At 44.0% G+C, this 72,089-nt stretch overlaps 1 protein-coding gene across 1 annotated transcript; it reads left to right on the top strand.

Moving 5' to 3' along the window:
* The first annotated feature begins 44,284 nt into the window (after positions 1 to 44,284).
* IBSP (integrin binding sialoprotein) lies at positions 44,285 to 67,001 on the top strand. The gene is made up of 6 exons (XM_088464480.1): positions 44,285 to 44,338; positions 47,869 to 47,919; positions 52,058 to 52,138; positions 53,728 to 53,769; positions 60,106 to 60,252; positions 66,444 to 67,001. Exons 1-6 carry the CDS (start codon positions 44,285 to 44,287, stop codon positions 66,843 to 66,845), a joined length of 777 nt encoding a protein of 258 aa, XP_088320606.1. The 3' UTR covers positions 66,846 to 67,001.
* Positions 67,002 to 72,089: the final 5,088 nt, after the last annotated feature.

Genomic DNA, 72,089 nt, shown 5'->3' with positions numbered 1-72,089 from the left:
CCACAGTAGTGCCCCTTATTCACAATATACCACAGTAGTGCCCACTGTATGCCACAGTAGTGCCCCTTATTCACAATTAATGACTAGACTTCTTCACACTAATAAATAAATAGCCATGCACCCTCCACAGTTAAGAGGCTTCCTCTCTCCCTTCCCTTTGCACTTACCGTGCCAGCATTATAGATGTCAGCAGGGATGGGTGCCTGTTTCTGGTCCTCCTGGTCATCATAGACATGTAATGGGGGCAAAGTCTGGGTGCTTGTGTGAGCCAGGGAGCAGGAACAGTGACCAGCATCCTATGAAATGCAAGCTCAGGCCAGGGCAGCTGGAAGTTTATCACTTCAGAAGCTGTGCAGGCGCCGGCGGCATTTTTAAGCTCCTCATCCGCACTAGGACTAGCAGCCACATTGACCGCACATATGCAACCAGTGGCCGCATGAAAACTGCCCCTCCCGCAGGCACACAGTGACCAGGCACAGGGGAGGAGGTAACTGCATGGACTTAATGGAGAGGAGTAGAAGAAGACGGCACAGGGAGGAGGAGGCACTGTTGGTAGAGACGTCATGATGCCTCTCCCCACACACAGGGCAGGAGCTGGGAGGCAGAGCTCCATAGTGAAGAAGAAGCTGCCTAACATATATCACGGCAGGCACCTGGCAAATACAGATTGTGGTGGCAGCCGGTTTAGCCCCAGGGCATCCTGCGCTCTATGCGACAGCACCGATCACACCACTCTAGATACCACCCTGGTTATGTCTACTCAGGATTACATTTATGTTGATATGATGAAAAATGACCATGTCCATGCCAATTAACATGTGCCAGGGTTGGAGAATGAACAAGAGGGTAAAATTGTGTCTACTGTGATTCCTGAATGTGACACAGTTATCAGGGCCAAATCACTTCCATTAGCCTCTGAAAGAATGTGCAGGGATTGTCCGGGACAGGAGACAGTAACTTAGCAAAAGCCCTCACAGCAGCATCAGCCCTCCACCCTCCAGACTTTGCACAAACACAGACACATCCACTGGCACACTCCCAGCCAACCCAACATCTCTTCCCCTCACACAGAACAAATGAGAAGTAAGGCTTTCCAACTGAAGCAGCGAACTGAACCATCCTTAGATGAAATGAGGATGCAGGCTAGTCAGCTGCCCCAAGAAGGGGACCCTGATAAAAAAATGTATTGGGAAAATGAAAATCTATACTAGGATAAACCTGTCTTAGAAGTACCCCAGATAGGTGTGGCTAGGAGACATCTTATAGTGCCACAGATTTACCAAGAGGGATTATTGAAAGTGACACATTAGGCCCCCTTAGCAGGACACTTGTGTATTGCAAATAACCAGACAAAGTTAAAAGAAACAGGGGTTGATGTGTGCAAAGCATATAACAATGTGTCGGATGTGATTCCTGTCCTAGCCATGACTACCAGGCAGAAAGCAGCACAGAGGAGCTGTACCTTAGCCCCTGAAGAAATGTGCAGTAGTTTGTTATCAGTTAAAAAGGACCAAACACAGAATTTCCAACTTCCCTCCTGACCCCCTTCCTACACTAACACATAGACACTCATCCCTGCAGATTTCTTGCTGATCTCCGTCTTCCCTCTCACTGGGCTGCTTAAAGACCTGAATGAAATGCTAGATGGCAATGCATTAGGTCAGGGGTCGGGGAACTTTTTAACCTTTTACCCCAAAATATATTGCCCCTGTAGCAGTGCACCCATATAATGCCCCTGTAGCAGTGCCCCATATAATGCCCATGTAGAAGTGCCCATGTAGTAGTTCCCCAATATAGTGCTGCTTGCCGCACCCGGCGCCAGTGACCTCCATTCCTAGGGGTAATGGACGGTCAGCCAGGCATGCAATGATTAATATGCATGCCCGGCTGTCTGTCCATTACCCCTAGGAATTTAATTTTACCCCATTTGGGGTAATTTACCCCTGTTCCCTGACCAGTGCATTAGGTGATACTGAGGTTTATGTATCAAGCAGTGAAATGCATGGTCAAGTGGACCAGTGGAGAAGTTGCCCATAACAACCAATCAGCTTTGAAGTAGCATTCATCAAGTACAGTCTGTATAATAATAGGTAGGAGCTGATTGGTTGCTAGGGACAAATTCTCCACTGGTCCACTTCTCCACTGTTTGATACATAAACCCCACTGTGAGGAAAGAGTGTGTGTCAGAGTCTCAGCTGGCACTGCGGGAAACCCCATCCCCTGAGCTAGAAACCCAGACCAATGACCAATTTATAAAAAAATATACCTAATGACTGGTATTCAGTTTTTAAAAGATCCCCCTCTCACAAGTGTTGTAGGTCCCAGGGAACTAGAGGTTCACAATGTTTACTCCCAGGTACTATGTAGGGAGATGGAGCCAGGGCAGAGTAAAGGCAGAGTAAAGATAGGAGGTACTCCTTACCTGAACCAACAGTGATTCAGGCAATGTCAGATGAACCAGAGGCTCAGAACTGCCAACTTAGCATGAGTGAGGTGCAGTATTCAAAGTACAGAATAGGGAAAGCTACCCTTTGTCCCCAGAGCTAGCAAAGGTGAAAGCATATGTGGCCTACCCCTAAGATGAAAAAACAGGTCATATCTTTTTTGGGGACAGCAGGATATTACAGGAAGTTTGTACCCCATACAGAACCATAGCCATATCCCTCATGGATTTAACCAAAAATAAATTGGCATAGGTGGTTAAGTGGTCCAAGAGCTGCGGCCACGCCATCAGCACTTTGAAACTGGCCTCACCTTTATTTAAGGTTTATTGTATAGACAGATGCCTCCAACTATGGGTTAGGAGCTGTGCTCACTTAGGTGATGGAGCAACGTGAGGAGCACCCTGATATTTTCCTCAGCCAGCAATTGAGTACCTGTATGGTGGCGTAAGGTACTTGAGAGAATTACTTTACACCAGCATAGAGATAGAATGTCTTGCAATTGTGTGGACCTTACAGAAGTTACAATTGTAACTGTATGGGCAACATTTTACTGTGATTACCAACCATAATCCTCTGAGCTGATTGAATATGATGTCTGGGGACATTGGTAAGCTGCAAAGGTAGAGCTTCGCCCTCCAGAAATATGATTTCACTATCCAGCATCACAAGGGTGCAGATCACAGAAATGCAGATGGTCTCTCCCAGCAAGGTGAGGAGGTAATAAGAGGGGTGCAACTAGTGAGTCACTGACCTACATGCCCAATTATCAGGGGGAGGTATAGTGATTAGGCCTAGAAGAAATCACCAGAAATTATATTTTATGAACATTGTATGTATAAAGTAGGGGTGTGCACCGGCCACTTTTCGTGTTTTGTGTTTTGGTTTTGGATCTGGATCTTTCTTCGTGTTTTGGATCTGGATTGGTTTTGCCAAAACCACCCTTCCGTGTTTTGGGTTCTGGGTTTTGTGTTTTGGATCTGTATTTTTTTTTAAAAAGCATAAAAACAGCTAAAATCACAGAATTTGTAGGTTTTTCTGCTCCTATGCTATTATTAACCTCAATAACCTTAATTTCCACTCATTTCCAGTCTATTCTGAATACCTCACACCTCACAATAGTGTTTTTATGTCCAAAAGGTTGCACCGAGGTAGCTGGATGACTATGCTAAGCGACACGAGTGGGCGGCACAAACACGTGACCCATCTAGGCATGAAACTGCAGTGGCAGACAGGATGGCATTGAAAAACTAGGCCCCAAACTGTACATAATGCAAAGAAAAAAAAGAGGTGCAAGATGGAATTGTCCTTGGGCCCTCCCACCCACCCTTATGTTGTATAAACAGGACATGCACACTTTAACAAACCAATCATTTCAGCGCCAGGGTCTGCCACACAACTGTGGCTGAAATGATTGGTTCGTTTGGGCCCCCACAAAACAAGCTGGCAATTTATCTGTCCCTGCACAAACTGGCTCTACGGAGGCAAGATGTCATCCTCATCCTCCACATCCACCGATTCCTCACCCTCTTCAGTGTGTACATCCTCATCCTCACAGAGTATTAATTCGTCCCTGCAGGAACCACAGGTCCCTCTGTACGTTCTGGAGGCTGGTCTCCCTGGAAGAGTTGATAATTAATTTTATGAACATCATCTTCTCCACATTTTGTGGAAGCAACCTCCTACGCCTTTCGCTGACAAGGTTCCCGGCTGCACTAAACACTCTTTCGGAGTACACACTGGAGGGGGGGCAACTCAGGTAAAATAGAGCCAGTTTGTACAGGGACCTCCAAATTGCTTCTTTTTCCTGCCAGTACAGGTACGGACTGTCTGACATGCCTACTTGGATTCTGTCACTGATGTAATCCTTTAACAGACAGACGCACGCTTGTCGCTGCTGCTTTGAGGATTCAAGTGCGGCTACAGCCCACACAATTCACAAAGACAGAAAAAAAAAAAGAATATTTTTATTGTTTGTGGAGCACACTTTGAGGGTTACACCACCCTTTAACAGTCAGACGTACGCTTGTCGCTGCTGCTTTGAGGATGCAAGTGCGGCTACAGCCCACACAATTCACAAAGACAGAAAAAAGAAGAAGAATATTTTAATTGTTTGTGTAGCACACTTTGAGGGTGTCACCACCCTTTAACAGACAGACGCACGCTTGTCGCTGCTGCTTTAAGGATGCAGGTGCGGCTACAGCCCACACAATTCACAAAGACAGAAAAAAGAAGAATATTTTTATTGTTTGTGTAGCACACTTTGAGGGTGTCACCACCCTTTAACAGACAGACGCACGCTTGTCGCTGCTGCTTTGAGGATGCAAGTGCGGCTACATCGCACACAAGTCACAAACACATTAAAAAAATAGTTTTTTATTTTTTGGAGCACTTTGAGAGTTACACCACCCTTTAACAGACAGACGCACGCTTGTCGCTGCTGCTTTAAGGATGCAGGTGCGGCTACAGCCCACACATTTCACAAAGACCAAAAAAAAAAGAACAATATTTTAATTGTTTCTGTAGAACACTTTGAGGTGTCACCACCCTTTAACAGACAGACGCACGCTTGTCGCTGCTGCTTTAAGGATGCAGGTGCGGCTACAGCCCACACAATTCACAAAGACAGAAAAAAGAAGAATATTTTTATTGTTTGTGTAGCACACTTTGAGGGTGTCACCACCCTTTAACAGACAGACGCACGCTTGTCGCTGCTGCTTTGAGGATGCAAGTGCGGCTACATCGCACACAAGTCACAAACACATTAAAAAAATAGTTTTTTATTTTTTGGAGCACTTTGAGAGTTACACCACCCTTTAACAGACAGACGCACGCTTGTCGCTGCTGCTTTAAGGATGCAGGTGCGGCTACAGCCCACACATTTCACAAAGACCGAAAAAAAAGAACAATATTTTAATTGTTTCTGTAGAACACTTTGAGGTGTCACCACCCTTTAACAGACAGACGCACGCTTGTCGCTGCTGCTTTAAGGATGCAGGTGCGGCTACAGCCCACACAATTCACATAGACAGAAAAAAAAGAAGAATATTTTTATTGTTTGTGTAGCACACTGTGAGGGTGTCACCACCCTTTAACAGACAGATGCACGCTTGTCGCTGCTGCTTTAAGGATGCAGGTGCGGCTACAGCCCACACAATTCACAAAGACAGAAAAAAAAAAGAACAATATTTTAATTGTTTGTGTAGCACACTTTGAGGGTTCACCACCCTTTAACAGACAGACGCACGCTTGTCGCTGCTGCTTTAAGGATGCAGGTGCGGCTACAGCCCACACAATTCACAAAGACAGAAAAAAGAAGAAGAATATTTTTATTGTTTGTGTAGCACACTTCGAGGGTGTTACCACCCTTTAACAGACAGACGCACGCTTGTCGCTGCTGCTTTAAAGATGCAAGTGCGGCTACATCGCACACAAGTCACAAACACATTAAAAAAATAGTTTTTTATTTTTTGGAGCACTTTGAGAGTTACACCACCCTTTAACAGACAGACGCACGCTTGTCGCTGCTGCTTTAAGGATGCAGGTGCGGCTACAGCCCACACAATTCACAAAGACAGAAAAAAAAAGAACAATATTTTAATTGTTTGTGTAGCACACTTTGAGGGTGTCACCACCCTTTAACAGACAGACGCACGCTTGTCGCTGCTGCTTTGAGGATGCAGGTGAAATCTAGACGGGATTTGGAACCGAGGACACACTACCTCCATCAATTGTCTAAATCCCACTGCACTAATGTCGGATACCGGACGCACGTCTAACACCAACATAGCAGTCAAGGCCTCAGTTATACGTTTTGCTTCAGGATGACTGCTGTCGTACTTCATCCTCATCGCTAGGGACTGTTGGAGGGTCAATTGTTTAGTAAAAGTAGTGATGTTCCTACTTCCTCTCTGGGATGATGAACAACTCCCAGCAGCAGCAACAGCACTAGGAGGAAGTGGTTCTTGATCTTTCCCTATTTTATTTTTATCGGAGAAAGTTTGGTCCTCCATTTATGTTATATTGATATATATACGTGCGGCTAAAGCGCACACAAACACAGAAAATATTTTTTTATTTTTGCTGGAGAGTAGTGCACTTTGTGGGTTACACCACCCTTTAAGAAATGAGCCAGCCGGCTCTTTACTTATGGGACACAGGCGCACGCTTGGCGCTGCTCCTTTGTTGATGCACGTGCAGCCACAGTGCACACAAGTCACAAACACAGAAAATATATATTTTTTTGGTTTGGAGTGTACTTTGGGGGTTACAGAACCCTTTAACGGTCAAGCCAGCCGGCCCTTTACTTATGACACAGGCGCACGCTTGGCACTACTTTGTTGATGCACGTGCGGCTACTGCGCACACAATTCACAAACACAGAAAATAATTTTTTTTTTGGTTTGGACTGGAGTGTACTTTCGGGGGATACAGCACCCTTTATTGGTCTAGCCAGCCGGCCCTTTACTTATGACACAGGCGCACGCTTGGCACTACTTTGTTGATGCACGTGCGGCTACTGCGCACACAATTCACAAACACAGAAAATAATTTTTTTTTTGGTTTGGACTGGAGTGTACTTTCGGGGGTTACAGCACCCTTAACGGTCAAGCCAGCCGGCCCTTTACTTATGACACAGGCGCACGCTTGGCACTACTTTGTTGATGCACGTGCGGCTACTGCGCACACAATTCACAAACACAGAAAATAATTTTTTTTTTGGTTTGGACTGGAGTGTACTTTCGGGGGATACAGCACCCTTTAACGGGCTAGCCAGCCGGCCCTTTACTTATGACACAGGCGCACGCTTGGCACTACTTTGTTGATGCACGTGCGGCTACTGCGCACACAATTCACAAACACAGAAAATAATTTTTTTTTTGGTTTGGACTGGAGTGTACTTTCGGGGGTTACAGCACCCTTAACGGTCAAGCCAGCCGGCCCTTTACTTATGACACAGGCGCACGCTTGGCACTACTTTGTTGATGCACGTGCGGCTACTGCGCACACAATTCACAAACACAGAAAATAATTTTTTTTTTGGTTTGGACTGGAGTGTACTTTCGGGGGTTACAGCACCCTTAACGGTCAAGCCAGCCAGCCCTTTACTTATGACACAGGCGCACGCTTGGCACTACTTTGTTGATGCACATGCGGCTACTGCGCACACAATTCACAAACACAGAAAATAATTTTTTTTTTGGTTTGGACTGGAGTGTACTTTCGGGGGTTACAGCACCCTTAACGGTCAAGCCAGCCGGCCCTTTACTTATGACACAGGCGCACGCTTGGCACTACTTTGTTGATGAACGTGCGGCTACTGCGCACACAATTCACAAACACAGAAAATAATTTTTTTTTTGGTTTGGACTGGAGTGTACTTTGGGGGTTACAGCACCCTTTAATGGTCAAGCCAGCCGGCCCTTTACTTATGACACAGGCGCACGCTTGGCACTACTTTGTTGATGCATATGCGGCTACTGCGCACACAATTCACAAACACAGAAAATATTTTTTTTTTTGGTTTGGACTGGAGTGTACTTTCGGGGGTTACAGCACCCTTAACGGTCAAGCCAGCCGGCCCTTTACTTATGACACAGGCGCACGCTTGGCACTACTTTGTTGATGCACAGGCGGCTACTGCGCACACAATTCACAAACACAGAAAATAATTTTTTTTTTGGTTTGGACTGGAGTGTACTTTCAGGGGTTACAGCACCCTTAACGGTCAAGCCAGCCGGCCCTTTACTTATGACACAGGCGCACGCTTGGCACTACTTTGTTGATGCACGTGCGGCTACTGCGCACACAATTCACAAACACAGAAAATAATTTTTTTTTTGGTTTGGACTGGAGTGTACTTTCGGGGGTTACAGCACCCTTAACGGTCAAGCCAGCCGGCCCTTTACTTATGACACAGGCGCACGCTTGGCACTACTTTGTTGATGCACGTGCGGCTACTGCGCACACAATTCACAAACACAGAAAATATATTATTTTTTTAGCACTTGGGGGGAGCACCCCTGATGGACAGAGCACCCCCTGGACAACACTTCAGCACCCCTTTAGGACTGGGACACTGCACAGGACTTTGGAGTGGACACAGCCCCTATGGAGAACTGACTGCACAACACAGTCCAGCCAGCCCCTATGGACTTTGAAGTAGTGGACACAGCCCCTATTAACAACAGCAGCACAGCACAACACAGCCAGCCCCTATGGACTTTGAAGTAGTGGACAACAGCAGCACTACACTACACTACACTACACAGCCCTAACTCCCACCCTCCCTCTTCACTGTCCACAGCCGAGTGAGAAAATGGCGCCGACGTGTGTACCTTATATAGGATCCAAAACCCGCGAGACTCGGAAGGCGGGAAGATGACGTTTTGCCTCGATTTCAGATCCGAGTCAGGCGGGAAAAGTCGAGCCTGACTCGGATCGGACTCGGATCGGGGGGGCTCGGGGGGGTTCGGATTTCAGAAATCCGAACCCGCTCACCCCTAGTATAAAGTAACTGTATTTTATTAACCTATGTATGTTCAGTGTGTAAAATGGTCCTGTGCAATGTATCAAAATGGATGCCAGGTACTATGCCCTATAAATTACCTAAATTGATGCTGCAGATGGGCTGGTGGGGAGAATGAGGTTTATGACCACTGAGTCCTTTGAAGCCATCCCAGACTAGGAAAGGGGCATATAACCATCTATGTACTGAGTGACAGAGGTTGTGTTCTTTCTACAGCTCCTCCCAAAAGAGTGAGTGTTGTGCAGGGGATCAGGAGAGATATAATATTTTTTATGATAGTTATGCCTAAGAATGTGTAAATCCAGAGCATGACAGGATATTCACAAATATTTGTAGTATGTTGATGAATCTGCATCCCATCCACTGGGTAGCAGCTATAGGACACCTCAAATAGACCCTCTACTAATATGTGATATCTGGCCTGTGTAATTTTGACAGAAGAAGGGGTGTGAGTCACAAAATTCATTAACATATGGCACTAAGAGACACAGCATAAAGTTGAATCTCTGCCAGCACTTCAATCTTTGGAGAAGTCTGTGCAGACTAGATTGATCCATTCCTCCTAAGTGGTCTCCACACTGCAGTGCTTTCATATTTCTTATAAGTGAGTTGTTCTGCTTTTATTCCTTTTCATTTCTTGAAATTATTTTGCATATTAATACTGTATGTGTGTACTTTATGTAATAATTTTTGTACATTTGATGCATTAGAGTAATGTTGTACTCAGTTTAAAACCCTTAATCTTAGCTTGCTTTCTGAATTTCTTTCTAGGTACCTATACACCTATAGGATTGCTAAGGTCTATGCTACATACGTATGTGTGACATTATTGATTGAAAATTAATAATTGTGTGAAGGTAGAATCTAAGGGCTACCTCCAGTTAACCCTTGATGGTGGCAGTTGAATCATGTTATTCACCATAAGTGCAGATGTAACAATCAATAACTGATCGTGACACCTTTTTATATTCATATCTGCGTATGTGTCCATGTCAAGTTTTATTTACTTGAAAACACCCTTAGGTTCCTTGGCATACACTCTCCCTCCTGTTTCAACTCTCCAGGCGCAGGCAGATGCATGGCAGTGAAACACTAAAGTCTACATATGGATATATGAGCCTTACAGTTTTCACATTGCGGCCTCTATGTGTAATGTTTATAAATGTATTTACTCTGGTGCAAAATGTAATTTGAAACTATATCAAAATACTGGCAAATGTAATAATTTTTATCTATAGCTTTGCCTAATCTCTGACATGATTTTTTATATAATTGTACCATAATGTAATGTTTCAATAATAATAATAATAATAATAAAAAAATACTGGCATATATAAACTTTCTATTTTCTATGCTATAGGGTTAGCAGAATATGAATGCACAATATAAAATTGGTGTCTACAAGACATGACTGAAACAAATGCTGGAAATTGTAATAATCATTATTAATAATTGTTTTTACAGATTCCTGTATGAAAAATGAGAAAAAGTTTTTTTTATGGATATGTGTTAGGTTTAACTTTTGCCTCCCCAGTAAGTATTAAAATGTAATTTAATTGTAAGGTAAATAATTTAATATTTTGGGATTATTTGTTTTTATTAGATTAGTTACATAACCTGTCAGCTGGCAGCATATAGTTTCAGAGAACAGCCAGGGCCAGCACTAACACTAGGCCAGATTAAGTGGTTGGCCAGGGCGTCTATATGCCAGTCTAAAACACTTAATGAGTGGAAGTATGTCACTCATTCAGTATTTTTATTTTCAGCATGGCACCCTCACACTGACAAGGATAATCTGTAGCCATGTTAATTAAATTGTTTGATATACATCTAGTTAAGGCCCAAAGTGTTGCTTAATCACACAGTCTTATCTAGCGAAATTGATGCTATATTTAAAAAAGTGTTGGATCACTCTGCGTGAACATCGGTGATCTGAGTAAGCTTCAGGTCACTCAGTATGACTGGTGTTTTCAGGCAACTGGTACAAGGACACAGCCACTGGCTTCAGCACACTCAGAAAACAGGACAAACATGTCCACGTTTTCTGGGATGCTGCCTGAAGCCTCCCCAAACAGCCACAGCCTGTCAGTCAGGCTGTGGCATTTGGGCACATGTGCAGTACAGATCCTCTGCATGCGCAGATCTTCAAACTTCTGAGTTATATGCAAACCATTGGGTTTGCGTGCAACTCTGAATCAGCCCTATTATAAGGCTGCCAGTACATATTATGGCACCCAGTATACCCAATTCACATTATGATATACACTGTCCCCAGTTCATATTTTGCCACATTACAGTGCTCCCTGTTCATATAATACCACACTATTGTGCAAATATCAGGGGAATTTTGAGAAACTTCAAAATATGACTAACAAAAAAATTATGTACATTTTGCATTATTTTTAAGGTCACAAGGACCCAAGATTGTGATGAAGACCTGAAAAGCATCAGCATGACTAACAAAAATGTGGATCATCAAGGAGAAACTGCACACAAACAAATCCAGCAACATAATGTAGAAATGCTAAAAATAGATTAAAGAAGACAACCATCCCTAAACTGCAATGTTATTGGTATGCAAGCTAAAGGAACAGAACAAGAACTAACAAACAAGAAGTAGGCATTGCACTAAATAGGAAACCCGATACAAAGGATCAGTCCAACCTTGCCACAGTCTGCTAAACATAAAAAAATTAGAACCAGTAAAAAGAAACATAAAACAGGCAAACTCTTTCAAAGTCAAAATGTCTATAACACATCCAGAAAAAAAATTGTCAGTGAAACCCTCAAAGAGACGCCAAAAAAAGAAAGTGTTTCAAAACAATTAAAGAAAAGAAATGTTGACTATGAAGACACTTTAGATAACCTATACATTTCCTATGATTGGGGTACTAAGGGGGACTTCAATGAGAAGCAAAATTTACATGTATTTAATAATTCAATCAGCTTATCCAAACAGACAGATCTAGACTCAAATATAATAAGTCAAAATAGTGACCCTATGGATTTCATTGAATCAAGTCACACTGGTTCAAATGAATCAAGCCATCCTAGAGATTCCTCAGAATCTAGTTACTCTATGGACTCAAATGAATCTAAGGACTATAATAATTCCAGTGAGTCTAACTTCAACAGTGTGTCACATGAATCCAGCCATGCTGACTTAGATGAGTTGGCCAAGCCTTCTTTTTCAAACAACGTAATCGACCCTTTGGATTCCTATGAAAAGGATGTAGAAAATATTTTTGGTACTGCTGCCGTAGTCTCATGGAGGACCAATGAGTTTAGTGATTCTAAATGGATTGCTGATTCTGAACCTCCAAGTGGGTCACAGATGCTTGATAACTCAAGTGAATCCAGTGATCAAAATTATTCCAGTGAATCAAGCAATTTAAGTGATTCCAATAGCACTAGTGATTCCATAGAGTCCAACAGTAATGCAGATAATATGACAGAAATCATTATGGGGAAAATACTATCAGCAGGATGTTTACACATAACATGGATGAAGATGTTACACATAGATGACTTGTCTGTCTGTTTTTCGTTGCTTGTGTACAACTGCACTGTGTTATATAAGGTAGGCTTAGGATAATACCCCTAATAATTACAGTTTTATATTCTATTCATGAAGCTGCCACTTTCTCCACCATTTTGTCAGTGGATTGTGCTTTAATGTGTAAAGGTGCATACACGCGGGGCGATGTGCTGTATGAATGATATTGGTGAAAGATTTCCCTTGAACTTTATGTAGTGCAGGACAAACGATATTGGGTGTACACACTGAAATATATCTTTAAAGATATCTTTCAGTGAAGTCATCCTGCCACATCTCCGAACAGTATATATAGAACAAATACAATGATTGCACTACCAAAGTGACGCAGCCTCAGGAAAACACAAAGGATTGAATCCAGTACACCACACAATATATTCTCTCAATGGCACAAACACTTATATCAACATCTAAAAAGTCCTTACATAATATGTTTAGCCTTCGTGAGGGGTGAATTCCCATAGATCCTGGACTTAATTCCTCCTTTATTGGTATGGTCAATTTTCAAATGTTCACTGACTCCACCGTATCTTCCCTAAAATACTGCTTAGTATCTCAAAGTAAAAGAAAAATGGGGCATAGTGTAATATTATCACATGTAAAATAGCAGGTTTATTTTAAAGTTACACTTACATTTAAAATATATTAAAAGGCACATAGCAACATAATTGCATCGGGGTTAAAAATCACCCTGGTTCCTTTCAGTTACCCTCCCAGATGGATAGTGGGTTGGAGATCCAGAGGTCCGGAATTCTCTAAAATCTCCTGGGTAATCAAGTCACGGCAGCAATATCCCCATGTAATAACGATCACCAGCTTAAAGCTTTTCGGATAACAGTCCTTCATCAGAAGCATGATGATCAAATGAACAATCCCAGATACTTATACCCACACTAATTAGCTAATCACTCCCTGATGTCCCGCTCAATTCCCGCCAACTCCGGCTGAACATCTTAACCGGAAGTGATGTAATCGCGGAGTCAGTGAACGTTTGAAAGGAGGAATTAAGTCCAGAAAAAAAGAACTATAGGAATTCACCCTCATGAAGGCTAAACATATTATGTAAGGACTTTTTAGATGTTGATATAAGTGTTGACACCATTGGGAGAAAATATTGTATGGTGTACACATCTCTGAACAGGCAGTTCTTGACGATATCGTCAGATTGGCCTGCATGTACGGACTACAAAAGATATCGTTATTGCTCAGCGGGAGCGTGCATCATTGTCATTCACTGCATACACACTGAACAAATATATCATTGAACGATATCGTTATTGTCCATATCATTCATAGAAATCGTCCCATGTGTATGCACCTTAAGATTATATATCTTAAATTACATGAATTAAAGTTATCATTCTGTAACAGTTTTCTGATATTGTGTATTCATAAAATGTTAAATCCTATTAAATAAAGGCATTTTAAAAACAATCCAGTTTTCTCCAGCTCAGATTACGGCTATTATGATCTTTGTAGGGGATTTCTGAATAAGTTGGGAACTCTCCCTTCTGTTTTCTCCATGCATCAAACTGTACATTCATAAATTTAAAGATACAGTACTTAGTAACAGATTAGAACTAGGGGTGTGCACCGGCCACTTTTCGTGTTTTGTGTTTTGGTTTTGGATCTGGATCTTTCTTCGTGTTTTGGATCTGGATTGGTTTTGCCAAAACCACCCTTCCGTGTTTTGGGTTCTGGGTTTTGTGTTTTGGATCTGTATTTTTTTTTAAAAAAGCATAAAAACAGCAAAAATCACATAATTTGTGGGGTTTTCTGCTCCTATGCTATTATTAACCTCAATAAACCTTAATTTCCACTCATTTCCAGTCTATTCTGAACACCTCACACCTCACAATAGTGTTTTTATGTCCAAAAGGTTGCACCAAGGTAGCTGGATGACTATGCTAAGCGACACGAGTGGGCGGCACAAACACGTGGCCCATCTAGGAGTGACACTGCAGTGGCAGACAGGATGGCAGTTTGAAAAACTAAGCCCCAAACAGTACATAATGCAAAGAAAAAAAAGAGGTGGAAGATGGAACTGTCCTTGGGCCCTCCCAGCCACCCTTATGTTGTATAAACAGGACATGCACACTTTATCAAACCAATCATTTCAGCGCCAGGGTCTGCCACACGACTGTGGCTGAAATGATTGGTTCGTTTGGGCCCCCACAAAACAAGCTGGCAATTAATCTGTCCCTGCACAAACTGGCTCTACGGAGGCAAGATGTCGTCCTCATGCTCCTCATCCACCGATTCCTCACCCTCTTCAGTGTTGTGTACATCCTCATCCTCACAGAGTATTAATTCGTCCCCACTGAAATCCACCACAACAGGTCCCTCTGTACGTTCTGGAGGCTGGTCTCCCTGGAAGAGTTGATAATTAATTTTTATGAACATCATCCTCCCACGCCTTTCGCTAACAAGGTTCCCGGCTCCGCTAAACACTCTTTCGGAGTACTCACTGGAGGGGAGGCAACTCAGGTAAAATAGAGCCAGTTTATACAAGGGCCTCCAAATTGCTTCTTTTTCTTGCCAGTACAGGTACGGACTGTCTGACATGCCTACTTGGATGTTGTCACCGATGTAATCCTCCACCATTCTGTCAATGGTGACAGTATCATATGCAGTGACAGAAGACATGTCAGAAATTGTTGCCAGGTCCTTCAGTCCGGACCAGATGTCCAAACTTGGTCCTGCCTGCCCTGCATCACCGCCAGCGGGTTGCTTAGGATACCTAAGGTTTTTCCTGGCAGCCCCAGTTGCGGGAGAAAATGAAGAAGGAGCTGTTGACGTGTCACGTTCCGCTTCAGCTGACAGTGTTTCACCAGCAGGTCTTTGCACCTCTGCAGGCTTGTGTCAGCCGGAAAGAGAGACACCACATAGGCTTTAAACCTAAGATCGAGCATGGTGGCCAAAATGTAGTGGTCTGATTTCAACAGATTGACCACCCTGGAATCCTGGCAAAGCGAATGAAGGGTTTCATCCACAAGTCCCACATGCCGAGCGGAATCGCTCCGTCTTAGCTCCTCCTTCACTTTCTCCAGCTGCTTCTGCAAAAGCCTGATCAGGGGAATGACCTGACTCAAGCTGGCAGTGTCTGAACTGACTTCATGTGTGGCAAGTTCGAAGGGCTGGAGAACCTTGCACAACACGAAAATCATTCTCCACTGCGCTTGAGTCAGGTGCATACCCCCTCCTTTGCCTATGTCATAGGTGGATGTATAGGCTTGAATGGCCTTTTGCTGTTCCTCCATCCTCTGAAACATATAGAGGGTTGAGTTCCACCGCGTCACAACCTCTTGCTTCAGGTGATGGCGGGGCAGGTTCAAGAGTTTTGCTGGTGCTCCCGTCTTCAGCACGCAGTCGCTGAATGGCAAAAGTGGCCAGAAATTTTTTGGGCCACCCAAAGCATCTCTCTTAGTGGGGTAAGCCACTGGGCGATGATTTCCCTCAGATTCACTAAGAGGTTGTCAGCGGTGTGCCTCTTACTGAAACCGGTGATACACAGCGTAGCCTGCCTTGGAACGAGCTGGCGTTTCTGAGATGCTGCTACTGGTGACGCTGCTGTTGTTGCTGCATAAGGTGATACATCTACCCAGTGGGCTGTCACAGTCATATAGTCCTTAGTCTGCCCTGTTCCACTTGTCCACATGTCCGTGGTTAAGTGGACATTGGGTACAACCACATTTTTCAGGACACTGAGGACACTTTTTCTGACATTTCTTTACAGTCTCGGTATCGCCTGCCTAGTGAAGTGGATTCTAGACGGGATTTGGAACTGGGAACACACTACCTCCATCAATTGTCTAAATCCCACTGCACTAATGGCGGATACCGGATGCACGTCTAACACCAACATAGCAGTCAAGGCCTCAGTTATATGTTTTGCTTCAGGATGACTGCTGTCGTACTTCATTCTCCTCACTAAGGACTGTTGGAGGGTCAATTGTTTAGTAAAAGTAGTGGTGTTCCTACTTCCTCTCTGGGATGATGAACGACTCCCAGCAGCAACAGCAGCAGCGGCAGCAGTAGGCGTAGCAATGCAGGATCCTCCGGAGGAATCCTGGATAGGAGAGTCAGTCATGTCAGTGACATGGCCTGCAGGACTACTTCCGATCCTGACTAAGGAGGAAATTGATGAGGAGGGAGTTGACGGTGTGGTTTGCAGGCACTTGGATACCAGAGGACAAAGGGAATTAGGTGTCCCTGGACTGCTTACGGTCTTAGCCAAAGTTTCTGAACTTGACAGTAACTTTTTATGAACGAGCTGCAGGTGACATATAAGGGAGGATGTTCCTAGGTGGTTAACGTCCCTACCCCTACTTATTTCACCTTTACATATGGTACATATGGCAAGTCAGTTGTTGTCCGGATTTGGATAGAAATATTGCCAGACCAAAGAGGTGGATGTTTGGTCTTCTGCCCAGGCATGACCGTGATGGGCTTTTTCATCCCACCGACAACAACTGTCTCCCCCAGAGCCTGATTTAAACAAACCACATCACCATCAGAATCCTCCTCGCCAACTTCCTTCTCAGCGCCAGCTACACCAGTATCCTCATCCTGTTGTACTTCAACAGTGACATCTTCAATTTGCATATCAGCAAGTGGACTGTGGGTGCTCCTTTCAGCACTTGCAGAGGGCGTGCAAATGGTGGAAAGAGCCACCTCTTCCCGTCTAGTGCTGGGATGGTCAGGCATCGCAACCGCCACCACACTTGGACTCTCCTTGGGGATTTGTGATATCTTCTTAGAATGCACAGTTCTTCGCTGTGATTTTGCCAGCTTAACTCATTTGATTTTTTTAGCGGGACGAGGGCTTCCATCGTCATGTGAAGCTGAACCACTAGTCATGAATATAGGGATAGACCTTAGCCGTTCCTTGCCACTCCGTGTCGTAAATGGCATATTGGTAAATTTACGTTTCTCCTCAGATGATTTAAATGTTTTTTTTAAGGTCATTTTCCTGAACTTTGTCATTTGGGATTGTATATGCACTCTACTATGACATTGGGCATCGGCCTTGGCAGACGACGTTGATGGCATGTTATTGTCTATGTCATGACTAGTGGCAGCAGCTTCAGCACTAGGAGGAAGTGGTTCTTGATCTTTCCCTATTTAATTTTTTCGGAGAAAGTTTGGTCCTCCATTTATGTTATATTGATATATACGTGCGGCTAAGGCGCACACAAACACAGAAAATTATTTTTTATTATTGTTGGAGTGTAGTGCACTTTGTGGGTTACACCACCCTTTAAGAAATGAGCCAGCCGGCTCTTTACTTATGGGCCACTGGCGCATGCTTGGCGCTGCTCCTTTGTTGATGCATGTGCAGCTACAGTGCACACAATTCACAAAGACAGAAAAAAAAGAAGAATTTTTTATTTTTTGTGGAGCGCATTTTGAGGGTTACACCACCCTTTAACAGACAGACGCACGCTTGGCGCTGCTGCTTTGAGGATGCACGTACAGTGCAGACAATTCACAAACACAGAAGAAAATATTTTATTTTTGTTGGAGTGTACTTTGGGGGTTACACCACCCTTTAACAGACAGATGCACGCTTGGCGCTACTTTGTTGATAACCTTGCGGCCACAGTGCACACAATTCACAAACACAGAAAATATTTTTTTATTTTGTTTGGAGTGCACTTTGGGGGTTACAGCACCCTTTAACGGTCAAGCCCGCCGGCCCTTTACTTATGACACAGGCGCACGCTTGGCGCTACTTTGTTGATGCACGTGCGGCTACTGCGCACACAATTCACAAACACAAAAAAATATATTTTTTTATTTTTTTTGGAGTGCACTTTGGGGGTTACAGCACCCTTTAACGGTCAAGCCAGCCGTCCCTTTAAGTATGACACAGGCGCACGCTTGGTGCTACTTTGTTGATGCATGTGCGGCTTCTGCGCACACAATTCACAAACACAGAAAAAAAAATTTTTTGCACTTGGGGGGAGCACCCCTGATTGACAGAACACCCCCTGGACAACACTAAAGCACCCCTTTAGGACTGGGACACTGCACAGGACTTTGGAGTGGACACAGCCCCTATGGACAACTGACTGCACAACACTGTCCAGTCAGCCCTCTATGGACTTTGGAGGAGAGGACACATCCCCTATGGACAACAGCAGCACAGCGCAGCACAGCACAACACTACACTGCACTACACTACACTACACAGCCCAGCCAGCCCTAACTCCCACCCTCCCTCTTCACTGTCTACAGCCGAGTGAGAAAATGGCGCTGACGCGGGTACCTAATATAGAATCCAAAACCTGCGAGACCCGAAAGGCGGGATGATGACGTTTTGTCTCGATTTCAGATCCGAGTCAGGTGGGAAAAGTCAAGCCTGACTCGGATCGGCCTCGGATCGGGGGGGGCTCGGGGGGGTTTGGATTTCAGAAATCACTGCACTCTCTTGCTTTTCAAACTGTAATCTGTAATTCTTTTGACTACAGGGAATGTTTATTCCAAAATATTGCAATAATTTGTCAAGCTGAACAACCACTTCACTTTCTTCCCATCTGGTCAGTCCCTACACTGACTCCTGAAACATGAATATGGGTCCTGGACCACACCAAGGGATATCAGTAAATGAGTACCTGGGGATAAACTGACAAAGTCTGTCTTACATTTGAAAAGCAGGGTGCCCTAGCATGCGTGACCACAAAATTAAAATAAATGACAGGCTTAATCCACGGCACTCAACCATCCTGGGGTGCCCTTGGTATGTGACCACACCATCTATTATTCTTCTCTCAACCTTTAAAGGTGGCCAGGTCTTCCACTTCTAGATATGGCTGTGGTATATCTTGTCGACATTCACAATGTCAATATCTAATACTATATTAGAGAATGTCAACTCGATTGTAATCAATGTTTGACATGTCAACATGTTCATGGGGTTGACATGGAGCGTATCTTTATTCAACACTTTCGATACTGTGTTTTGTCTATATCTATCTCTATCTCTAGCGCTAATCCTAACACTACCTTAATGCTAATCCTATTATGACAAAGTCGACGTTTCCAATGTCATCAATGTGGACATTTTGCAGTTATCTAAAATTTAACAACGTTAACAACATCAAAGTTGACTTGCTATTGTCGACATTGTGAATGTGGACATTCTGATTGTAGACATACTAGCATACCTTAGATATAAGTTCTACATACTTATTATTATTATTATTTTATTTTTTTTTTAAATCTGTTAAATTAAGCTTTCAAAATAATACAAAAATCATACAAAAACAAAACAAAAAAACAACCAGCAATGCAAAGCTGTACATGACATGAGGAACAGGGATTGGTAGAGAAGATACAAGGTAACAGTTAAAATAATGAGATTGGGCGGTCCTAAATTAAGGAAAAAGTACTGTACCTTAAATTAGAGATGAGCAGATCAGATTTGACTTGGTTAGATTGGATCTGAAAACAAAGCAAAACTTCATCTATGCACCATGGGAGATCCCAGGTGTCCATGAAAGATGACTGTGACAGAGTGGGTCTCTCCCACATTCTGAGGAAAGGGTTAACCTCCATGCAGCTGGGGAGGAACCACACCCTTACCTCAATTAAGACCAGCTAAGGTATAAAAACATGGTAAGTTTAGTTAGTCAGTGGAAATGTGAGGGAGAGGTTGCACCTTAAGCAGCTCTCCCTATGCTGGACAATCTGAACCATGACTGTGCTGGGATTACTCTGCTTGTTTGAACTGCTGTCTCACGTAAGCTGTATTATTGTTCCTGAACTGTTTTTGCCTTATGTAAGAAGTCATTACACCGGCACTGCCTTTCCAAGCCTGGAATAAAAAGCTTACCTGTTTGCATCATCTCAGTCTCCCATTGGTCGTCTGAACTTACCCACTACAATGATGATATGCCTCACTTTCAGATCCGAACAGTGGCATCTCTTACCTTTCTTCAGGAGGGTGGCTGCCCGCCATGCTGCTTTCCGGTCTCAGACTGCACTCTGGACAGAGAGCAGTGGTCATGTCTCTGCGCCTTGCAGATGCAGGGAACGGTGCACAAACACCAGCAAACCGGCACACAAGCCCAGCTTCTAGGAACTGCATCAGCTGCAGCCCCTAGGTGCTGGGTAAGGCTGATGGGAATGCAGGAGAGTGAATTCCCCCTGGAAACACACTCTCTGTCAATCACAGCCTAGACTAGCAGTCCCAGAGGGAGAAAACTATTCCCCATGGGACTGCCTGTTCTCTGTGTGATTGGCTGGTAGCGCTTCCAATGGGATGTCATTGCCAGTAAAGCCAGGCTGCAACTGGTTTACTGGAGGTGACGGGCTGGGGGTAAAACCCGCCACTGGATCTGAACTTGCGATAAGTTGGCAGAAAAAACAGAGTCAGAACCTTAAATAACCTGGAGAAGCCCTAGGAGCTATCAGACAAGAGCTTGGTCACCAGATTAACAATCATAAAAAATTGACACATAAATGAGAAGTAATTCACCTGTTGCAAAAAGCAACTAAGGAAGAGGGGAGATTTGATGTCTTGTGTTGATGGAATTGTTACATATACTGTATATATCAGATTTATTCACATACTTTCAGAACGTGTTTTGAGTCTGTATATCTAGTGTAAAAATAAATGATCCCTTTTATTTTGGGACTGGCTGAAGTACTCAGCATTGCCCAGGTTTAAATCTCCAAGTTATTAAGAACAGACTCCCTGGGTCAAAGTGCTTCCCAGCGTACACCAACGGGAGGTCCAAATGGGACTTCAACCCCCCTAGTATGTCTTCTGGGATCCAGTGTTACCACTCTGTGAAGTTTTCGTCCAAATCCATTCAGTGGAAAGCTCAGAACAGACTCGTTGGGTCAAAGTTCTGCCCAGTGTACATTAACTGAAGCTCCAAAAGGGACCCTGTACCCCCTAAAACCTGGCCAGGATCCAACTGGGCCACCCCATGTTGGTTTCATCCCAAACAGTGCAGGGGTGTCGGAATGCATAACCAGACAGACAGACAAACAAAACAGACTAATTAATTTTATATATAAGATTTTTCGCTTAGTCGCATTTAGAGATGAGCGGTTCGGATTCTGTGGAATCCGAACCGCTCCGAACATTGGGGATCCGAGTCCACCCGAACCCTGTTCGGGTGTTCACCGCCTGACTCGGATCCCCGTTCGGGGCCGAACGGCGGCCGCCTGATGTCGGATTCTCACTAGAGAATCCGACATCAGGTCTCCTCGCGTGTAGGGCAGAGCGCAGTGATAGCGCTCTGCCCTACACAGACACAGACACACAGCCGCCAGCGGCAGCTGTGTGTTTGTTACAGCAGCCAATGAGAGTCACACAGACTCTCATTGGCTGCTGCACGGAGGGAGCCGGCTGGAGCTCACACATGAGCTCCGTCTTCCGGCTCCCTCCTCAGCGTGTGACAGAGCGGACGGCGCGGGAGCGGGGATACAGGTAAGTTTTATTTTTTTTATTTTTTTACTTGTCAAAGGTCCGGGGGCGCTACTGGGGGGGGGGGTCTGCACTACTGGGGGGGTCTGCTACTGGGGGGGGCTATACTACTGGGGGGGCCATACTACAGAGGGGCCTGCTACTGGGGGGGCTATACTACTGGGGGGGGGTCTGCACTACTGGGGGGGGGTCTGCTACTGGGGGAGGCAATACTACTGGGGGGGCCATACTACAGAGGGGCCTGCTACTGGGGGGGGCTATACTACTGGGGGGGGGTCTGCTACTGGGGGGGCCATACTACTGGGGGGGATCTGCACTATTGGGGGGCCATACTACAGAGGGGCCTGCTACTGGGGGGGGCTATACTACTGGGGGGGTCTGCACTACTGGGGGGGGTCTGCTACTGGGCAGGGCTATACTACTGGGGGGGCCATACTACAGAGGGGCCTGCTACTGGGGGGGGCTATACTACTGGGGGGGTCTGCTACTGGGGGGGCCATACTACTGAGGGGCCTGCTACTGGGGGGGCCATACTACTGGGGGGGCCTACTACAGGGGGGGCCATACTACAGGGGGGGCCCATACTACAGGGGGGGCTACTACTGGAGCAGCCTACTACTGGGGGGGCCTGCTACTGGGGCAGCCTACTACTGGGGGAGCCATACTACTGGGGGGGCATACTACTGGGTGGCATGCTAATGGGGGGCATACTACTGGGGGGGCCTGCTAATGGGGGACATACTACTGGGGGGGCCTGCTAATGGGGGGCATACTACTGGGGAGCATTCAACTGGGGGCACTGCATAGTGGACCGTACTACTAAGGGGACTGCATAGGGGGCACCACTGCTGGGGGACATTGTGTAAGGGACACCGCTACTGTGGGCATTGTGTAAAAGGGTCACTACTGTGGGCATTGTGTAAAAGGGGCACTACTGTGTGTCGTAACATAAATAAGAGACACTACTTTATGGTGTAATGTGAATCAGGCCCTATGTGCGGTGTAATGCTAATAAGATTGTGCACTGTGACTCCTAGGGCCGTAGCCCACTTTGTAAACAAGTACTGTGACTCTGCTGGCCGTACCCCACTGGGTGGGTGCACTACTTTTCATTTCTGCCACTGCTGTGTGGCAATGTGTCATAGATGTGCTTTATACTGTGGTGTCTGTGTCGTTGTGCCGCTGCTTTGTCGCTTAGTAACCAGTCAGCTCACTGCAACCTTTGGCCAATAATGTTGAAAACAATATTATAAGCTGTGATATGGTCTAAATTGACTGGAAATTAATGTTATTGAGGTTAATAATACTCTAGGAAGAAAAAAAAGACCAATTTATGTGATTTTAGCTTTTTTTGTCAATTTTTGTAAAAAAATCCAAATCCAAATCCAAATCCAAAGCCAGTCACCGCAGTTTGGCAAATCCAAATCCAAATCCAAAGCCGGACGACGAATTAGAACCAAATCCAAATCCAAATCCGGCAAAAATGGTCCGGCGCACATCCCTAGTCGCATTGCTGCGTTGTCGCTATGTAGTCTAATAGCTTACTTTTCCGATGCTAAATAACTATGTAGGATTTGGCAGCTTTACCTTGAGAGCTGTGGAAGATATTCACCAACAAACAAACAAACTTAATTTATATATATTTTATATACATGACTTCTTCAATATCAGGCAGATTTGATCTGAGGACAAAATGCAAGATTTGTTACAGTTCAGCCTTGACCTAATTTAGGAATGGAGGAGAGGCTGGGGCCCTTTTCTTTAAAATTGGCTTTTTGTCTAAAGTCAAGATAGGAGTGGGACACCTTATTTAGCCCCAGATCATAGGATATATTAAAGGAAGACAAAGTTATGTTCCAAAATGTATAATTTCCTGCAGTCACAGAAATTATGCTGGGAAGAGGCATTTTCACTACGACATTTTGAGCATTATCTAGAGGGAAAGTGAAAGTGCGTCTAAGAAATGCAAACCCTTCATATGCACTTCATGGAGCCACTGCAAAGAACTGAGAGAATTTGGGTAATATTATATTTATTTTTAAAGATCAAACTGCAACATCTTTTGTGCCATAAATGTGGTATCTCCATAACATCTGCATTTTCCCATATGCTATAAATAAGAATTTGAATACCTGGAAAAAAAACATTATTATTAATAATTTCCAATAGAAAACAAAACATAACTGTCCTAGTAAACTTGGAAAACGTGAGCTTTGTGAGGCATGTAAAAAAATAAAAGAAGTTGGTACACAGTGATGGTGCTAAATCTAAGGGGTTTGTAAAGGGAAAGATATATAAAATAAAACTTTCCTTAATTATTGCTGTGGCATGGTGTCTTCATAGCGTGCTCATCAACATGACATGACATCAAGGACAAAAAATCATAGTGCAACAATGTATAAAACCAATGAAATAAGCAAACTGGAAAGTGTATGTATTGAACTGTACCTAAAACATGTACATTAAATGCATCAATTAATCATAGTGCAAATATTCAGCAGCTATTTCATATATCTGAAGCAATTAAAACAAAAAGTAATGAGCATATAAAAATTATATAGGTGAATACAATTGTGAGAGCATAGATCACAATGCAATAAGTCACGAGGAGTGCATCTGCAGGGTCACATATCAATAGCTAAAAGTTAGAGATGAGCGGTTCGGATTTTAGAGAATCCAAACCTGCCCGAAATTAGGGGATCGGAGTGGTTCCGAGTCCTGGCTCGGATCTTCGTGCCGGTCTCCAATCCGAAAATGAGCCAAAACACAGAGATCCAGGCATGGGCATTGGTTTGGAAAGCTAACTGCTCGGATTCAATCAGCGGCTGCTACCAGCCAACCAGTGGCCTGTTAGCATGGTAGCACAGGCTGCATGAAAGGGACATCAGTACACTGGGCTGCATTCTTCCGGGTGCCCACTATGATGTATATTACTAATATACGGTACATCTCAGCGGTGGGCGTCCAGTTCCTGTGCAGTCAGCTCTGCCTCCACTGGCTCCCGCAATGGTGTAACATATAAGGGGTACTACTGTGTGGTGTACTGTGAATTACGGAAACTACTGTGTGCGTGGTGTAATGTGACTAATGGATGTTGCAGGAGTAGTAATTGGCAGGGATTCTGGACTCTTTACGTGCAGGGGCACTATATCCAACATCAGTGAGGAGAGATAGGAATCAAGTTCCCCAGGTGTACCGCAAAAGCTGAGTCCGCCTTAAAGCGTTTACACTGGATATACCAACTTCATCAGAAGGAAGCACAAGGAATTGGCTTGGCGTGGATGAGTCCTATAATCTATTTATAGAAAGCAGTAGCCATATTTGAAACCTAATAGCCAATAATGACAATAGAGATCTTTGAAATCTAGTGCACAATTACAATAAGGAACAGAGCAGAAGTAAGGACAATTCACCTGTTCCCAGAGCAGGGGGACAGGTACTGGAAAGAACCTAGGTTTACTGACATGTGGATGGAAAACACTGTGGTGCACAGTAGGGGGGTATAGGAAGGTGGAGGAGAGGAGCAGGAAAGAGAGGGACAGGTCTGCCCAGGGCTGATGTGCACACAACCTGTAATAAAAGAGCTGGTCCCTGGGGAGAGAACCAGGACTAATCGGGTTCGCTCATGATCTATTGTTGGCCAGATCTGATATGCAATTTAAAAAATATTTACAGAATTAAAGGATATTTTTGTTTTCTTTTACTCGTCTTAGTGGCCCTGTATTCAGCTGGCCGGCCGGTGAGGTTCATGGACAATGAGTCTGTGTGTCAGTCTAAAAAAAAAAAAAAAAAGCAGCTTTCTTAAAAGGAATTACACATGAAGTAATTACAGTATGCGATAAACAAGTTTGGTCTTCAGGTGTAGCCACCTGCAGAGGCTCAGTGTAGGTACAAACTTTAACTTTTGTTATAGGTATCAGATTGGCGTCCATAGCTATGATATGCTGTGCTGTAATAAAATGAAGGAGTGCACAAACAGATGTGTAGGTTCCTTTCTTAGATCTGGCTTATTCTAACAATTCTGCACACAATACCAATATTCTTTTTGTTTAAACATACCAGCTTAACACAACTAGGGTAGTGCGACCAGTGCCATGGCACAGGGCACCGCAGGGCAGGGGGCGCTGTTTGGGCTGTCAATTTTCTGTTTATTATCATTCTCACTTGTAGCTTCCTCTTCTTTTATTCCCAGCATCTCCTGGCCTCTCCTATCTCTTCCCTGGCCCTTCCCCATGAGGCCATGGCCCTTTTTCAGGTGCACTATCTTATGTCCTACTTAAAAAATGGTGTGGGGAGGGCGCCAATGCTCTCTCTGGTACAGGGCACCAAAAAGTCTAGTTACGGCTCAGGCAACAATACTGTACCAGCTATACGAGTATTGTACATTGATGCGATCACTTTACTTATCACATCGCAGAGATGGTCTTCTATCAGAGATTTTTAATACATCCGGGCAGTACACAATTTCTTATTGCTGTGAATAGCGCCCCTAAAGAAATTCTAATAATCATGGTGAATAAATTTGAAAGTTTAGGAAAAGTGTCTGTGGGGGCAAATGGCAGGCACAGGAGGGATAAATATAACAAGGCGAAAAAGGTAGGTAGACAGGCACACAAATGGGGAGTAAGAAAGGACATAGACTCCCAAAGAAGAGACAGAGAAATACTCTTACACACACAATAATAAAAATTATAAAATAAAAGAGAGCTTGCACACGTTTACCATCAAATGAAGTGAAATACTTTACGAGACCTAAGTTATTTGCCCAATGTATTCATTTTCATTACAGCACTTGTGGCTTTAAAAAGTATATTTTATACTTGTCATTTACAAATGAATTTGCTCAATCATTGAGATATGGGGGAATCTGCACATTGAGGAGATAGAGTCACGTTCACTCACACACAGAAACAGGGAACTGGAGATGCAAACAGCAAAGAAAACAGAAGCAGTAGGAGAATGAGATGGCACCAATTACTTAGACAAGGATCAGGCATCAGCAGTGCAGAGGTCAAGGGGAGGAGCAGAGGTATATATGCGCAAGAAGAGGTCTGCGTCCCCTAACTAAACAGAGTGCTGCACTGTACTACCACTATGTAATAATAGGCAGCCGAAGCGTGAGTTTGCTGTAGGTAATTGTATAGAGCGTGCAGCAGTGGTTCCCATACAGTGCACACAGGATGCAGATGTGTCATTTCTGTGCAGGAAAAACCATAGCCCAGCAATCTATAACATCAATGGATGCACACCCTGCCAATTACTGACTTACTGGGGCCCCCCTGCCATAATGTTAACCAGCTTACTTACATACTGGGGCCCCTTGCCGTAATATTAGCTCCAAATGATCAGCCCAGGGCAGGAATCGCTTGAAAAATTGGGACCCCACAAAAAAATGGGGGACCCCACACTATGTGTCTCTCTGCTATAGCATTACTCCACTCCCCCCTAATCATCCCCACCCCACCGGCCAGACAGGGGTAGGGGGGCAGAACTGTTCTTTGGAAAATAGGGGGAACCCTACATCGTCGACCTGCCCCTCCCCCCCATTCCCAATATTCCGATGCCAGTCCTGGCTGAGAGGGCGGGGGTTGGTAGTGGATTTGGGGGGTAACTCCACACATTTTTTATTTGACAATTAACCATTTCTTTTCTTTTCACTATAACAAAGCCTGCACTGATCATCATACTGATCTGTGCAGTGCTTTGAATCCACCAACGGATTTATACTTCTATTTGACAGCGGAGTCTATCATAAAGGGGACAATCCAACAGAGTCTTAAACAGAAAAAAAATTACAGGTATCATTGGCGCTTTGCAATAGACGCTCAAATACGATGGTTAGTAAATCCTGTATTTTTGGGCAGCTATGCACCAGCGATGTCTAGCGGATTGCAATAGAAGGCAAATACGAATCATAGTTAATTTAACCCCAGGATTTCTTAATGGCACAATGTAAAGAAGAAAGTGTAAAATAAGTTGCAGATGCTTTTTACTAAGAATCAAAAACAGAAAATGAGAAAGAGATATTCAGTGGTAAAGTTCTTAATAGTATGTGTTTTTACCACGTCTAGCAGGGTTTAAAGATCACCCCACTCTGAGCCAACTCTGCCTTCACCTCCACATGCTGGGCAATGGCAACTCATACCCCTTTCACACTGCCATCAAATAACCCGGGTAATTGCACATGAACACGCAACAACCCATGTTGCTGTGCAGTGAGAATGGGTCCAGTTGAAATAAAGCGGCATTTCAACTCGGGTAACGAGGCGACCCGGGTTCCGTTCACTGCGTAGGGAGAGTCGGCGCTTGTAGATGAAATTAGCATGTGATGGCAATGACATCATCGACCCTGGTCGGCACGCCAGTCTGAAAGGGGTCTCGGGCAGGTCGCACCCGGGATGGATGCATGTACAAAACCCGGGTGCGACCCGCCATTTGCGATGTGAAACAGGAATTAATGATCCAGGGCACAGCATTACAGCCTGCAACAAACCAGTCACAAGTACAGTACACGTGTCCCCCCGGCATGACTAAGACCCTCTGAGAGGAGTAGTGTACCATATTTTTCTTTCCATTTTCTTCTTATGCACATCGCTCACAGTGTACCATAGACAGGGGCTGGCTGGCAACTTTCAGTCTGGGGGGCAAACATAAGCAAGTGGCCCTGGCGCATTGCAATTAAAGAAAATGGGTGTGACAAAACCCCTGTAGGTGTGGTTTATCTTACGTGGGTGTGGCTTAAATAGGCAATGACATATTGTTCTGTCAAATAGCTATAAACAAATATAATACCTACGATTCTCATGACAAAGCAGAGGCTATTGTAGTGACCACTATTAAAAACAGAGCATTCCTTGAACTGTATACAATACAGAAAGGATTCTAGTTACTGATACACAGCACAGCGAGCATTGACAATACCCAAATAAAATACAGGTGCTATTCTAGTGATCAACATACACAGGAGAGGATTCGGAATTTAGAGTGTCTTGTCTCTCCAGCCTCCTGCCCTTGTGTCTCTGCAGCTTCCTGTCTCCTGTGTCTCTGCAGCCTAATGTCCCCTGCATCTCTCCAGTCTCCTGTTCTCTATGTGTCTCCAACTTCTTGTCTTCTGTGTCTCTCCACTGCCTTCTGCCCCGTCACTCCAGCATCTTGCCACTCCAGCCTCCAAATTCCACCTTTATGGCAGTCAGGGATCCATGCCATGAGGGTAGGGAAATGCTGTGCTGCTGTTGCATAGGCGCTCAGTCCTCAGCCATTGCCTGCGCGCTGCTACTATGTTGTGTGGCCATGCAGTGTGACTCTCTCTTGGTCTTGGTGGTGCTGCAAACAGCAGTGTGCATAGGCTTGCCATAATATCCCTTTAATTTGAGACACATATGAATTACACAGGTTCTGTGGCTGGCTTAATTCAAGCCTGGATTTCACCTGGTATGAATTAGTCACGAGACCTGGATTAAAAGGATATTATGGCAAGCCTATGTATAATACAGGATGGGTGGCAACACTACCCCTGCCTTCAATATTTTGTATTATAACCTCCTCCTCTGCCCTGCATTGTCCTCTTCTTTCTGTATTTCATTGTCCCCTCCCATCTGCCCTCTGTTTTGCATTGTCCTCTCCCCTCTGTCTTTTATTGTCCTCTCCCCTTTGTTCCCTGTCTTGCATTGTCCCCACAGCTCTTCCTTGCATTGTCCTCTGCCATCAAAGTTACAGTACCTGTCTTCCCCTGCTCTTCTATGATCGGAGCTCCTCTGTGCGGCTGCAGTGCTGCTCCCTCCAGAGTTGACAGTCAAACGGCATTGACGGCAGCGTCATGACGTCATCACCTGACGTCCGCACCGCTACCTGGATGTAGTCTGCGGAGGAGGAGGGCATCAGTCCCATGGACTGCCACCGGCCACTGACTGGACGGCTGGGAGGCAGGCTGACGATTCTCCCTGCATGCTAGGCCAGCATGCAGGGAGAATCGTCAGCCTGTTTCCCAGCCGTCCAGTCAGTGGCCGGCGGCCCCAGAGAAGAAGAATTGTACCGGCCCGGGGGGCAGATGGCACCCTGCCCCCCAGGCCAGCCCGCCCCTGACCATAGATGCTGGGATGCAATTGTGACTGCACATGAATTACAGTAGTTTAAACACATACAAAGTTGCAGATGAAGCACAACAGAACTTGGTGTGAGAAAAAGCCGCAGCCACTGCATTAAAGCACTTGTTACACCATACTTGCCAACACTCCCTGATTGTCAGGGAGACTCCCTGAAATAGTAGCAATCTCCCTGACTCCCTGAAGAGCCTAGCAGTCTCCCTGATTATTATTATTATCCTTTATTTATATGGCGCCACAAGAGTTCCGCAGCGCCTTACAAAGTACATAAACGAAGTACATAAACAGTTGAATAGGACAAGAAAACAGTGACATACAGTACAAGACATTGCAGGACAAGTTCATGGTATATAAAAATGACTGCAACAGTAGCAGGATGACAAAAGTCAAGGGTTAGGTGCTGTTATAAGGAGTATAGAGTAGATATCAATATAAGTAAAGAAAGGAAAAGCACATGAGGGAAGAGGGCCCTGCTCGTGAGAGCTTACATTGTAAAGGGGGATTGCACATTACCCCCATTATGTAGCTTTTCTATACTTGGAAAAAAAGAAACAAGGTACAGTATAAATATATTCAAATGGGATCATCAATGCCATTTCCCTGCATTGGTTATAAGGTACAATGATGTATTAGTGTGTTTTCATAAACAAGTAGATATTACTGACCAACAACTGCTGCTTTGGGGCTCGTTTACATTTGGATTTAAGTCATCTTTATGACACGCCTCTAAGGCCGAACAGTATAGGTCCATGTCACCGCCGCGCTCATAGATAGAATTTTCACAATCTCCCTGAAATGCTTTTTCAAAAGTAGGTAAGTATGTGTTACACACATTCATACCGAGTTGCAGTCAACTATTTGGTGCAACTTGAGTGTATGAGGACACATATGCAGGGCTGCCATCAGAACTTCTGGGGCCCGGTACTGGCAAATAGGCAGGGCCCCCCTCCCCCCCGGGATGGATGGAGCAGAGTTGACAGGGGCGGCAATCAATTGGTACGTAAACCAGTTTAAAACCAAAACTGCTGTAAAATTCACACACACATCATACCAATATATATATATATATATATATTTCTATATATATATATATATATATATATATATATATATATATATATATATAGGGAAGTCAACATTGGTTCTAAAATATATATATCAGACCCACATAGAAATACACTAAAAAAGATGGATCCACATACAAAGCCAGAAGAAGGGTAAGTGTAGAAGTGTACGGCACAGGGCAGGGAATGCTGGTGGGACTAGGGGGGACAAGAAAGGCTGGCTGAACTAGGGGGGAGGCACAGGGTAGAGAAGGCTGACTGGACTGGGGGACTGGGCAGTGAAGGCTGGCTGTACTTAGGGGGGGGGGCAGGGAAGGCTGGCTGAACTATGGGGGGAGTTACAGGGCAGAGAAGGCTGTAACAGGAGAGGGGGCAGTGTAGAGAAGGCTGAATGGACAAGGTGGGGAGGCATAGGGCACAGGAACAGGGGGGTGGACAGGGAAGGATGGCTGAACTAGGGAGAATAGTATGTCAAGGTCAGGGAGTACCTGGTTAATGGTGCGTTCAGATGGCTGTGCTGGTACAGACAGCCAGGTAGAATCCACACTGCTGCTTAAGTATGGAGAGAGATGGGGCAAACGCAGGATTTTTAGAGGGGGTTTCCATAAGGGTGCGGCCTGGGACACTGAGGGGAGTTACAGGGAGGGTGAAGGCGAGGACACTGAGGGGGGTTACATACATATTTGTTTAAACATATACACAGGCAACATCTTCTGGGGAACACAGAAAGTAAATGTATCCTTAGATTACGTAAGTAATCCCCTTTATTTTATGCTTTGTGCCTATGATTTCATATGTTTAAAAAGTTTGTGCATAGTTCTGTTACAGTATTTCTCCTTCATTGTTACTAGTGTGTTTTTGTGAACCCCCATCTACCTCCTTTTATATTGAATGGGGATCATGTCAGCAGGGACTATGCTGCCATAATAAACACATTGCCCATCTCGTTTTCTCCCATCACATCTCTCCTGGCCCACAGTCTACAAACTGTCACACACAGTAGGGTAAATAATAACATATTCCAATGCAGTCCACACACTTACTTTAGCTATCAGTGGTTCCTCCTCTCCTCTCCTTCAGGGTGTAGGACTGTGGCCATGCAGCTGTTGCATCGGGTCCGCGGCATCCTCCTTCCCCTATAGTAGCGCGCTGCTCCTCCTCGGCACTTCAAGACAGTTCTACACAGCATCAGGTACAAAGATAGCACGCCGGCGATGTGACTTCAGCATGTCACATTCATGGAGTACTCAGTGAAAGGACAGCGCAGCTGTGTTTAGAGCCGGGAGAGGCGGAGCTTTGAGGTGACTCCACAGGCTTCGGCAGCAGCCGCGTGGGGGGTAAAGAGCAAAGCAAATTCTACAAGCGGCTACGCTAATGGGTGGTCCGGAGCACACACGGATCACCCCTTATGCTGCTGATTGTGCATAGACAAGGCTATCTCTGCCGTCACTTGCTGCTGCTGCAGCGGCACTGCTACCCGCGGTCCCCCCCTGATGGCGGCCCTGCACATATGTATTGGGGTTCACCAACACTTCCACACAGCTGATCAGTGAGGGCCCACCGATATCCATCTAGCTCCCCATCTAGCTCCCCCAACTCTGAGGCCCAGCACCATGATAAAGCTAAGAAATAATATTATAGAGGAAAAATAATGGACTCCCATCATTGACAGAAAAATAAAAAATTATATACAGTATATATATATATATATAAATTAATTTAAAAAGCAACCAATGATCAATTTAAGATGCCTCCTGCCTTCCAGGAACTAATAACCCTTTTCCACTGCCACAAATACCCAGGTTTTTGCCAGGTTTACCCGGCTCGCAGTGATCCAGGAATCCAACCCAGGGTTGGACCCGGATTTAGGGCTACTGTAAATGGGTAACCGGTGTCGGACGACCCAGGTCCCAGTTACAGTATGGGGAGATCTGGATTTCCCGGTGCTTGGAAATTGTCATCTCCAAGTGGCGGCAGAAGAGTTCCACTGCACGCGGGTGCAGTGTGTACAGCGCCGACCCGAGAATAACCTGGGTCGGCTCCGTGGTGTGAAAGGGGTCTGTCCTGGGTCTGACCCAGTTTCGAAGCGTGTTCCAAATACCGGATCGGACCTGGGATTTTGATGGAAAAGAGCACACTGCAGCCCTCATATAATGTATGAGGATGATCCATTTGTGCTATTTTCCAAGCTCTGAAAACTGAAAGTTTTTGTAGCTAGACTGAGTCCTACATACCTATAGGAAGGGTTCAGGAGTGTGAAAAGATATTTATTTGGATCCCTCTGCCTCCACCAGCCCTCACCGTGCGAATGCACAATCTAAGATCTCACAAGCATAGTAACACGGCCGTGACAGAACATACACATATACACACCTCATATACAGGTCTGCATTCAGCTATATTAAAGCTATTTTAAAGGAAGCATAAAACTGTTTAATACTTTAATGAACTGTGCCATCTATCTGTGAAACTCAATCCTCAAAACTTAAGCTAGCATCATATTCTCCTTAATAAAACAAATATATAAAAAAAATGGAAAAAATGAATCTGTGGTTGTTCAAAATTTCTTAAAATAGTTTTGGAGGTACACGTAAATGCTAGATGAAAGAGATTGTGCTACACTATACTATACTCTGCAGCATCATTATATGTTGGCATTGGTGACCAAACCCTCCAGTAAACCTAGACCTTCAATTATACTAAACGAAACAAACATGTTGGCATTATAGGGACATTCTTTATAAACTGTGTGGCCATAGTAAGTGTTGACATTAAAGGTTCTTGGTGAGAACCCGCATGGTAACGTCGCTCCAGTGGTTTGATTGGCTGGAGTGAAACAAAGAGGGAGTTTATATTGCAACATGTCCAGCTAACAGGCTAAATCTGTGCTCTTCACTCTTTGCTTGAGAACACACTGAAGAAGGTAAGAAAACTTGTCTCTTTTCTACTGTGCATTTTATCTTATAATACATATAGTCTATTCTGTATAGGTAATTATACAAAAGCCTGCAACTACAATAGCTGGAATATAAATGGCTTAATTCAGGCTCAAGCAAATTATCATTATACAGTAATTGAGAAACTACAAGTCTCAACATGCCATATACTGTAACTGACATTATATAGCCTTTTGCTCACAGGGTATCATGGGACTTGTAGTTTTCCAACTGCTAGGTTGCCACACAGTGCTTAAACATAGGTTGAATAGCAAATGGGGTGATAGATGCCTTATGTTATATATTATGAAAATATTAACTTTTTCAAGTACCTTTCTTGAGGAAGAGATACAACGGTAATTTGTTTTTAAGAAAATTATGCCTATTAACTGCTGGATTTTAAGGATACTCTCTTGTAGTGGGTGTGGTATGACAAGCTGATATGTCATGTTCTGAATGTCAACAGTCAGAATGCCTACATGGACATTAGGTCAACAATCAATATGTCGACATTAGCAAATGTCGACAAGGTTAAAATGACAACATGATCATAATGCCGACACCATAATGTCAATGTGCAGTTTTTTGCATATTTTAGCATAACCGTAACCCTAAAACTATCCCTAAACCTAGCCCTAAAAATAACAGAGATGTAATCAACAATATGAACATGTAGACATTTTAACCATGTCGACAAGTGTAAATGTTGACATATTTGTTGTCAGCCTAATGTCCACGTTGACATTTGACTGTCGACATTCAGAATCTGTCGACATTCTGTTGTCAACATTCTGATCGGATCCCCTGGAGCACATATACATAGCTTCCAAGGCTATTTCCCTACTGGCCATGTCATGTAGATTATGCTTAGGGCAGAGGTTCCCAAACTCGGTCCTCAAGGCACCCTACCAGTCCAGGTTTTAAGGAAATCCATGCTTGACCACAGATGACTTACTTAGTGCCTCAGTCAATTTGATTTAACACCTGTGCTGAACCAGAGATATTGTATCTATAAAACCTGTACTATTGGGGAGCCTGGAGGACCACGATTGGGAATCTCTGGCTTAGGGCAAAATGTATCACAAAATGTATCACTATTTGATTTTTGACAAGCTACAATTTATTTTAAGAAAAATAAAAATAATGTTTTCACTTTAAAACCATAGGTTTTTGTATCAATTACAGTGGGGAGATTATTGGATTTGAAGGTTGTCCCATACAAAAAGTCAATTATTCCCTGACTACAACACGAATAGCCCTGACTTTTAGTTGAGGCTATTTTATTATTCGTAAGTCATAGGGGTAGATTTACTAAAGCTTCTAAAACAGACAAAATGTGGTGTTGCCCATAGCAACCAATCAGATTCTGTCTATCATTTTTTAGATTGCAGTAGAGAAATGTTAGCTAGAATCTGATTGGTTGCTATGCGCAAACACCATGACTTTTTAGTCTGTTTTAGAAGCTTGAATCTGTGTGCCTGTGCCAAGGCCTAAAAAAGAAAAAAAACAGTTTCTAAAAAAGCAGCAACATTTTAAAAAAAGATATGTGCTGAGATATGCAATTATTTGTGTAATTATTCTGAATATTATTATTTTATTGAATATTTCACCACATGCATCAACAGCTAAAAGGATTTTAATTGAATTAATTTACATTTTTCTTAAGTTAGAAAAAAAATCTTTACATGTGTTTGGTTTATGTGTCTTAAACTTATATAATGGCATTTATGCATACTTGCCTACTCCCCCGGAAGTCGCGGGAGGCACACGATTTTTCAGGTAACCCCCCGCACCCCTGGAAGAGTAGGCAGATCTCCCGCATCCTGCCCACTAGTGAAGTGGGCAGGATAGGGAAATTTTAAGGGGAATTTGCAGGTCCGTAGGGAGGACGTGAATCACTGCATTTAGCCTCTCCCCTTCCTTGCAGACCCGCTTTTGCTGTGTAGGGGCGTGGCTTAATGATGTTTACCATCGAGCATAGCCCCCTGAACCTGTCCGCAGCATCTCCTCTCTGGGCTTGCTCCCAGAGAGTAATATTGTAAAGTTGGCAAGTATGTGTTTATTAATAATATTAATGATTTTAAATATTCTTGATAAAAACAATATTGTAAAACTAACAGTAATTTCAAGCCCAACAATATAATTATTTTAGCCTTCAATTATTTAAAGTAGGGGTGTGCACCGGCCACTTTTCGTGTTTTGTGTTTTGGTTTTGGATCTGGATCTTTCTTCGTGTTTTGGATCTGGATTGGTTTTGCCAAAACCACCCTTCCGTGTTTTGGGTTCTGGGTTTTGTGTTTTGGATCTGTATTTTTTTGAAAAAAAAGCATAAAAACAGCTAAAATCACAGAATTTGTGGGTTTTTCTGCTCCTATGCTATTATTAACCTCAATAACCTTAATTTCCACTCATTTCCAGTCTATTCTGAACACCTCACACCTCACAATAGTGCTTTTATGTCCAAAAGGTTGCACCGAGGTAGCTGGATGACTATGCTAAGAGATACGAGTGGGCGGCACAAACACGTGGTCCATCTAGGAGTGGCACTGCAGTGGCAGACAGGATGGCAGTTTGAAAAACTAGGCCCCAAACTATACATAATGCAAAGAAAAAAAAGAGGTGCAAGATGGAATTGTCCTTGGGCCCTCCCACCCACCCTTATGTTGTATAAACAGGACATGCACACTTTAACAAACCAAACATTTCAGCGCCAGGGTCTGCCACACGACTGTGGCTGAAATGATTGGTTCGTTTGGGCCCCCACAAAACAAGCTGGCAATTAATCTGTCCCTGCACAAACTGGCTCTACGGAGACAAGATGTCGTCCTCATCCTCCTCATCCACCGATTCCTCACCCTCTTCAGTGTTGTGTACATCCTCATCCTCACAGAGTATTAATTCATCCCCGCTGGAATCCACAACCACAGGTCCCTCTGTACGTTGTGGCGGCTGGTCTCCCTGGAAGAGTTGATAATTCATTTTATGAACATCATCTTCTCCACATTTTGTGGATGCAACCTCCTACGCCTTTCATTGACAAGGTTCCCGGCTGCACTAAACACTCTTTCGGAGTACACACTGGAGGGGGGGCAACTCAGGTAAAATAGAGCCAGTTTGTACAGGGACCTCCAAATTGCTTCTTTTTCCTGCCAGTACAGGTACGGACTGTCTGACATGCCTACTTGGATGCTGTCACAGATGTAATCCTTTAACAGACAGACGCACGCTTGTCGCTGCTGCTTTGAGGATGCAAGTGCGGCTACAGCCCACACAATTCACAAAGACAGAAAAAAAAGAAGAATATTTTTATTGTTTGTGTAGCACACTTTGAGGGTGTCACCACCCTTTAACAGACAGACGCACGCTTGTCGCTGCTGCTTTGAGGATGCAAGTGCAGCTACAGCCCACACAATTCACAAAGACAGAAAAAAAAGAATATTTTTATTGTTTGTGTAGCACACTTTGAGGGTGTTACCACCCTTTAACAGACAGACGCACGCTTGTCGCTGCTGCTTTGAGGATGCAAGTGCGGCTACATCGCACACAAGTCACAAACACATTAAAAAAATAGTTTTTTATTTTTTGGAGCACTTTGAGAGTTACACCACCCTTTAACAGACAGACGCACGCTTGTCGCTGCTGCTTTGAGGATGCAAGTGCGGCTACATCGCACACAAGTCACAAACACATTAAAAAAATAGTTTTTTATTTTTTGGAGCACTTTGAGAGTTACACCACCCTTTAACAGACAGACGCACGCTTGTCGCTGCTGCTTTGAGGACAGTATCATATGCAGTGACAGTAGACTTGTCAGAAATTGTTGGCACGTCCTTCAGTCCGGACCAGATGTCCAAACCAGCCCTTGACTTATGACACAGGCGCACGCTTGGCGCTGCTACTATGTTGATGCACGTGCGGCTACATCGCACACAAGTCACAAACACATTAAAAAAATAGTTTTTTATTTTTTGGAGCACTTTGAGGGTTACACCACCCTTTAACAGACAGACGCATGCTTGTCGCTGCTGCTTTGAGGATGCAAGTGTGGCTACAGCCCACACAATTCACAAAGACAGAAAAAAAAAGAACAATATTTTTATTGTTTGTGTAGCACACTTTGAGGGTGTCACCACCCTTTAACAGACAGTCGCACGCTTGTCGCTGCTGCTTTAAGGATGCAGGAGCGGCTACAGCCCACACATTTCACAAAGACAGAAAAAAAAGAACAATATTTTTATTGTTTGTGTAGCACACTTTGAGGGTGTCACCACCCTTTAACAGACAGACGCACGCTTGTCGCTGCTGCTTTAAGGATGCAGGTGCGGCTACAGCCCACACATTTCACAAAGACAGAAAAAAAAAGAACAATATTTTTATTGTTTGTGTAGCACACTTTGAGGGTGTCACCACCCTTTAACAGACAGACGCACGCTTGTCGCTGCTGCTTTAAGGATGCAGGTGCGGCTACAGCCCACACATTTCACAAAGACAGAAAAAAAAAGAAGAATATTTTTATTGTTTGTGGAGCGCACTTTGAGGGTTACACCACCCTTTAACAGACAGACGCATGCTTGTCGCTGCTGCTTTGAGGATGCAAGTGCGGCTACAGCCCACACAATTCACAAAGACAGAAAAAAGAAGAAGAATATTTTTATTGTTTGTGGAGCGCACTTTGAGGGTTACACCACCCTTTAACAGACAGACGCACGCTTGTCGCTGCTGCTTTTAGGATGCAGGTGGAATCTAGACGGGATTTGGAACCGGGGACACACTACCTCCATCAATTGTCTAAATCCCACTGCACTAATGGCGGATACCGGACGCACGTCTAACACCAACATAGCAGTCAAGGCCTCAGTTATACGTTTTGCTTCAGGATGACTGCTGTTGTACTTCATCCTCATCGCTAGGGACTGTTGGAGGGTCAATTGTTTAGTAAAAGTAGTGATGTTCCTACTTCCTCTCTGGGATGATGAACAACTCCCAGCAGCAGCAACAGCACTAGGAGGAAGTGGTTCTTGATCTTTCCCTATTTTATTTTTATCGGAGAAAGTTTGGTCCTCCATTTATGTTATATTGATATATACGTGCGGCTAAAGTGCACACAAACACAGAAAATATTTTTTTATTTTTGCCGGAGAGTAGTGCACTTTGTGGGTTACACCACCCTTTAAGAAATGAGCTAGCCGGCTCTTTACTTATGGGACACAGGCGCACGCTTGGTGCTGCTCCTTTGTTGATGCACGTGCAGCCACAGCGCACACAATTCACAAACACAGAAAATAATTTTTTTTTTGGTTTGGACTGGAGTGTACTTTGGGGGTTACAGCACCCTTTAACGGTCAAGCCAGCCGGCCCTTTACTTATGACACAGGCGCATGCTTGGCACTACTTTGTTGATGCACGTGCGGCTACTGCGCACACAATTCACAAACACAGAAAATATATATTTTTTTGGTTTGGACTGGAGTGTACTTTGGGGTTACAGCACCCTTTAACGGTCAAGCCAGCCGGCCCTTTACTTATGACACAGGCGCACGCTTGGCACTACTTTGTTGATGCACGTGCGGCTACTGCGCACACAATTCACAAACACAGAAAATATTTTTTTTTTTGGTTTGGAGTGTACTTTGGGGGTTACAGCACCCTTTAACGGTCAAGCCAGCCGGCCCTTTACTTATGACACAGGCGCACGCCTGGCACTACTTTGTTGATGCACGTGCGGCTACTGCGCACACAATTCACAAACACAGAAAATATATATTTTTTTGGTTTGGAGTGTACTTTGGGGGTTACAGCACCCTTTAATGGTCAAGCCAGCCGGCCCTTTACTTATGACACAGGCGCACGCTTGGCACTACTTTGTTGATGCACGTGCGGCTACTGCGCACACAATTCACAAACACAAAAAATATTATTTTTTTAGCACTTGAGGGGAGCACCCCTGATGGACAGAGCACCCCCTGGACAACACTACAGCACCCCTTTAGGACTGGGACACTGCACGGGACTTTGGAGTGGACACAGCCCCTATGGAGAACTGACTGCACAACACAGTCCAGCCAGCCCCTATGGACTTTGAAGTAATGGACACAGCCCCTATTAACAACAGCAGCACAGCACAACACAGCCAGCCCCTATGGACTTTGAAGTAGTGGACAACAGCAGCACAGCGCAGCACAGCACAGCACAACACTACTCTGCACTACACTACACTACACTACACAGCCCAGCCAGCCCTAACTCCCACCCTCCCTCTTCACTGTCCACAGCCGAGTGAGAAAATGGCGCCGACGCGGGTACCTTATATAGGATCCAAAACCTGCGAGACTCGGAAGGCGGGATGATGACGTTTTGCCTCGATTTCAGATCCGAGTTAGGCGGGAAAAGTCGAGCCTGACTCGGATCGGCCTCGGATCGGGGGGGCTCGGGGGGGTTAGGATTTCAGAAATCCGAACCCGCTCACCCCTAATTTAAAGATGCCCTACAAGATACAGAATGATCATGTGTAATGTGTTGACTAAATATAACATTGAAGTTATTGCAGTAGGAAAAAACATTATTTGTATTAATATTTACTTGCAAAAATACAACTAAATTCAAGCAAAATAAATAGGAAGGATATTGGATGAGGCAATTTTATGCCAAGTAACCCTGCATACTGTACTCATCAAGGTGCTCCCAATTAACTGTGTGTGAAATGCGAGAGCTTATAATAAGGTGTGTGTTGTTAATGCATGCTCCTGTAAATGGTATTTTACTGCTTTATTTTACCTAATATTATAGGTGCTGCCCCTTTTCCCCTTATTGGCTGACTGCTTTGTTAAAAGCAGCTGACATATGTCCAGGGACGTCGAGAGAGGGGGTGGGAGCGGGTACAAATTATACGGGGCCCATGTTTGCTGGAGGGGCCCGGCGGGGGCCCGTGTCCGGCACCGCCCCACTCTCTTCTACATCACAGCAGCCCAGCACACACTGCTGTGTGCTGGGCTGCAGTGGGAGACTGCTCGCAGCTGCTAAGCAGCAGCTGGAGCAGCCTCCTATGCCTATGCAAGAAAAAAAAAAGTGCAGATTGCTTGCTGGGACTCAGGCCCTCCCAAACGACGGGGCCCCATAGCAAATGCACCCTCTACAGTTACGCCACTGCTAAGACAAATATGTACAGCTAAGGCATTCGGCGCCCCCCTGCAAACTATAAATGTGCGCCCTCCCTCCCATACTTTTAAAAGGGACAGCATGCGCTGAGGGGGTGTAGTCTCACAAGGAAGGGGCGTGGCCACACAATAGTACCGCCAATTCAAATTATGCCACACAGTAGCGCTATCTTATTCACATTACACCGCATGACATTCCCCTTATTCATGTTACTTCACACAGTTGTGTAGTGCCCCTTATACACATAATGCCCACAGTAATAATCCCCTTACACATAATGTCCACAGTAATGCCGCTTACACATTGTGCCATACAGACACTGCACTGTACTTACCTGTAGCCCCGCTACTGCACTCACCGCTGTCCGACAGCTCCTCACCCTCACACTATGGAAGATATGTCATGACGCCTCTCCCTACACGCACTGTGGGAGACGGAAGGTAGAGCTCAAGAGTGAGCTCCAGCCTTTGGTTGCAGGAAAGGAGCTGCCGGGCACCCGCTGGTAACAAAATCTCATAGGGTGCCCAGCAAATGGAGAAGGAGCCTCTCTACATTCCAAAGCCCGCTTACCGCATCGTGCCGACACTGTATACAGCTATATCTGTGTGAAGGGTTTTATTTATATATTTATTTATGTAAAATTGCAGTAATTTTCCCGTGATTTTGGCCTCCAAATTGCCTGTCCTAATAGTCTGCAATTTCAAGGCTGATTCGCCAAGCTGTCAGTGATGTGCATCAGGTTATAAGCCCAGATATCACTGGCTCTCTGGCATGTTTACAGCTTGTTTATTTTATTTTTAATGAATTATTACAAAACAAAAAACTGCTGTCAGGTCCACCAGAGGGATCTTTTTTGTGTCTCTGGTGGCTTCTATCTTAAAATCAGGATGATGACTAGAAGCCAGACGAGATTAATTTTGACTGGTTTCTGCCAACTTTGTGTCCATTTGTATTTTATTATAATCACTGACTAACAACCAGTGGCGGCTCCAGGGGTGGGGCTGCAGCACAGTCCTAAATTCAAATAGGGGAGCCACACCAACTGCCACCCCAAACGCTGCCAAACATAGCCAGATGGGCCTCACTGGCAGTTGGTATGGCTCCCCTATTTGAATTTTGGACTGTACTGCAGCCCCACCCCTGGAGCCGTCACTGCTAACAACTCACCAGAAATGCACCAGTTTTTCAAAATCAGAAAGTAGTACATCCCATTAAATATTAGGGCCCGATAATGAGTTGTAGGTAAAAGCGAACACAGTAACATCTATTGGAATACAAACTCCTTCCATTATGTACTGTACATCCATGCAGCTGAATGTGCAAGGACTGAAATGCCCACTTTTAGCACCTGTGTACGCCGTAATACTGATTGGTGCATCCTTATACGCTACTATCAGTAGCACCATCGAAACTTGCATCAGCCCTGTGTGGCGAGTGCCGTTTCTCCATCTGACCATTGGCTCCTATGCTTGGGGCTGTGAGTGCACCTGCTGGCACTGACACACTAGCGATACTCCCATAATACGCCCACTAAACCGAATATTTTTGTGTATACACTACTAGCCACCACCCAGGAATGCCCATTATGTTTCCGGGACACTTCCAATACCATCTATCCTGATCGCTACAGCACCTTTGTGCATACACTCTGTGTAACGCCTGTGCCGTAGGAGTTTTCAGAAATTTCTGTGCTTGCACAGTAGCAAATAATCACTCACCTAGGAAAACATCGGCATTGTGCGCGGATTGCATGTGACTCAGAGTCAGGTCCTTATGTCTTGTCAGTTAAGCCATACTCCCAACTGTCCCAATTGTGTCAGGATAGTCTCCTTTTTTGGGTACTGACCCTTCACCATCAAACTATTCATAGATGTCACGGTTGGTGAACAACCCTAGGGAAGAAGAGCGGTGTGTTCTGTATAATGAGGTCTGTCTCATTCATCTCCAGCTGTACAGGTAAGGATTTTTAGGTACATGAAGGATGTTTAAGTGGCATGTGGGGACATTTTGGGGTAAGTGGGCGGCCTGAGGTAGCCATTTTGGAGAACATGAGAGGCATGTGTAGGCATTTGGGGATGAGCAATGTGGGAGTGTCAAAGCAGGTTCCAGGCTACTTTTCCATTCTTGAAATAAGAGACAATGTGCAACTCATTTGAAGGCCTCACATGCGGCCATTGCAGTTTATTTGGCTGGCCCTTACCTAATAGTGTAGTAAAAATAGGAGAGTATAATTTATTCATTAAAGGGGCAGGATAATTACAGGGGGACGGTTTCTGAATGCTTGATTTAGGGACAATTTACGAATGTAGGTTCATTAACATTGGTCTTCTAAATAAATACAAAACATTAGTTAAAAGGTATTCCCAGGAACCCATTAGATTGCAAGCTTGGGGTTTGGAACTCTTTTTGTTTACATTTGATGAACCTCCTAGTGTGTTTATATATTTAAACATACAAACCTTATACTAAAGATGAGCAACTGTTCCACATAATATCCACCTCATTCCACATTTGGCTACAGAATATTGCACATTTCACCAAAAGAATTTGCTCCTTAGTGTTTTCAATACCACTTACCGCACACATCACAAAACAGAATTAATTGACCCACGTTACCCCTCCATTCATTTATATATATTTATAGCTATATTACATATAGATACACGGCAGGAAGCCCTCCACAAATCACTGGTAAATGCAGTTAAGGTTGGTGTACTGCAAGTTAACCCGCATGGCAACGGCACAGTTACAAAATCTCCAAGGACGGCACTCAATGCAAAATAAATCCACTCCAGGATTAGTGTTATGACCAACGTATCAATGTTAATTCAACATTTTCAACAGGGTACAAAAAAGCTTGGAACCAATATAAGTTGTGTAGCTTTATTACATGTAATGCTTTTCCTGGCATTGGAATGAAAAAACTAAACTGGAAGATTGCAATACAGAAACTTTGCACCTTTTTACACAATTCCGCTAATCTCTACTGTTATACAAAATTACCATCCTCTTCAACATGTCTCAATATGTTTTATTTTCATCCCTTTAGAGACAGAAAAATGAAAACAGCACTCACATTCATCTTTCTTTTGGGTTTGAGCAGTGCATTTTATGTGAGTAAGAAATATATTGCTAATACTTCTGGTGAATTGTGACCGATTCATTTAGTTCTCCATCACAATATTTTAATGGCAAATCAAAATTCTGCTAGACCCAAATGTTAAGAAAACAATTTATATGATGTTTAGACAGTCTCACCTTACTCCCAAATCAACTAGTGAAGCCCTGAAAATTCTACATTTGTTGGTCTGATGCAGGACAGCTGATGTTCAGCTTGGTTGCGAATAACTTTCTCAGAAGCTATCTCATGACGATAAACAGGAAGTGGATAGTGTACTTTTTCTAGTATAATTTTGTTTATGCTTTCAATTAAAAAATAAAATAAAACTTTTGAATATGGGTTTGAAGTGCCCGATGAATAGACAAAGTGGAACCAACAATTTGCATCTTTGAATCTAGCAACTAATATAATTAGTGATGTTGCTAGGGAATGAAGCAGCGAGGCATTAATATTACTTAAGTCCACAAATGGCCACCAACAGTGTGACAGGCACACAGATACCACTGCTCTCTTTTAGACATAGCACAGCCTTGTATGCTTCATTTACTTGTCAGGCTAAACTAGGAAAAGGCTGGGTGCCGGACAATAGATAGACAGTAAAAAGGTCGACAATGTCTAGACAGACACCAGATGTTAGACAGTCAATAGGTCGACTGGGACAAAAGGTCGACAGGGACAAAAGATCGACATGGTCAAAAGGTAGACATGTAAATGGTCAACACAAAAAAAATGGTCCACACATGATTTTTTTGTTGGTTGGTTGGTTTTGGTTGGCACTTATCCCGATGGTTAGGGTTAGGCATTAGGCACTTACCCCGACGGTTAGGGTTAGGCACCAGGAGGGAGGGTTAGGCACTTACCGGAGGGTTAGGGTTAGGCACTAGAAGTGACAGTTAGGGTCAGGCACCTACCCTGATGGTTAGGGATAGACACCAAGGGGAGGGTTAGGGTGAAGATTAGGGTAAAAAATATATATTGTGTCGACCATTTTTGTGTCAACCATTTCCAGAGCGATCTTTTGACCCTGTTGGCATTTTTGTACCTGTCGCCCATCTTACATGTCAACCTTTAGTGTGTCGACCTTTTGTCCCTATCGACCTTTTGTTCCAGTCGACCTACTGACTGTCTAACAACTGGTGTCTGTCTAGACATTGTCTACCTTTTTACTGTCTATCTTTTAATCCACACCCGAAAAAGGTTGGAGCATCTCAACACTGCATGTTTTAGGTCATATAATTGTAGGGTCTAGTTCAGTTCGGGTTATCTACAATATCGTAGCATAAAGCGCTCACCTATTGGAATGGTGTGTGTGACAGTGTGAGTGAAAGATAGATAATATCTATGTCGTCTGCAATAAGGAGTGACAATATGCATATCTATCCAACGGAGCTGGGACGACTTCTGCATGGAGCTGCTCCCATCACCTGGGTATCCCAGTAGAGCGCGGATCACTACACACCTGCTCTAAAGATCAGTTCGGGTTATGGTACCTCTGTTTTGTGGGGTGATGGTTATGGGCAGTCTCAATTCAGTGCAAGGTTTAATTTCAAACTCATGTGATCATCAGATCAAATGATGCATGGATGTCTGGCCATTATGGTACTAACATTTTCTGAGATTTCCCTTGCTGCAGCCTGACACCTGCAATGCGGCTTGTTGGATTAACCCTTTAGGATTTTTGAGAAAGGGATTCTGTTTGCTTGAAAGTTTATGAGCAGAATTATTTGTCCTTTTCATGATTAATCAGGTTTTGACTACAAACAACAAATCACAGAACATATATGGGACATTTCCTCATCTGTAGAAAAATAACATAATTTTCTGGTATTCTGTGGGCTTATCAGGACTGCTCCTGCTGATCCTTATATGTTTAATAATAGATACGCTGGAATAGAAGTCAGGTTTTTGACATTATCTAATGTGCCGGTATGCTACAGCTCTGTCTAATATAGAACCTGTGCCAGTATCAGTACCTTTCTATGACAATTGTAAAATGAACCAAGCTACACCTGGACATTGGGGGATATGTATCAAACCTTCTAAAGAGTGGAGAAGTGGAAAAGTGGAGAAGTTGCCCATAGCAGTCAATCAGCTTCTACCTATCATTTTATAGAATATTCTTGATCAGGGCTGGCTCCTCCTGTGCAAACAAGGACTCCGAAAAGGGGGTGTGACCTAATTACCATAGGTCACGCCCCCTAAATAACACTATTTTGGGGCATGCCCGTATTGCACGCCTCCCATTTAACATCAGGCTGGGGGAGAGCCCGGTCTCTGCACTCCGTCAGTAGCTGGGCTGCCTTCAGCCATCTCGGTGCACTGAATGGATGCTGCGCACATGCGTGCATCCATTCCTCTTCTCCAGGGCCGGCACCGCTGCATGTGCCCAACCTCCAGACCCCCGGCAGGACACTTTGGCCGGCGGGTGGAACAGCGGGGCAGTGGCCAAAAAATGGGACTGTCCCGCTGAAATCGGGATGGTTGGGAGGGGTGCGCCCTCTATGGGGTGGCGCTCCTGTTCGACCACACTGGTTGAACAGTCCTCGAGCCGGCCCTGTTCTTGATAAATTATATCTAGAAGCTGATTGGTTGCTATGGTAAATTCTACCGTTCTCAATTCTTTAGAACTTTGATACAGTTCCCGCATAGTGTGCAAAAGTTACCATTAAAACCTTAAAGTTCCCAGTTCCAACATCAATGGTTTTGCAGCTTCAACTAAAAAAAAAAAAGAGAAACATTTCAAGCATGTTATTTGACAAAAATACTACTAAAACACCAGTTACTCAAATTACCAATAAAAATGTGGAACGTTCCCTCAAATTTACTCAGTTGTTGCCTGCAATATTTGCTTGTGGTATCCCTCAAACCTTCTAATACAGGAAGAGGTCTCTGATTATGTATTTCTACAGTGCAGAGTTCAACACATATCATTTTCTGGGGATGACTTTATTTGACCTCTTTAATAATAGTTTCTCCTAAATGTCCTCCAAAACTGGAACAACAGACAATATTCCAAGAGAGAAAAAAAGGCGGTACCATGAGGGCTAAGGGATGACCACAAAGGAAAAAGAATGTTGAAGGCAGGATAGAAGAATACTTTGTAAAGCAATTAAAAAAAAAAAGAGGAAATGAGGAGGCAATGATGAAAGTGTGTAGAAGTGACAACAATTATAATACCGGAGGTGTACAGAGAGGGTATTAAGAACAAAGGTCAAAAAACATGTACAAGGCCTAGTTTACACAAGGAGCATTTTCACAATGCAGCAGTAGCCCCACACATTACAGTCACTGACTACACTACAGGCACAGGTGTCAGTGTGCCAGTTCATGATTAATGTCAGGCAGGTGGGGATTTACAACCATGCTGTAGCAAGCTGGGAAGAAGTTGGTTACTATGCATTAAAGTTTCTATCTATTTAACTAAAGCAATATTTTATCCTGTACTCTTACATAATTTAAAGCTATTATTTATACAAATCATTTGTCTGTGCACTTAACACTTTTGACAATTTTATTTGACAGATAAATCGTTTCCAGAGGAAGTGGAAAGGTGATGATTCTGAGGAAAAAGAGGTAAGTCATCCAATTTACTTTATTACCCAAATCCTTTTAATACATTTATTTTCCTCTAGAATATCGCTTTAATCCCATCTACATATTTGATAATTCCAATCCCCCTTTCACTATACTATTCAATGAGATATAAATAGATAAGAAGCAGTGGCCCACATTTAGACAGGACAGTTTTCATAGGTATTCAGGGCGCCATTTAACAACATTCCTAAATACCAGCAGCGTATTTGGTTTAGTATCGCAGTGATACAAACGAATATTCCACTGGTTTTCATCATTATTTACGCTCCCAGGAGGATCCGTGACGTCCTCCTGGTCGGCGGGGTCCTACCAGCGACAGGCTACTCTGTCACATGTGACGGTCAGTATGCACATGTGCATGACTGATTTACCTGGCAGGGACCCTGTTGTGCATGGAAGGTTTCACTGAAGCCAGAAAGGCTGCTACCAGGTCCCCATTGTCGGCAATGGGGACCACATTGCTCTCCCCATGTTCTAAACATGGCGAGAGTGATGCAGTAACAAACAGCTGCAGTCTTACCGCTGTTTGTTAAATACAGAAAGGAAAACATAACCCCTTTAGCGACTGCTAGGGGGGTTATGCATTGTTGTATAATGGGACCCTCAGTAAGATACAAGTTACAAAGAAATAGATGTTGTAAATACTGGGTAATTACTGTAAGTAACAGTTGGAAGCGGATATCATTACAGATTAATTAACTAGAACTCTTATGGTGGCAACTTTTAAAAAAGCACTTTTTTTTCCTAATAATGTGTGTTAGATGCAGAAAATAAACAGCATAGCGCTATCTAGTGATTCCGAAAGCAATAACTTTACTATAAATTATTATAGACTAGCTGGAGTACCGGGCGTTGCCCGGGATTTTAAGAATGTTTGTTTACACATCATCCTCCAACCAACCTCTCCTTAGGCAGGCCTCACGAAAAAGTGTGACAAACTTCCCCATCAACAGTCCTAAGGTCTTCAAAGGAAGTAGGATCTGTAACAGTGTAAAGCAGACTTCGGAGATAGAAGCATTCAAAATTTGTGGGATGTACAGTATAAACACGGCCAAGAGCTTCTGTTGCTCTGATACCAGGATGACCATCTACAGCGACTCCCTGATTTTGGGAGAAGCATTCCATGTGTAATATATTTGGCAGCTCACAGTACAGCAGGGTCCTTGCAAAGTCATCATTTTGACACAGTTGGAAGAAAGCAGTAAATGTTATTGCATAATTTGGTATAGTCAGAGAGCTGAGAATGCTGGCGAAGCCTGCTAAAGCTCTCTTCGATAATAAACATTAAGATCATGGCAAAGCATGACAACACAAAATGCTTGCTCCGAGGCCCTACCCATATGCCGTGAGGCCCCACAATGTGGTTTTAAATTAATTAAAAATTAACAGTAATTAATTTTGATTTAAATTTTTTTTAGTTGCCTCAGTCGTGTTTTAATACACTCGTATGTAAAATGTCATGATTTTCACTTGTAAACTGTGGATTTGTATAGAAAGACAAAAGTACATAAGAACAAATTTTCGCTTTGATATAGTAGAGAAGATAGAAAAGAAAAAATAGTAGATAAGCTAAATTATTTTGTAATTCCATACCTGACCTGTAGAGGGTGAATGGTATGCAAAAATTGTGTTTTTTAATTAATTAAAAAGTAACAGTGATTAATTTTGATTTAGTAGAGAGGATAGAAAAGAAAAACTAGTAGATAAGCTAAATCCTTTTGTAATTCCGTACCTGACCTGTAAAGGGCGAATGCTATGCAAAAATTGTGGTATTTCATTAAATAAAAATTAACAGTAATTCATTTCGATTTCAAATTTTTTTAGTTGCCTATGCCGTGTTTTAATATGCTCGTATGTAAAATTTCACGATCGTGGCTTGTATACTGTGGATTTGTATAGAAAGACAGAAGGACAAATTTTCACTTTTATATAGTAGATTGGTTACATGACAACACAACTTGCAGACAGCTGTGGAAAGAGTAACTGGAATTTATACTGCATATTTGACTGGTTTTAGTTGTGAGTAGATAAACTGTTATTTTAATTTAAACCATCTGAAAAGAATACTGTAAGTGTATGAATGTGTGGGATCACCATCTATATATATTTTGGCAGTGTACAGCTACAATTACATAATTATAGAGGAACACCACACACCTCCTATTCACAGGGAGAAGGAGGAAAATTGACAATGAATACAGGGCTCAGTGAAAATGTCATGTGTTTATTTTACAGACACAGGACATACATTTTTATAGCTATGTAGCTTGTTGATGGGTGAGACCTTCAGTTGAACTTGCTTAGATATGGCTCTGTCAGACCCCAGCTTCAACTAACTAAAATATAACTTCTGTATGATATGTGGTCAGACAAATATCCCTTCTCTCCATGGTTCATATAATCTGGGCCAAATGTAATAGGGTGAGAGTTTAGAAAATGTGAAAGTTTAGCATAAACTCTCACACTGTTTAATCTCGGCCAATGTAATAGAGTCTGAGAACTTACAAACTCGGATATTTTTAGACTAAAAAAACTCTCATGATTTAAACTCTCATCCAGATGTTTTACCCATTTTGAAGATAAAACTCGGCCAATGTTAAAGTTTACTGCTAAACGCTCACATTTTCTAAACTATCACCCTATTACATTTGGCACTCTGTCTTGTTCTCTTGTTAATCATAAGTACTGTATACAGGCTGTCTCTGGCTGTATAAATACTATATGTCTACCAACTGTAACCACATAAGGGCGGTAAAAAAGTGACAGGCAGCTGCATAGCAAAAATGTACTTCTCTTGTTTGTGTGCAGCATTCATACATATGTGCAAGCTTACAATGTGCAGACTGTAGATTACAGATAATATGAGATCAGGATCCCTCCGCCCCTGTCCGACTCCTTTCGCCGGACGCCGGGGCTTTTGTGCACATGCGTGACCTGTAGGTCACGCAGGCGCACTAGTTTCACTGCTATGAAATTAACATAATGAATAGAGCCATTTACCTGAATATATGTGCATTATATGTGCATGAGTGATGGGACAAGTTTAGTGATACTACTTACCTACGTTTTGGTACAGTATGAACAGAAAAGAAGGGTGTGACTTGGTGATGTCATTTGCATGAAGTGGGAGGGACAACGTCACACAAGTCTACTTTTGGTATGTCCTAGGACTATAATGATGTCATTTTCTGAAAATCACATCATGATGCCACTGTCCCTCCAACTTCAATAGGGAAATGTGCAGCATACAAGAGGGTGTCCTGCTCAATGAAATTCTGGAGTCTTCCAGAATTCTGGGAGAGTCGGCATATGGGAAATGTTTATGTTGATAGCTATTATGCCATAATGTCTGTGCCCACTCACTGTTAACTAAAATGGGTGATGCTTGATGATGCAATATACATCATTACCGGGTTGAGAAAAGGATACTGGTGCTCGGGATCCCGGCAGTCAGAAACCCGACTCCAGTATTCTGACCAGGTTAGAATGTCGATGCCCCCAGGTAAGTAAGCCTAACCTAACCATAACCCTAACCATAACTCTCCCTCCCTAGTGTCTTAACCTAACCTCACTCCCTAGTGCCTAAACCTAACCCTCCCTCCCCGCAGCCTAAACCTAACCTCCCCTTCCGCAGCCTAACCCTAACCCTCCCCTAGTGCCTCACCCTAAACCCTTACCCTAACCCACCCCTTAACCCCAGTACTTACCTTCGTGTTTCCGGCACTCGGGATGCCGGCGCTGGTATTTTGACAAGTGTCGGGATTCCAGCGTCAGCATTCTGATCACCGGAAACCCAGCGGTTGGCATTCTGACTGCATTCCTCAACAGAATATGTATTTGTTCTACTATCCCTACTGTAAGCAGCCTCTGCAATATATTATTGTTAGTGTAGTAATTTTCTTTCTTTCTTTTTTTTTGGCAGTGCATGCAAGATTGAGCCATGCACATGTAAGCACAGTGACATTGCAAATGGCTCATTAACTTGGTTATAGTAAGATTTTAAAGATACAGTAACTGTTTTGTTATAAACTGAACAATATTAGCAGTGTAAGCTTTGTGACACTTGTGTACCATGTACAGCTTGGTAAAATGTTTTATGTTATTTTTATCTATACAGGTACTGAGGAATAGATATGGCAACTACTTTTTCAGACGTGTACACTTCCAATCGCCACCCAGATACATAACTCATGCTAGAGTGAGTACATACACAAAAGTACTTATCTTATGTTTACACTTACAGAATATTTCAGAGGATGAGTCCTGTGGGAGTCAGTGATTATGTTAGTGTGACAAGGGTTTAAGTGATGGTGCAGTGTAATGATGCGAGGAAGGCAATGGAGGAGCCAGAAGCCACAGAGAGCTAGATAGTGAAGGGTCCCCCAGCAGCACAGCATAGTGATGTGAGTCTCATGCCAAATTGATACAGAAGACTGTGATATAACATGCACTTATATTTATGAATTAAGTTAATCTATCCAACTGTTAGTGTACAATGCATTTACAGTACATTGGGTAGATATCCACGAAGAGTATGTTATAGTAACAATTTATTATTTATTTACTGGTTTAAAACTTAAATACTTTCATGGCCTAGTGAACTTTATGAGTAAATACAAGAATTTGCTTTACTACAATTAGTTACTGTTTCCTAGTGAAGTGCACAAACAGTTCCATTACTGAACCTTGGCAAGAAGTAAATCAGTTCAGACAGGTCCAATACCAGCAATGCTAGGCATAAAATGGTATTCCCTATTTAAGGTAAAAGGAGGGTATTTTCCTGCAATCATTAACCCCTTAGCTTCCATCATTAACCAACCATCATTCATGATTAACCCTCCCTTCATCTGCCTATATAAACTTTCCATCACTAATCCCTCATTTTCCATGAATCATTAACTCTTCATCCTTTAGTTAGTCCTTTCCTTCATCATCATCAATCACCATTAATACCCATTTAAATAATTCTTCATTAACTCTCTTACAACATCATTATCTGCTAACGCCTCATACTCATAACATGATTTACCCAATCACTCACCCTTTATTCATGCTATCCCTCAGGTTGCTCTAGTGGGGGACGGGCAAGAGAGAAACAGTTACGTTTTCCCAAAGTAAGTTTAATGTCACACTACAGAATCCCTGCCGATACACACAGCATTCTGGGAGTTCAGTTACTTGCCTTTATCAGTGGTCAGAGGAGATACTTCATTACAGGGTTTCCTGTTGCGCCAGTCTGGTTATTAAAAAAAACAAAACAAAAGTAAAATATCACTTAAAAGTCTTTTCTACCTACAGTACTTTAGGACTATACCTTTAAGTAAATTCATAATTTTTGTTTTCTCCTGAAATACTGCTCAGCTTCATTTATGAGTCATATTTATCATGAGAGGGAGCGGGCATTGTGTCATTTTTGTGTGTTTGAATATTTTTATTGGTCTAACTGCAATTAGAGCTGCACCATTCAGCAACTGTACAACTGTAAATTACAAAATGCATTTCATTAGAAGTATAGAATGAGACCTCACCTTGCCAACTGACTTGCCCAATTATTTCCAACAAATTATGCAAACTTTGGCACCCCAACAAAGGCAGCCATATATGCTCGCAAATATGCTGTATAGATGTATTAATGAGTGCATTTGTGCAAAAGTAGCCCGGTGATGTCACAAAACGGTATTTGTACAGCACTTACCCCATTTCAGAAATGAGCCTTAATGAACAATTTACTTCTGTATCCACACTGAGTACATGGATTGTAAACTGATGGTTTATTTTATTTTTTAGGGCAGTGATTCTTCAGAGGAAAGTGAAAACAGTTCTGATGAGGTATGTTAATTAATTAGATCATCACTCTAAAACTGGGTACACACGTAAAGATTTTCTGTCCAACCATACAACTAGTTGATTGGTTGGAATGAAAATCTGGTAACGTATGGGAGTAAATGATGATCAGCAATTTGCTCCTAAATGGCAAAAAACAGATGGAAATGGTCATCAGACAAGTTAGTTAAATGTTTGATCTAAACAATTTGCTCAAACAGTTTTTGTCCATTTTCCGGCATTTGGGAGCAAATTACTGATTGTCATTTGCTTTCATACCTTACCAGATTTTCATTGCAACCAATCAACTAGTTGGATGGTTGGACAGAAAATCTTTACGTGTGTACCCAGCTTTAAGATTACTTTATTGCTCTAAAGGCAACCAATCATCAACAATTAACCTCAAATACAATCAATTAACTACTAAGATACCTATAGTGGCCAGGGCCAGCTCTAGGGGTGTTCAACCACTGCGGTCGAACAGGGGCACCACCCATAGAGGGCGCACCCCTCCCCAACATCCCGATTTCAGCGGGACAGTAGTGTCCCGCTGTTCCACCAGTGGGTCGAAGTGGCCCAGGGGTGGTGAAATCGGTAGGTTGGGGACCCCCACCGCCACAGCTGTGGGGTGGTGCCGGACCACCGGAGTATGAATGTTTGCCGAGCGCATGCGTGCGGCATCCATTCACAGACGGGAGAGGGCTGGTGGAAGCCCAGCCAGTGATGGAGGGCTGGGCTTTACCCCCAGCCTGACATTACTTGGAGGCATGCCATGCGGGCACGCCTCCAAATAACGTCACATAGGGGGCGTGGCCTATGGTAATGAGGCCACACCCCCAATTTCAGTCAGGCGCGGCTTTGTAGAGTGCCATTACAAGGCGAATCGCAACGGGCCGGCACAGGGTGCTCAGACCCCTGAAGCTGGCCCTGCTTACATGTATTTAAGAACTAAAGTGAAATGTGCTATACACTTTCCAACAAGAGGAGAGCTGAACTTTTATTAAAAATGTGTAGTACTCACTTCTTTGACAACCATATATATAGAACTTATATTATGTTTATACCAGGATGATAACTTGTTATTGGTAATAAATTGCATCCTACTAATAATAGCAGGGCGCAGCGTACCGGGCCAGCACAGGGTGCTTAGACTCCTTATAGTGGCAGTTTTACCTGTAGTATCCATCGAAGGAAAAGACGTGTTGTTGATAATTTTTCCTGTTTGTTACACTGGGTGACACAAATCATGCAGGTACTGTATAAGACCTGCTACCAAGGAGCTGACTGTAATGTTGGGCATACACTATACAATTATCTGTCAGATATCTGTCCGATTCTGGCTGGTTGGAATGAAAACCTGGTAATGTAGGGGAGCAAATGACAGTCGATCATATGGTCTTAAACGCTGGAAAACGGACAAAAATCAATTGTTCAAGTTGGATAAATTTGTGTGTTTTAACCAATTTGTCTGAACGACTATTTTTGTCTGTTTTCCAGTGTTTGGGCTCTATTTACTACAATCCGCATTTTGAATGCGGATTGTAGTGTGATATTACCGAGTGAATTCGCATTGCGAATTCAGGCAATATCACAGGGATTTACTATAAATCCCTTGCAGGGACAGAGCTTGCGATAAAGCTCTGTCCCTGCGGATCCCATCCGCACTCTAGTCGCGGTATTTTCGGAAAAAATACCGCGACCAAGAGCCCGCGCATGCGCCGACCCACCGTCGCTACTACCCCCCACCGACGCTAGGCCCCGCCCCCGGCGCTAAGCCCCGCCCCCCGCGTTCACGGACCCCGCGACCCCCCCCTCCCCCCCCCCCGCGATCCCCCCTCCCTTCATTACACTTATCTGCACCTCCTGGCCTCCGGTGATCTTCTCCGGGCTTCCCGATCAGGTGATCTCCCATACTGCACTGGGACCCGATCACCTGATGACCGGGCCCCAGTGCACTGTGGGAGACCAGCTGACCGGAGAGGAGCCATCACCGGAGGCCCGATCACCGGTCCCTGGATTCAGGTAAGGAAAAAAAAAATGTTTAATTTTTTTTTCTTTTTTTTACAGTAATCAGCTTGCGGTCTACTTTGACCACATAGCTGATTACTGGTACCGGCTCCCGCCTCTGCTCTCCCCGTTAGAGCAGAGTGGGAGCCCGGTAACCGGGGGAGACCCTGGATAACGCCACCTCCAGGTGGCGTTATTATCACAGGGCTTACCCCGGTATTTTTTTACAATTTATTTTTAGTAACTTGCACACAGACCACATTTCCCATTACAATGATGGGAAATGCGATCTGCTTTGCTAAAAATAAGTGATACTGGGGGTCGGAGTAGAATTTTACTAATTCTACTCCAATTGCCCTGTAATAACTACAGGTGAAACTAAAATAATGTGAAAAGGGTGTGAAAACACCCTTTTTCACTTTATTTTAGTAAAAATAATGTTAATAAATAGAGCCCTGTTTGTGAGCAAATGGTAGACTGTCATTTTCTCCCATACATTACCAGGTTTTCATTCCAACTAGCCAGATTGGACAGATATCTGACAGATAATTGTATAGTGGATGGCCAGCATTAGGAATTAAAGGAGGCTGCCCCTGCGGGGTGCTCGAAGTGAAGAGACCGTCTCTTCACACCTGTGCCTGGCTCCTTTGCAGGTGTAGTCTGCAGACCATGCCTGTGCGGTGACCATTGCCGTGTAGGCTACCTTTGGAACCCTCTCATGGTTAGGTTTGTGATGTGTAGCTCATAGACTCCGTTAACAAATAGTTAATGATAAATGGACTCCTAAAGCTTTGATAAGTAAACTGGGGAGATATGGTAGGACAAAGGGTCACATCTACTATCAATACTCTAAGGTAGAGGTTCCCAAACTGTGCCTTCCCTGGGGTGCCTCAGGGAAGATGCAGGCGTGCTTCGGGTTGGTGGTCCAGTACCAAATAAAATGATTTTTAGTCAGTGTGATAGGCAAAACAAGAGCTAATGGCTGCCAATCAAAAAATATGTGGACAAAAAGATGTGCAGCCCTGTCAGACACCACATAACTGACCCTAAGGGTGACATACTGTATAAGCACAATTTAATTAAAATTTTGGTGAATTTCTCAATAAGAAAACTTTTGGCTCAGGCGTTCTGGGGAAAAATGCTGATACTCTAGGGCGCTGTGAATGGGAAGCGTTTGGGAACCCCTGCTCTAAGTGGTAAATTTACTAAAGTGAGAGTTTTTAGAAGTGAGTTTTAGAAGAGATGTTGCCCACAGCAACCAATCAGATTCTACTTAACATTTAAATAGCACCTTCTAGAAGATAATAGCTAGAATCTGATTGGTTGCTATGGGCAACATCTCTTTTAAAACTCACTTCTAAAAACTCTCACTTTAGTAAATGTACCCCTATATTTCTACCCACCAGTTTTGTTCCAGGTATTATTGTATGTTCAGGATTCAATAAAATGCAATTTGCAATCATCCATCCTGTTTTTAAATGATGTGGCTTCATGACTCATTATCAGGCTCTTTTCCCAGAGATGTATTTCTTGCCTCTATGCCACAATAGAAGCTAACCTCAAACTAACAAAAAGCAGCACTACTCTGCCACAGCTCTACAGAATCCACATGATACTGGTTAAGGCTAAAGCAAGTCCAGCACGATATATTTACTTGTACTGCATGTCCTTACTACAACACTGTGTTGCAACATTAGACAGATAATTATCTATGATTAGGCAAAATATTACAATGAAATATAAAGTACCAGAATGTGGTAATATATTCACCTATTGGAACTTACAGTTTTTTAGAAAAACGATCTGTCTGTAGGGGTTGGGTACAGTCAGAATCCCGACACTGGCATCCCGACATGGTTAGGATACCGACACCTGTCGGTCAGTATCCTAACCCTCTCCCTACCCCTAACCCTCCCGTCCCACTGCCTAAACCTAACCACCTCTCCAGTGCCTAAGTCTAACCCTCCCCCATTAGTGCCTAATCCTCATCCCAAACCCTAATCATTTGGGATGCTGGTGGTCAGGATGCCGGTGGTCAGGATGCCAGTGGTCAAGATGCCGGTGGCGGGATTCTGACAGGTATTGGGATTCCGGCGCCAGCATCCCGCCTGTCGGTATTATGAACGCATCCCTTCTGTAGTAAGCCCCCTTCTACCTTTATAAATTTCAGCTAAAACATATTTGTTGGACTAAATTAATACTTTACTAAATCAACTGACACAACTTGTGATTAGGTGAAAATATAGTTATTATGGCAGTTTTCAAACCAGACCTTGATTAAGGTGTCCGAGTGCCCTAGGCTAATACATATGTAGTGCTCTAACCCATCACATCCCACATTAAAGTTTCTCCCCACTGCCAGCATCATAGTATCTCCCCTGCTCCTCTAGCCATTTCCCACCACCACCGCAGTCATATCGAGTTGATCTCTTCAAGACAAATTACAAAGAGTGTGACTGCCACACATGTTGTGGAGGGGGTGAGTCTACAAACATCCTTTCAGTAGATATAAGGGGAGAAATGTCACAGTATCCTCACAAACTACTCAGTGGATGCTGACAATCACACCTGCACTTGATGTGGATCTTGCACGTTACAATAGAACATGAGGACAATGCAACCTTATGAAAGTGACACAAATAAAGTACCAGTATCCTAAATAATAAGCACATGAGCTCTGATAAGTCTTTGGTACACTGGTGACCATTGATCACCACTTCTGTAACGAGACGACAATGTGACATTATAGTACACTGTAGCACAGCTACATATGCTAAGCTGTGTAGTTCCAGATGCTTGTGGTTGCTCTTTCCAGCTTTTCTGCATGTTATGAAAGCATCACAATGTCATTGGAAGATGTCTGATAGGTGCAGGGAGCTGTAACTCCGCCCAGCCTGATGCCCTAGATTGCAGTCTAATGCTGGCCATACACGGGACGATTGATCACGCGATTTGGGCAGTTTCTACAGGTTGGACAGACCAATCATTTGAAAATAGTTGTATTTTGAGTCTTCTGCGACCCCGATACGCGTCCCCGCCGTCGTCTAGTTGGATCGCAGATCAGATGGTTTTGCAGAGAGATCTCAACTGATCGTGTAGGAATTGACACACATTATGTGATGTGATTGATCAAATTGTATGGTCTTATGTGAAATAGTTGCATTTTAAATACAAATCATCCTGTATCTGAAGGGAAGAATTTTCAAGGGAAATCGTACAACTGATCTGACCAACTTTTGAATCTCACCGTGTATGGCCACCTTAAGTAGCTTAATGTTTGTTCAGGTGCTCATTCAAACAAATGGAATCTCATTGTATAGTGCATATTTTCATATTTCCTAATCAGTGACATGGTCTCTACATGTATAACATATACAGTATATTAGGAGGTTAAATTGAATTAGCTTTAACAAAGTGGGATGTTACTTGAACATACTGTATACTGTAGGGCCTAATTCTGAGTTTGGAAGTCATCATTAGTATTGGCACTTGCACCCACCCTGTGCTGGGTGCAAAAAATCTATTTGAAACATGTGCTCCGTCTGTGTCCGCTCGCCTCACTCAAGGACAGAAGTCATGCTACTTGCCCATAACACTCCCATGACATTCCCACAAGGCACATCTATTCCATGTGTCCATATGGTAACAGCCCAGTTGCCACCCAGAAACACCTATTTCACATAAGGCTAAGTATGTTCAAGATCCAGCTCATACAGAGCTCCTTGCCACTGCGCATCCTTCATGCGATGCATGTGCAGGTAGCGTTTGCTGTTTTTGCTGCATGTGCAGTCTATGGAAAATCATGAGTTGCATCCAGTTTTGCCCTTGCTTCCCACTCAGAATCAGACCCATACTGTATTCGCTGATGGTTTATAACATGAGCCTATAACATTCTCCCTTACTTGCAGGAGCACGGTCCAGAATCGCTGCCACCACTGGGATTTAGTTGCATGTAGTCAGGAGCAGAGTGCAGAATGAAGATCTGATTTTGATCTAAAATGCTGGAGGACATCCGCAACCTAACTCTCCTCTGTGAGGGAGGAAGTTGAGTCGTCTGGGAACTCGGCCCCAGAGAGGAGAGGGAGGTCATGGCCACCTAAGGTGCCCATAGAGAGGCACGTGTGTTAAGAGGGCAGCTTATTCCCCTACCCCCTTCCCTTTCACCATGAATCCACCACTGATCAGAACTTAGTAGGGAGTACAGTAGTCAAATCCTGTGTTCAAAATCTAGTCAAGTTATCAAGGAAGAATAATGTTCTGTACCATAACATTTTATTGAGATTATTTACTAATTTTCTGTCTTTATCTTTAATAACTAAAAACACCTGAATACAGCAGGAGGATTCAGTGAACGTTGGTAAATATGGAAATAATGCTGCATCAGAGGAAGCAGGAGCCGTGGAAACTGAAGGGAATGGGGCTGAGGAAGAGGCTGATTCTGAAGGTGCAGAGGAGGAGAATGGAGGCACATCTGCTCCAGAGGTGACAACTCCATTCATAGCCAGTAACATCTTCTCAACTTGCAATATTGTTAGCAAAAGTACTTTTCTTCTTGATCTGTTCCTATTCTGCCTTACATTACGAGTACAAAGAAGAAAATGTGCAGTAAGCTTTGGCACTCAGATAATAATTCATATTCCAATAGTTAACATAAAAATATTTCACAGATTGAATAACTCCCGGGAGTACATATATATCTGAAGATGGGCGGTAGAACTGCGCTCTCATTGACCAGGGGGTAGCATGTTGTGGTTTCGGGGTGCTGCACCTTTGTGTGGGAGTACCTTTCCCGCACTGAATACATATGGGGGTAGGGGGGGTAAGGTGCGCTCTTTCTGCTAGTAGTGGTGATGGTGATGACTTGTGTGTGTTTGTGAGTGGTGTAAATTGGAATGTTTCTTCTGGTGGTGGTGGTGTTTTGGGGGTGAGAAGGAGGGTGTGATTGGGTATGGAGTGTAGTTTGGAGTAATGTGAAAAGGGGAATAAAATAGGATCAAAATGAGGCCAGCGAGACACAGTAATTTGGGGCAAAATCTTTTATTGAGTAGTCACAGTGCTGCTCTGTTGAGATCACGGCAGGTGGGTGGGGTTCAGTGATGAGTGGTGATGAGACTGGGGAGGTAGGTGGACCCTTTTAGGGGGCTCCTACCCATGCAGTTCAGTGACCTTGCACGTCACCCCTGCTGGACCTATGGTAGACAGTCTAGGAAGTCTCGGGGGGTGGGGGGATTTGCAAAGTGGGTTGGAAGTGAGTCTTGGTAGTACTTACCCACCGGTAGGTTTTTTGTTATGGTGATGTAGGTCGACGTTGCGGCCGTTGCAGATATGTTGGAAGCTGCAGGTTTGTTGGTGAGCTGGATCAGCCGCGTGTTGCTGGTGTGCTGCAGGTGCACGGCTGTTCTGATTGGTCTGCGGAGGTCAGCGACCGGAGTGTGCAGCTGAGGTTGGCTCTTGGTCGTGCCGCTGGTGGTGCGGAGCCAGAGGTGTGGATGGGTGAGCCGCTGGGAGGCTGGGTTGCAGCGTGTGTGCTGGGACCACCCCTGGGGGGTGGTCTGCCCGGGATACTGATTAGAAAAAAGCCAGGGAGGAGGGGGAATGTGGAAGGTGTGACCGGGATGGAGCTGATCACTGGCAATGTTGGCTGTGTGGACTTGCAGCCGGATGTGTGGGGTGCTCTTATCACTGATGGTCCCTCATGGAAATGGGGATCGACAGTGGAGACAACCCTGGCCAGGAGTCAGTTGCTGAGCATGCCTGGGAGGGGGGGGGGAGAGAGAGGCTGGTCCGGGGTGGAGCCGGTCACTGGAGGTGTGAGTGGTGCGGACCAGCGGGCGGGTGGGCTGGGAGCTTTCTGCACTGGCGGTCCCTGGTGGGTATGGGGATCTTTAGTGGAGGTCAGCCTGGATCAGTGTCAGGTTTGATGTGAGGGTCTCAAACGCGTTTCGGCACAGGTGCCTTCTTCAAGGAGGTGTGAGAGGATCAATGCTTCAGAGGTTCTTATGTAGTGCACTTCCGGGGGTGGGGGTGTGGTCAGGTGACTCATGGGGCCAATGGTGTGTTTGAAAGGTAATGTGGTGCAGATGTGTGCAGGGACTTGCTGAATGGTGATGCGGTTTCATTTGTGTGCAGGAACTAGCTGGAGTGATAAATGTAATCAAATTAGGCCAATGGTGTGTTTGAAAGGTAATGCGGTGCAGGTGTGTTAAGGGACTTGCTGATTGGTGATGCGGTACAGGTGTGTGCAGGGACTAGCTGGAGTGATAAGTGTAATCATATTAGGCCAATATACATATATATCTGTCCAGATGTGCTTGTGTAACTGTATATGTGTGTTTAGGTTTGTGTCTGTGTAACTGTTTATGTGTGTCTGTGTAGCTCTGTGTATATGTGTCAGGACTTGTGTATATGTGTCTTATGGGAATTAGGTTTGGTAGAGATGCATTTAGTGTGAATGTATGTCTTTTCTCATGGCACATCTTTACGCAGCCGCAAGTCTGACTTGTGAACGTGTATGACTGGGGACTGGAGTAGGCATGTAGGGAGCTGGGCGAAGGGGTATCGGGGGAAGCAAGGGGCGGTATTTACGTAGCTTTGCCTAGGGCGGCTAGAAACCTTGCACCAGCCCTGTTGCAGACACCTGTCAGCTTGATTTAAAAAGGTGTCAGACAGAAGGAATAGGACTCCTGAACCAGTTGCCCAGGTGATAGGCCAGGGGGTGGCTACTGTTTTTTTTAGGGGGCCTGGACCTCAGTGTACTCTGGAGAACCTCTATCTCTGTTTGCAAGATCTTCTGTGGATTGTTTCACTGTGACCTGTGACCTACTGGTTATTACTGACATTCATCAGTGAACTGCCTGACTGAGGGAAAGCTGTGGAAAAATAAACCTTTTGGGCCAGATGTACTAAGCTCTGAAAAGTGATAAACTGGAGTGTGTTAAACCACCAGCCAATCAGCTCCCAACTGTCATTTTTCAAACACAGCCTGTAACATGACAGTTGGGAGCTGAGTGGCTGGTGGTTTATCACTCTCCAGTTCATCACTTTTCAGAGCTTAGTACATCTCGGAACTTTTACCCGGCGTATGCGATCCTTGTCACACTGCATCCAACTCAGAATGACCCCCTTTATGTGATCATTTGTGGAATTGAGCAGACTGTAAGAGGAATGTGCAAACTGAAAAAGTACAATTTATTTAAATATTGGGTCAAATGTAATAGGATGAGAGTTTAGAGAATGTGAGAGGAAACTCTCACATTTTTAAACTCAGGCAATGTAATAAAGTCACAGGACATGCAAACTTGCTCATGTTTTTCAGACTCAAAAAATCTCAAGATTTTGGTGCCTATGTATCAAAGCTTGATGAGAGATATAATTGTGAGATATAAATCACCAATCAGCTTCTAACTTTCATTTTATAGGCTTTGTTTGAAGCTGGAGGAGCTGATTGCTTAATACTTTTTCTCTAACAATTTTATCTCTCATCAAGCTTTGATAAATATCCCCCATAAACTCTCATCCAGGTGTTTCCTGTTTTGAAAATACAACTCGTTCAATGTAATAGGGGCCTATGTATTAATAAACAAGGTACTGCCGCGATTATTAACAATCCAACTCGCCGTGAATATTTTAATTTTTAATGAAAATATTTCTCTTTGTACTATTGGGAACTTGCAGGGACAGTGGTTCTGGTAGCCGCTGTCCCTATGAGTTATATCCTACCTGCATTTTGGAGAAGTCTTGCACAGCGCCAGCTTCCGGGGCCGGACAGGGGCTGCACGGGAGAGATCAAAAGATCTATCTTCTTCCCCTGGAGACCCCATAGACAAACATTAGTTTACACATACATGCCTACTCTCCCGGGAATCACTGGAGGCTCCTGATTTCTCCGGCATCCCTCCCACTTCCTAGTGAAGTGGGCAGGATGGGGAGATTTTACCTTAAATTATCAGGTCCGTAGGGAAAGGACGGGGCTAAATGGTGCAAATCGCGTCATTTAGCCATGCCCCCTCCTCACGGACCCGCAAATCACGGCAGTTTTCTGTAAAGAGGGCAAGGCTTAATGCCGTCTATCGTCTGTCCCCGCCCCCCGAATAGGAGAGCAGCAGATCCCCTCCTGCTGCTCCCAGAAATCTCCCCAATAATGTTGGCATGTATGAGTTTACACCATCTGAAGATGGTGTAAAGTGTAAACTAACGTGGCTAAACTCCGAAAAGCTATGGTTTTTGGAGTTTAGTACATAAGGGACAGATCGTAATCCCCATTGATAATAATGGGGACTGCGATCTGCAGTGCTAATTAGCACTTTGCAGGAGATTTTGGTTAAATCTCCTGCAATGTGCCATTAGTACATAGGCACAGTACATAAAATTATGCAGAAACTGCAGTTTCTGTATAATTTTATGCAATAAATAGCTTGATACAGTGGCCCCTAAAGGTGTCTATCCATTAGCATATAAATTTGAATGATGAATGATTTATCGTTCAGTCTTTCAATTTATCTGCTAATGGATAGGCTCTGAACGATAAAAATGCGCACTCCCGCGGCCGACAAATTTGGTCTTTTGTCTCTCCAACATGTTGGTCAATTATCGTTTATCGCTGACAGATATTAGAAATATCTGTCACGGTAAACGACGAACGACGAACTATTTTTTTAATGAAAATGAATAGAAACATAAAAAAAATCCACTCCCAGAATGATGTCATGCAATATCGTTCGTCGTTTGCAAATACTTTTGTCTTTCAGAAAGATCTGCTAATGGATAGGCCCCTAAGTGTGAGAGTTTTACTGCTAAACTCTCACATTTTCTAAACTCTCACCCTATTACATTTGGCCCTTCCTGTCTATTATCACTTATGGATCATGTCCTTACTATTTTCCCCTAAAATACTGTTTGAGGTTTCTTCAGGTCTTAAATAATAAAGAGTAAGGGGATAATTTACTGTATTTCTTAGATACATCACATATGTACATTTGAATGGTTTTTCTTACATACATTTTTATTTTAGTGGTCATAAAAACTTGTGTTGTTGGCTCAAAAGGTGCCCTTTTAAAAAGATAGGCTATCCAAGCTAGGCTAATGCCCAGTAACTGCCATTTCCATGGACATGTAAAAATCAGTTTGGGTTGTAGAAGCAAAGGGGCTGGGCACATGATGCCAGCGCTCTGGATCCCGGCGGTCAAAAACCCTCCCTCCCTTGTGCCTAACCTTACCTCTACCTTCCCACATCCTAAACCTAACCCTCCCTCCTTAGTGCCTAACCCAGGGGTTCCCAACCACGGCCCTCAAGGCACACTAATAGTCCATGTTTTCAGGATAGCCATACGTGAGCACAGGTGACTTAGGGCCTGAATCAGCAAGGAACGCACGGATGCAGACGCACGCAATCGGTCGATGGTTTTGCTCTGACCATGCTTATGCATCGCAGTGCGCGTGCTTAAACCAGGCAGTGCAATGAAGTATGCGTACGCAGGGAGTCCGCAGCCCCAGGGACAAGTGATTGACAGGAAGTGCCGTTTGTGGGTGGTGACGGGGGAGTGGTCAGGCAAACGCAGGCGTGCCTGTGCGTTTGGACGGCATTTCAGGGGTGTGCATAATCAAGCCCTTGTGGCGGCGGACGCAGCCTGAGGACTAGTTGCATACAAGAAGTCTTGCTATGTCTGCGGGAGGGTCAGGTCAACCAGTATTGTGTGTATAGGTCCGATGGTTCTCGATGTTACAGATGTTTCTGCTAACTTGCCAGGTATAGAGGACGCAAATAAAGGGAAGTGGTATTATGTAGTGCTGGCCGTCTGCTAATTCTGCTGCAAGTGCTGTGCGTATGCATTCATTAGCATATTCTCGCAGCGGCCGGGTGTGTGCGTCTGCATCTGTGCGTTCCTTGTTGAATCATGCCCTTAATTAGCACCTCAGTTATTTTGATTTAACCACCTGTGCTTTAGCATGGATATCACTAAAACCAGGACTGTTAGTGTGCCTTAAGGACCGAGGTTGGGAATCACTGGCCTAACCCCTAACCCTCCACCTAACCTCGCTGCTTACCTTCGGGGATGCCGGCGCCAGGATTCTGACAGGTGTCAGGATTCCGGCGTGGGTATTCTAAGCGACGGCATCCCCTGTGCCGGGATACTGAAAGTATCCCAAGCAAAGGTATTTGCACCAATGTACTAAAGGAGGAATATCCCCATAAGCACATTATTTCCCACTTTAAAGCTAATTTAAAAATTGTGTGCCAAAAGAAGGTAATCTCAGTTTTATATATGGATACAGTGCTCCCATTCAAAAGAGAATATGCAATAAACCCAGTTACTTCAACTGGAAGCAGCAACATTTATTACCAACCAAGTTGCATATATCTTTGCATATTAAACTACAAGCAAGCCCTTCATTATACTGTAGCTTCAGCCATGCAGAACTAGATGTTGAAGCCGGAGAGCACTACTGCACATACTCCATATTGACTCCTTTAGGGAGGCTTCAGTTTCTAACCAAGATGGCCACCGTCTGTACTTCTGCACACGTGCAGCACATTTTGTCACTTAATGATCTGTAATTGCGACCACCTCTGAATCGTATATACATGGTGGACTGATTTTATGCACAATACTTTAAAAGACTATTTTCAATAAATGCCAACTAACTAATACATATTTCTGTTGCCCTGTGATTAGGTTGAAGACAGCACTGCAAGCCAGAATGAGACAGTCACTGATAATGGAGAGCAGTCAAGCAATGCTAGCGAGAGCATCACTGAAGTGCAACCTACAGAAGTTGGCACCATTGAATCTGTCACCAGACAGCTTGAGAGCAATGCTGGTGTGCCCACTGAGATCCCCAACAATGACTATGATAACGTAGGCACTGAAGAAGGTAGTAATGGAGGTGTTGCAAGCACTGCTGCTGCATATGAGTCAAATAATGGAAACCATTATGATAATGGTTATTATGACCATGAAAATGAAGTTGACCATAGAAGAGTAAGAGGTGATACTTATGCAAGATATGAGGATGAATATCATTATAGAAACCAAGTATACGATGCCTATGGTCAACCATACCATTACTATCAATAGGCCCATACCTCCCAACATTTCTGATTTATATTCAAGACATTTAGCAAGAAGGTGGCATAGTCACACTACACATAGGCATGCCCATGTCACATTGGGGGTGTGCCCAGTGCTTCAGAAGCAATGAGCCACACCCAGCTCCCTTCAACTGCTCATAAGAACAACCCTTCAATGTCACCTGCACTAATGGGGCATCATCTAGTGGGATATATCTTCCAACTGTCTACCAATATGGCCAAAAGTCCTTATATGTAGCAGGGTGGAACAATCTCCACAAATTGAGACTGTCTCGCCTAAGTTGGGACAGTGGGAAGATATGTAGACACAAACCAATATATAAAAACTTTTAACAGTTTGGCATCAGGTTTTTCTTCTTTTTTTTTACCAGATACTCTTTTGTTTTATTATTATTTGATACCACATACTTCTTTTATTAGAATCGGTATGAAAGTACTGTAGCATTTCCAGATTAGAAAGTCTGGCTATCTAACAAAAAATGTCCTGATTAATGTATGGATGATCATAAATTGGTTTAGACTAGTCTGATTGTCCAGCTCAGGTATCCTACCTTTATTAATTGAAACACTACAGGTTCCTCTAGCACTACAGTAGGTAGAGTACATCAATTATTTCATCATTGTACATGGAATTTATATATCCAGCAGGAACTCTTTCTATATTGGCTAAATTAAAGAGAAATATACAGTTTTCAGAAGTATATTATCCAAATATCTTAGCATGTGCAGCCGATGACTTTCCTTGCTCCAGAAATGTCTGTATATGGTCAGATAAATGAAAGCTGCAGTTTCGTCAACTATGTTCAAGTTATTTAAGCATTATACTTACGTTCTTTATGTTAAGTGTAAAATGGAATATGAAATTAATATAAACTATTTGCTGTATATTTGAGTTGTGTATTTAATCATTTATTGTGCTAATTAATTGCAAAACAAACACCTCCTACATTTAACTGTACCCATTTTTCCTTCAAGCTTTCCCCTTTCACCAATAACATTTCCTTTCTATGTCTATGTTATTGTGTTATGTAGTTGGATACTATATATGGATGTTATTCCATACAGGAAAAGTGAACCAGGAAGGTGGGTTTTTTATAAGCACATGGTATTCTGCATACACATAGGTCCAGGGGAGGAGGAGGACCGTGTGCAGTCTCTGACCGGGCCCCCTCCTCTCTAGCCAGCAATGCAGTATACTCTGAGCACTAGGAGCACAGGGTAGGTCTCCAGGGAAATGGTGCAACGGACATTTTCCTGGCGATTTACCTACTGCACATGCGCAAAACACCGGGAAAATGGCCATCACACCATTTTCCCGGTGATTTGTGGAGCATTGCTAATGCTATTGGGGGACTCAGAAGAGGAGAGTATTAAAGAAAAGGGTGCAGCGTGTGTGGTGTGGGCCCCCCTGCACTGATTATAGGTACTCCACTGCATAGGTCACTGTACACATACAGTAGAAGCATCTAAGTGTTACATATACTGTGCAAATATAAGACATGTAATATAAAATAGTGACTGCTCAGATCAACTTAATGGTACTTCACAGGTGCATGAAAAGAGAGGGGTTTAATCTAGGCAAGAAAAAAAGGAAAATTGTTCCCCCAGTACACTGCAATAGAGCAGCAATAACGTTTGAATACTACATAATAATAGAAATCCAGAGATCTTTGTTGCATACAGCAAAGATATGTGTAAGCCATCCGGGCCACATCAAGGTGCCTCCGTACCAGTGGTCCCTAACACTACATGACAATAGCACCCACTTTGGGTGATATAATTGCATACTGTTATGCCACATGATAATAGCACATACATTAATTATCTAAGTTGAGAGTCAACTTACCTGGAGGTACCCCAAAGTCCTCCAAATGGCACTACAGGAACCAGCACAGCCTTCAAATGCATCCCGTCCATGCCTCTCTGAACAATAAAATAAAATAGTGGCTGCTCAGATCAACTTAATGGTCTTTCACAGGTGCATGAAAAGGTTGAGGTTTAATCTAGACAAGAAAAAAAGCAAAAAAGTTCTCCCAGCACACTGCAAAAGACCAGCAGGAGGAACATTTTTGCAAATATAAGACATGTCTGTGTGGATCTGCATCTGGAACAAGAGCCGATACGGAGGATTCAAGCAGCGATACACATACACAGTAGTGCAATGACATCAGTGCAACTTGTTAGTTTTAAATCAAATTGTTTGGAGGAGAAGTAATGAAATATAATATTTGAAACATGCAATTAGGCACTGCATCTAAGCAGGGGCCGCTGAGCCACCGTCAGACAGGAGGGGGCCCAAACTGAGGCTGCACATGGGCCCCCTCCTGTCTGACGGTGGCTCAGCGGCATTGAGCGTTGTAGATTTTGGCTTCATGCCAGAATCTACACTGACTACGGATGTAGTTGTTAGTTTTATTGTGTAGTGTAAAATAGATGTTTAAATATTGTCTTTAGCTGTGGTACTACACGTCCCAGCAAGCATACTCCGTATGCTGCTACTTGGAGAACCACAAATACCAACATGTGGGGCATTATGGGCTCGCTGGTACTTGTAGTAACACAGCCAAAGAAATATGTAAAAAAATAACACACACACCGTGACAGTAAAAGTTTATTATAACATACATGCACACTCACTCTCATTATCACACATACTCAGCTAGTATCCCTGATGCCACCATGTCCACTTGTCCAGTAGAAAATCCATAGGGGTACCTATAATAAAAAATCCATAGTCACCTCTCCTATGCGTAGCTCATGTCCTCTTCGTTCCAAGCAGGCATCCAGGCGGTTAAAAAAACAAACTGGTGTATGTTTACACATACCTTTCCTCCGCGCGAATGACTGGGGCCCACATGTGCCCAGTCATTGCAGGAGCCACCAGCCAATCAACGGGCATCTCCGTCGGAGCTGCTCGCTAATTGGCTGTGTGCTGTCAGCCTGTCTCCTCCATAGACTTCAATGGTGAGTAATCTCTATTGAAGTCTATGTTGGGAACCGCGACATTGTATCCAATGATGTAACCATAAGGTTACGTGAGGTAAACTCCACAACCAGGTGTTTCTCCACAACCAGGGCCGGCTCAGCAAAGCCCTGTGCTGGTTCTTAAAATACAGGGGACTCCTGCGTATTTTGGGCCTGATTCAGACCCGGTATCTGCAGTCCGTTCGCAATTGCCAATGGTTGCTAATCTGCGCATGCGTATGCATCGCAGTGCGCATGCGCGAACTACACTGTGCGATCACAGATCCCTCGCTCGCCCAGCAAAACCAGCCCAGCAGAGTGAGTGACAGGAAAGGCCGTTTGTGGGTGGTGACAGGGGCAGTCCAGTAAAAACGGGGGGTTGGAGATGCGAACGCAGGCGTGCCCGAGTGTTTCAACGCCATTTTAGAGGCGTGCATAATTAACAGGCAGCATCAAAGTACACGTCACCAGCCATTTTTTTCCTCTGTTTTTCTTGCAATGCTTGCGGTAAAAAAAATCTACCACAAACACTGCTTTCACATCCGATAGTGGTCGATGTACCAATGTATTCATAAACTTCCAGGAGATGACGTGGGGCAGTGGGCGTCTCTGCATACACAAAGTCAACGCTCATACAGGTATGATGGGCGTGCTTATGCCTTGGCGAGCGATCGCTCCCTGCTGCGTCACTTTCAAATATATGCATACGCATCATGTGAGCGTACGCTCATAGCAACTGGGTCTGAATCAGGCCCTTTGTCCCCTGTAGTTTTAGAACCAGGACAGGCTTTATAAAGCCCAGGTCTGGTTATGCTTTTTGGGGGGCTGCACATCATTTAAATGAAAAAATAAAAGTTTTGCATAAGTACATACAGAAACATGCACGTATCTCATGGATATGTGCATGTTTCTGTTTTACTCTGACATGCTCAGGATATTACTCGCTATCCTGAAGCTGGTGTATTATTTGGGGACTTTTGGTTATCTTTTTTTTACGATCCTGAAACTCGCACCCTATTACATTGGGCGGTTTCAATGGGAAAACATCTGGATGCGATTTTGAGAATGGAGATTTTTATTAACTCTGAAAATATGCGAGTTCTATCCGGAATATAATTAGTTGTGAGGATATGCAGATTAACATATAGTATACACATCAGGAGCAGGCTTTTCTCAACAGAGAGTGTAGCCAGTTCAAACAAAACAGATAAAAAATGTTCTCAGCAGACAAAACAGAATAAACACTGATCATTATGAATCACAGTAAGTATCAGCACAAAGTGTCTGTCATCACATCTGTCTATGGATCCTTATTAGGTTATCTATAAGGGCATACTAGAACCTGCTCACTGAGCGACGTGTATAAAACCTCATACACTCTGTGGCCAAGCCACGAAATGCACATCAGATTAGTTTCTTAGGGTGCCTTGCAGCTGCGCAATGTCAAGGCACCCCTACTTCGAGGTTGTATGAGGTTTTATATACATCGCTCAGTGGGTCTCATTCAGACCCGCTCGCGAGCACAGGACGCTGGTACCCAAATGCGCATCCGCGCGACGGAGGTTGCTCCGTCGTGCGCATGCACGAGACCCGGCGAGCGACGGGCAAGCCGTCGCTCGGGGTCTCGCACCAAAGGGGGCATGCTGTCGATGTTGAGTGACAGCACGCCCCCTTTGGTGGGCGTGCCGGGGGCGTGGCTGACAGACGGAGGCGTTCCCACGGAAACAAACCTGAGAAAGGGGCCAGGGTGGCAGCGGCTAGTAATGCACCGGGCGGCAGGCGCCAGGTGGAGAAAAAGAGCATCTAGCTGCGTTGCAGCATTAGAACTATGGAGCCGGCCGCGAGCTATGATTGGCTAATAAGCAACCACTTCTGATTGGCTGCTGTTCCGCGAGCTGTGATTGGCTCGCGGCCAGCTGAATACTACTGAGCTGGCCGTGAGCCAATCATGGCTCACAGAACAGCAGCCAATCAGGAGCGGCTTCTTCTGATTGCTACCGTCTGGGTCCGGCCCCACTGACATCACTAGTGATGTCAGTGGGAGTGTTTTTGGCTCTGATAGAGCCAAAATCACTCTAAGGTTTGCGGCAGCGAGACCCTACCGCAGGGTCTCGTCGCAAGCCCGATGGTCGCTATGATCTTGACCATCGCGACCATCATCATGGACGCTCGCATAAGCTGTGGGTGGTAACCCACAGCTATGCGAGCGTCCAAAAGGCCGCTCCAAGTTTAGGTAGGAGGGCCCTGATTCAGAGCGAGCGCTCTG

This window comes from Taudactylus pleione, unplaced genomic scaffold, assembly GCF_031769625.1.
Source record: "Taudactylus pleione unplaced genomic scaffold, aTauple2 ptg000055l, whole genome shotgun sequence".
NCBI lineage: Eukaryota > Metazoa > Chordata > Amphibia > Anura > Myobatrachidae > Taudactylus > Taudactylus pleione.
The sequence above is the reverse complement of the archived record's forward strand: the minus strand, read 5'-3'. Positions and strand labels throughout refer to the sequence as shown.

What these genes read in the sequence shown, in the direction of transcription:
- IBSP (XM_088464480.1), top strand. Translation starts at nt 44,285, where the DNA reads ATGAAAACAGCACTCACATTCATCTTTCTTTTGGGTTTGAGCAGTGCA. An exon ending in GTTTGAGCAGTGCATTTTAT is followed by an intron (nt 44,339 to 47,868) that starts GTGAGTAAGAAA and finishes TTTATTTGACAG; the next exon opens with ATAAATCGTTTCCAGAGGAA. An exon ending in GAGGCACATCTGCTCCAGAG is followed by an intron (nt 60,253 to 66,443) that starts GTGACAACTCCA and finishes CCCTGTGATTAG; the next exon opens with GTTGAAGACAGCACTGCAAG.